Consider the following 56,999-nt stretch of genomic DNA (forward strand, 5'->3'; position numbering starts at 1 on the left):
AGAAAAAGGAATCTGGTTGATATCCCTTTAAATGGAGGATAGGCATGCAAAGGAACAGAAGGGTTTCAAAATGAGGCACTTCCTGATTGGATTTTCCTCAGGGTTTCGCCTGCAATATCAGTTATGTTATACTCACAGACAATACTTTGACAGTTTTGGAAACTTTAGAGTGTTTCCTATCCTAATATGTCAATTATATGCATATTCTAGCATTTGTCCTGAGAAATAGGCTGTTTACTTTGGGAACGTTATTTTTCCAAACATAAAAATAGTGCCCCCTAGTTAACCCCACCGTTTCTAGGCCGTCATTGAAAATAAGAATGTGTTCTTAACTGACTTGCCTAGTTAAATAAATATTAAATAAAGGTGTAAAAAAATAAATAATAACAAATTATAATAATTTAAAAAATAAATAAAAATCGGCATATTGGTGCCCAAAAATACCGATTTCCGATTGTTATGAAAACTTGAAATCGGCCCTAATTAATCGGCCATTCCGATTAATCGGTCGACCTCTAGTACAAATGTAGTCCGTTTCAATCGCTGTGCTTAGCCCCTGTCTTTGGCAATGTCTCTAGAACACCGAATAGACCGACAGAAACACACTCTTCTCTGAGTCCCCAAATGTCCTCTAAACAAGACTAATGAGACACACGGTTATGCTTTCAACCGTGATGTTTATGCTTCCCAGAACACAAACAGAACCACCTTGAGACAGCAGCCCTGCTAGCTGAGTATGTGTATGTATAACACAATGTAGCCAGAGATTTGTGGGAGACGAGGCTGGATGCTAACCAAGTAATTTCATAGGAAACGGGCCTAGATGACTGCCTCTTCATTACCACTCTGTAAACATCTGTCAGTGTTGGTCCATCCCAGGCAGACAACACTCCAGAGACCTGTGCCTCACTCTAATACTTTACTCATGATGTACTCCTCCCTCACACTGAGTGTTTGGCAATGTTAACTGGCTGGCTTGTTGAGCCTAGCTGATGTAAATCCTCAGACCATGTTTCAGTACCTCCCTTCCTATCTCCCTCCCTTCCTTAATTCCTTCCTCACTCCTTCAATGCTTCACTACCTCGAAGTTCACTGATTCACTCTGAACTGCAATACAGGTCTAAAGAGAGATGAATATGGGCTGACCAGAGCACCGTGTCAGTTATATACACACAAGCAATGATAAACAACAGAAGAGGTTGAAACATATTGTTTATTAGAATTTCAGCTCATCAAAATGAAATGTAAACGAACCAGAAGTCAGTGAGATGCTACTCAATGTGTTAGTGTTAGTGAAGCAGGAGGACATCTTGTTGTGTGGACATATTACTCATAACGTGACAAAAAAATATGGAGAGGGAGGGAGAAAAATAAGGAGAGAGACAGGCACAGACAGAGAAAGGGGTAGGGATACTGTATAAAGCAAGAGAGTGTGTGAGACAAAGTGAGAGAGCTAGAAAGACAGACAGAAACCATTGGTAGATACAGTATATGGAGCGAGAGAGAGAAATACAGAACGCTGTGGATGTTGCTTAACAACCCATGAGAAACTATCTAAACAAACCCAGATGAATGGGCAAGACTGAGAACAGTCTCATCATGTCACATTTTATTATTTTTGAATTTAAGCCTTATAGCTACGGTGGTATATTCTGTTCATCATGCTGTTGGCTAACCTACCATGCTTCTACAACAGGTTTCCCCAAACCCTGGCCCTGGAGAGCATCTGGATGTGCAGGGTTTTGCTTCAATCCATCACTAACATACCTACTAAACAAAATCAATTCATCATGGTCTTCAGTCTGACTCTGGACCATAATAAGTTGCATCAGCTGTGTTGGCGCTGGGCTGGAACGAAAGCCTGCACCACTCATAGATCTCCAGGAGTTGGAGATAGATCTCCAGAGTTGGAGACCCCTGTTCAACAGTGTTATTAGACTACTTGTGCAACACTAATGGACTGAGACCCACATCAGAGCCTCTTACAAATGGCTTTAAAACAACAACGGCAATAGAAGAGCAACTTGGTACAAAATCACAATATAAAGGCTTTTTTTCCCCTTTTAAATGTTTTTCTTCAAAGAACGTAGTGGCACTGATAGTGCAGTCCTTTTAAAACCTGACAACAGTTTATGATGGTCCCCCATTCTATTAGTAAGCTTCCATGTTGTGATAGTTTGTCATCTTTACAGAGAGGGCTATAGAGGACAGAGTAGTCTGAGGTGAAGACCAGGACCATTAAATGCCACTTTCCCCAGTTTGCTCCTGTATCTTGAGGTGAACAGCACAGGTCAGGTAGTAGTTGTACTGTACCATGACCTATATTACTTACTGAGGTATCCATGTCAACTCCAGTTCTCAGGTTAAGATGGGATAGAGCAGTGAACTAGTGGTAGAAGGGAGGATTTGACTTTCCTCACTCACTCTGGATTATAATTGCTGTCTTCCAATTGCACTGGAGCTGTGTTTGATTCCAAACGGTGGCATTATCCTGACATTTTGAAGCTACACTATTCCCAGTTGGCAAGATCTTCATGTCACGGTACCAGACATCACACCATATTTGAGAATGGCTGGAGCAAGATCTGTTTGAAACAGACAGGCCCCAAACTAGATAGCGTCTCTCAGGTCTGTGGAAGAAAGAGACACATCTGTGAGTCAGGAACAGAGATATACATTCTGGGTTCATTTACTGGTGTTGTTTTGATGTGTCACCACCCACAGGACACAAACTGGTTGAATCAATGTTGTTTCAATGTAATGTGTCAACATATTGGTATGTGAACTCTATGTGGAAAATACATTGGATTTGATAAAAGTATTTAACTGTTGTTTTGAGGGTGAAATGTCAACCACAGGATTATATAATAATAGCAAAAAAATGTCAACATAGACAAACCTTGTATAAAATATGTTGAATTTGTACCTTCAAACCAACATTAGATCTTCAACGTTATATCCACTATCAGAAAAATAACTACAGGCTGGGCAACACAATCAACTGGAGAATGGGTTTATCTACAGCTACCCTTTGGTCTCCCATCAAGGGAGGTGCACAATTGTCCCAACGTCGTCCGGGCTAGGGTTTGGCCGGGGTAGGCCGTCATTGTAAATAAGAATTTGTTCTTAACTGACTTGCCTAGTTAAAAAAGGGTAAAAATGATATATTACTGTTCAAAAGTTTGGGGTCACTTAGAAATGTCCTTGTTTTTGAAAGAAAAGCTACTTTTTTTGTCCATTAAAATAACATCAAATTGATCAGAAATACAGTGGAGACATTGTTAATGTTGTAAATGACTATTGTAGTTGGAAACGGCTGATTTGTAATGGAATATCTACATAGGCGTACAGAGGCCCATTATCAGCAACCATGACTCCTGTGTTCCAATGGCACGTTGTGCTAGCTAATCCAAATGTATCATTTTAAAATGCTAATTGATCATTAGAAAACCCTTTTTTAATTATGTTAGCACAGCTGAAAACTGTTGTTCTGATTAAAGAATCAATAAAACTGGCCTTCTTTAGACTAGTTGAGTATCTGGAGCATCAGCATTTATGGGTTTGATTACAGGCTCAAAATGGTCAGATACAAAGAACTTTCTTCTGAAACGTGTCAGTCTATTCTTGTTCAGAGAAACGAAGTCTCTTCCATATGAGAAACTGCCAAGAAACTGAAGATCTCATACAACTCTAATCAGAATAGAAAGAGTGGGAGGCCCCAGTGCACAACTGAGCAAGATGACAAGTACTGTACATTAGAGTGTCTAGTTTGAGAAACAGACGCCTCACAAGTCCTCAACTGGCAGCTTCATGAAATAGTACTCGTCAGTCTACCCGCAGTCTCAAGGTCAACAGTGAAGAGGCGACTCCGGGACGCTGGCCTTCTAGGCAGAGTTGCAAAGAAAAAGCCATATCTCAGACTGGCCAATAAAAAGAAAAGATTAAGATGGACAAAAGAACACAGACATTGGACAGAGGAACTCTGCCTAGAAAGCCAGCATCCCGGGGTCTCCTCTTCACTTCTGACGTTGAGACTGCGGGTAGACTGACGAGTTTCAGAAGAAAGTTATTTGTTTCTGGCTATTTTGAGCCTGTAATTGAACCCACAAATGCTGATGCTCCAGATACGCCTATGTAGATATTCCATAAAAAAATCTGTAGTTTCCAAATACAACAGTCATTTACAACATTAACAATGTCTACACTGTATTTCTGATCAATTTGACGTTATATTAATGGACAAAAAATGTGCTTTATATATATATATATATATACACACACAGTGGGGAGAACAACTGCCGATTTTGCAGGTTTTCCTACTTACAAAGCATGTAGAGGTCTGTAATTTTTATCATAGGTACACTTCAACTGTGAGAGACGGAATCTAAAAATCACAATCTGATTTTTAAGTAATTTAATTGGCATTTTATTGCATGACATAAGTCTTTGATACATCAGAAAAGCAGAACTTAATAGTTGGTACAGAAACCTTTGTTTGCAATTAGAGAGATCATACGTTTCCTGTAGTTTTTGACCAGGTTTGCAAATACTGCAGCAGGGATTTTGGCCCACTCCTCCATACAGACCTTCTCCAGATCCTTCAGGTTTCGGGGCTGTCGTTGGGCAATACGGACTTTCAGCTCCCTCCAAAGATTTTCTATTGGGTTCAGGTCTGGAGACTGGCTAGGCCACTCCAGGACCTTGAGATGCTTCTTACGGAGTCACTCCTTAGTTGCCCTGGCTGTCTGTTTCGGGTCGTTGTCATGCTGGAAGACCCAGCCACGACCCATCTTCAATGCTCTTACTGAGGGAAGGACGTTGTTGGCCAAGATCTCGTGATACATGGCCCCATCCATCCTCCCCTCAATACAGTGCAGTTGTTCTGTCCCCTTTGCAGAAAAGCATCCCCAAAGAATGATGTTTCCACCTCCATGCTTGGGATTGTACTCATCCTTCTTCTTCCTCCAAACACGGCGAGTGGAGTTTAGACCAAAAAGCTCTATTTTTTTCTCATCAGACAACATGACTTTCTCCCATTCCTCCTCTGGATCATCCAGATGGTCATTGGCAAACTTCAGACGGGCCTGGACATGCGCTGACTTGAGCAGGGGACCTTGCGTGCGCTGCAGGATTTTAATCCATGACGGCGTAGTGTGTTACTAATGGTTTTCTTTGAGACTGTGGTCCCAGCTCTCTTCAAGTCATTGACTAGGTCCTGCCTTGTAGTTCTGGGCAGATCCCTCACCTTCCTCATGATCATTGATGCCCCACAAGGCGAGATCTTGCATGGAGCCCCAGACCGAGGGTGATTGACCATCATCTTGAACTTCTTCCATTTTCTAATAATTGCACCAACAGTTGTTGCCTTCTCACCAAGCTGCTTGCCTATTGTCCTTGTAGCCCATCCCAGCCTTGTGCAGGTCTACAGTTTTACCCCTGATGTCCTTACACAGCTCTCTGGTCTTGGCCATTGTGGAGCGGTTGGAGTCTGTTTGATTGAGTGTGTGGACAGGTGTCTTTTATACAGGTAACAAGTTCAAACAAATGCAGTTAATACAGGTAATGAGTGGAGAACAGTAGGGCTTCTTAAAGAAAAACTAACGGGTCTGTGAGAGCCGGAATTCTTACTGGTTGGTAGGTGATCAAATACTTATGTCATGCAATAAAATGCAAATTAATTACTTAAAAATAATTTTTGTTTTAGATTCCGTCTCTCACAGTTGAAGTGTACATATGATAAAAATGACAGACCTCTACATGCTTTGTAAGTAGGAAAACCTGCAAAATCGTCAGTGTTTCAAATACACGTCCTCCCCACTGTATATATATACAACTACTCTCTGTAACCGGTATATCCCTATACCGGTTACAGAGAGTAGTTGTACTGGACATTGACCTATATTACTTACTGAGGTATCCATTTCCAAAGGTAATGACGTCAAATGACAAAAGTAATATTGAATTGTGTTTGGTTGACAACAAAATATCACCATTTAATGAAATGAATCTACTGCTTGGATAGTTCCATCTAAGCCATTGGTTTGATCCCATTCTTTTTGGTTGAGTTGGAGAATCGAACATAGTATTTGTTAACAGGCTATTTATTGTATTTCAAAAGTGATAGTGAATTGTGTTTGGTTGTCAACGCAACAAAATATCAACAGGTGATCTATCTTCTGCTTGGATAGTTCCATCTGTGCCAGTGACTTAGTCTGGCTTTACTTGCAGTTACAAATTATTAATTGATGTGTTGGGTTCACGTCTCCATCTCAACCACAAATCTATGTTAAAGAATAGGACAAAATCAAACCCTTTTTTAAGTTTCATTTGATTCCTTCAATTTAGATTTTTGTTTTTGTTGTATAGTATACATTTTAAAGTGAAAAATCTGCGTCTCATTGTAATTCCGTTACCATCGAATTGCCCTAAAATATCCATGGCCACATTTTGAGGTAACCATAACTAAACATCTCTTCCTATGTAATTTTATGAAGCGTGCATGTTCAGAACAGCATGCATAGGTCATCGCAAGTCTGTGGAGATCTTCACAATTGCTATAATAATCTGTGCAGAATCTCAAACAGCATTGATCACTTGCACTATGTACTTTGAATGTAATCTCAACTGCAATCCAGGTCATTTGGTTCTTCTACAAAATGAAGCACAGCGAAAACACTTTAATCTATTGTATAAATAAACAAAAGATCTGACATTATATTCCTATTTGAACTTTGCTGTGCTCTTAAACGGTTGAAAGTGCAGTGATAGACATTTGAAACCAAAAATCTAATTGTTTTTCTATTGGAATTTGGTTGTACTTTTAGATGGTTGAAAGCATAGTGATAACACATTGGAAATTCAATAAATTTTTGGCTGTCTTATTGAACGGGTGAATATACAATAGGTTGTAATCGCATTGATCAACGTAAACCAAATATTACCCAATTATCCACGTTGAAATGACGTGGTGTCCCCAGTGGGCAGTAGCCACTGGAAACAAAAATAACTTGCATAAAAAAGGGATGAAAAATGTTTTTTTTTTTAAATAGATGAAAGCTAGCACAGTGCTATAGATAGCATCACAGCTGTCCCTGTGTGTATGAAGCGGGCCGTAACTCTTCAAACGTATCCTCACGTCATTTGTAGATCCCAAATCTTGATTTAGAAGAACCCCTTTGGGAGTATAGTTTACCTACCTAACTAAATAACTGTCACCATGTCTCATCACTCCTGGGTATATTTAGAGAGACTAGCTGAATAGGGCTTAATGACGGCTTCTCTAATGGAGGCTTCTCTAATGGAGGCTTCTCTAATGGCTTGTGTTACTTTTTCTTTCTTTCCTCCCTTTCATCTCCTCCATCAATGCCACGGTCATGTGATGTTTGGTCTCCAACCAGCTATAGCCTTTTTGAATTTACTGCAGCATTCAATTCACTGCTTCTCCAGCCCACATCACAGACTCACATTAGAGACCTGTCCTGGCTTGTTAGATTCAATCATACGCGGTGTGTGTGTGTGTGTGTGTGTGCGCGCATGTGAGTGAGTGAGAGCGAGAGAGAGTGTGTGTGTCTGCATGTGTGTGCTACTTTCCGTTTTCAGGGTCTAGAGGTATAAGAAGATAATTGAGAACAGAGTGTGCATCTGAAATAAATCTATTCAGGAAATCTCTGGTGGAACTCTCTCCCCCTCTTTCTCTCTTCAATCTCTCTACAGAGAGGTCAGGTGCTCTTGCCAGGTTCACCTGCTCCAATTAACTCGTGCGTCTCACAGAGGAGAGACAGAACTCTGGAGATCAGTGGTGACATGGAGGAAATAGATGAGAAGAAGAGAAAGCAAAGGAGAAAGGACAAGATGAGGGAGGAGGGAAAAAAGATCAAGACAAATGTGTGAGAGAAAGTGAGAAAGGAGATGGTGAAAAAGGGAAAAGACGGCAAGTGGAGAAAGAGAGAGCGAGAAATGGAGAGAGAGCATCCGATTCAGAGAATGGTGAACAGTTTCATCTCATGTAGAGGACATTTTTTTCCCTTCACCTGGAGCTGCTAGATTTTTTTACTCTGCTTCACTAATATGGACCCTCTACTCTACCCTCTCTATTCCTAACAACCATCACTAAAAGAAAAGAGGAGAACTGACTAGAGCACCCCTGGATGTCACTATCTGGCCACCATTTCAGTTTTGCTGTAACACAGGCTGCAAATATCTATTAAAATCAATATAACTAATCCTAGTTTGTTCTTACCTTAGTTCCTCTCTTTTAGTAGGCCTATACGGCTCTTCCATTTAACATCAGTGCTTTTATGGGAGATTGCAATTTGTCTGAGTAACTGTATATATTTGTTTAAATGCCAGTGCTTCCCAACCCTGGTCCTCGTGTACCCCCAACAGTACACATTCTCATTGTAGCCCTGGACAAACACACCTCATTCAGCTCATTGGGGGCTTGATGATTAGTTGAATCTGATTTGCTTGTCCAGAGTTACAATCAAAATGATTACTGTTGGGGAACTGGAGGACCAGGGTTGGGAAACACTGGTTTAAGCAGCTAGCTGGCAGAGTGCCTGTCTTGCTCTGTTTGTCTGTCTATCTATGTCTGTCTATCTATGTCTGTCTATGTCTGTCTGTCTATGGCTGTCTGTCTATGGCTGTCTGTCTATGGCTGTCTGTCTATGGCTGTCTGTCTGTCTGTCTCTCTGTGTCTGTCTCTCTGTCGGTCTGTGTCTGTCTCTCTGTCTGTGTCTGTATCTCTGTGTCTGTCTCTCTGTCTGTCTGTCTCTCTGTCTGTCTGTGTCTGTCGGTCTGTGTCTGTCTCTCTGTCTGTCTGTGTCTGTCTCTCTGTCTGTGTGTGTCTGTCTGTGTGTGTCTGTCTGTACAACCAACAAAATATCAGAAAGCAAAACTCAGTCTGCTTACCTCAGGTGTGTAGCCTATAAGTTGTTATGGCCATGAACCGGAAGTGATGTCTGATCCTCTGTGGCTGAGCTGTGATGAGTTCAGAACTGGGAATTTTGCCAACCCCAGTTCAGACACATTCGTTGGAGTTGGTTAGGAGAAAGAGAGTCAGTAGTGTAGGGGTGCTGCTAATCCATTAGCTCCAACTCAGTTGATGGTGTTATCTCTTGACAGGGTGTGATGATGTTGAATCTCCCATAGTCCTGATGTGCTTGTAGTGTCCATTGATTTGAGTACATAATAACCAAGGAATGTCTGAAGCAAATGGCATTGAAAGTGCATAAAAACTGTTAATACTGTCATATTTCCTATCACAAATATAATGTTCAAAGGGTATTTTCATTGGATACTCTCTCTGTCTTGGGTTAGACGTTGCTATATGTTAATAATAATACTTGAATGTGGTTTTTACAGTTTGTGTTACCATTGTAATCAATAAAGATAATTTACAATGAGAACCTCTAAGAATAAAAACAAATACACTTTTCCCCTCAATGTTCTAATATGAAACCTGCTAAAAAGGAGTAGAGCACACCATCGTTAAAACACATCTGGTTCCTTCTTTGGACATCTGCCTCCATTTTAAAACACAAGCCAATTCAAGGCCGTTGTCACAATTCACAACAACTTCATATGAGCCTATTCTTCTTCCTCCTTTTCCTCCTTGTTACCATGATCTGTGTTGAGACTTCACAGGGTCCCTGTCACTCGTGTCCTGCCCAGCGAGGAACCTTATTCTGGGGCTGAGATCTGAGGCCTGCTCCCTGAATCACTCCCTCCAGGGCTAGTCTTGTATTGATCCAGACTGAGCCGTATTGACTTGAGCTGGGTTAGCGCTAGCCTGCTAAGTTTTGCAGAGCTGAGGTAGGTTCTCTCTGTCTCTCCTAGAGAGGTGTATCTTACGTGAGTCCTCACTGTAACCCATGCCTTTGGATGTCAAACAGGAGATAGAGATACAAGAATAGCTCCTAGGAAGGTTGAATATTGTACAGAAATCTCCTCTTTTGAAACATAGTTGTTATTCCAACACACATGCAAGTGACTCATTAGATGTGTGCCCATTTTCAGTGGTGCAAAAACTTTAAAAAAATACCCATTGCAGCCGTTTTTTTATCTATATCCAATCATTTCTAGGTAACAATTAAGTAGTACCTTACCTTAAAATGGACAAAAACGCAATACTTTTGTTAGGACTGTCTGGGAGTGGTCTGTGTGGGGAGGGGAAAATTTAAAACTAGCTGTTATTGGCAGAGAGGTTAGAAACTCTCTTTGTTATTGGTCCATTAACTAATTTACCGCCTGGTGATGTCACCAGGCAAGCTGAAACTCCCGCCAATGCAAACAGGTTGATTAGACGACTGTATTTCCAACTAGCAAATATTAGGGAATAACACTGATTTAAAAAAATCACACTTTTACAGTGTTCGTTTCATCAACTGTTGTACAATATTATACAAAACACAGGAAAAAAGCATTTCGACTGCACTGGGCCTTTAAGTAGGACAAATGGCAGGCTATCTCCCTCTCATAATTCAGATCAGGCTAGCTGCTGTTATATAGACTTGCCTAGAGTCCATTTACTCTGTGAGCAGCATGGGTCATCCACAAATGATCTCTGCACCCCTCGGTTTGGGGCCAGTTTCTCAAGTTCCTCCCGATGAGTATTACTATTCTTGACTTGGAGAAGGAGATAAAGTCAGAGCCTTACAACAGGCCCTTCAGCATGTAATGACCGAGTCATAGGTTCAATTGTCGCTGGGGCCACCAATACAAAATGTATGTACTCACTGATGTAAGTCGCTTTGGATCTGCTAAATGGCCTATATTAATGTCCCAGTTCAGTCCTCCCACCACAGGGGGAGCTACCTCCCTGACACAGATTCCCTCTACTACACAGAGCTCTCGTCCGGTTTGGGCAACAGCTGTGTGTGCTTCCTCTTCTCTAGGATCCTGTTGAGTTCCTCAGTGAAGGAGTAGCAGAGAGGAGAACTGCTGTCTGCGTCACTCTGTCTTAACAACACATAGCTGTTACCGTGCATCCTCCGCAAGACGCTGGGTAACGTCGCCGATAGGCCGTTGGGGCTGGGGAAGTCTTGCAAGTCACACTCTGATTGGTTGAGGGCAGTGTGAGGTGTCTGAGGAGGCGGGGGGAGAGGAGGGGCAGGGGGTGGGGGGTCCTTATTGGGGGATGACTGGCCCTCCCCAGGGACGATCTGGAGGAAGCCCCCTTCATGCGTGTCACCGTCCCCCGGTTGTTTGGAGACACCGTTACCATTACAGATCCCATTCCCATTACAGTGGCTGGAGATGGTCTTGAGCTCTAGGTGGGTGGAGCTACTGTTGCGTTTCTGATGCTGCTTCCTGTGTTTTTTCTTCCTGTTCGTGTGATTAACAGAGGCAGCGGCGGCAGCGCGGAGAGAGTACTTCCCCCTGTGGCCGCCCCGAAGACAGAAGCCCACGTAGAGGAGAACCACTGTGAGAACCAGACACAGACCCCCTAGGATGGTGATCATGGACAGGTACATAGCCTCCATGCTCCTGGGGGAGAGTAGCTCCGAGGTGGGGGGGAGATGGGCCGGGGGAGGGGGTAGCAGGGGCCTCTCTGAAAAGGGGGGTGCGCTGGGTGGAGGAGGGGGGTCAAGGCTGGATGAGTCAGAGTCCCGGGGGGTGTAGTAGGAGTAGTCTTCCTTGGTGGGGTCCATGGGCGGGGGAGGGGGTTGGGGCATGTCTAAACGAACTGTCACAGAGTACGTAACCACGGCGACCCGGATGCCATTCTCAAGGGCGTGGCAGGTGTACTCGCCGCTCTGCTCAGGTCGGGACTCAATGACCAGGAGGCCATCATTTCCCACTCTGAAGCCGGAGTCCAGGCCGTAGCCCTGCAGCTCTGACCCACCCAGAGTCCACACTGGGGTTGCCAGGTTGGAGCTGAATTCACACTGGAGCAGCACGTCATCTCCCACCATCACAGACCGGCTCCGATGCTGGACTAGCTCTGAATGAATGGCAACACACATACAACATGAGTATCCTCTCAAAATAAGACTGATCTACTGTTATGGCTTTCAGAATAGACACTAAAAGGCCCAATACATTGTACTATGTGTTTGGGAGTTATATGCAACTTCTATACAACTTATCAGACTGCATATATGACTCTAAAATCACTGGTGCATAAAGAATTCAATATGTTACATTCTCCCATTTAAAACAATTGCATCATAATCAGAAAAGCTTGAGGATCTCAAATCCTGAATTGCATAGTATTTTCTAACTTCTTAGTATGTAAAGTGCATCAATGTATAAGTCAGATTCTCTTCTGAAAGTTCTCTTCAGACCTATCAGAAATATGATTAGAGGTGCTATGGAAACGAAGGTGCTGCAGAGACAGCATGCAGCATGCATAACCAACTTTCAAATATTAACACTTAAAACCCTCAACTTTCCAGATAAAATACATCTGCACGACAATACAACTAAGTATGGTCAGATAAGGCATGTCTGTGTACCGTCTGCTGTGTCGATGTCACATCCTCTGTTCCCATACAGGACGTCCTGACTCAGGTTAGACCTGACAGGAGAGGAGAGGAGGAGAGACTGTTAGCCTGTCATCAAGTGCACACACACACACACACACACACACACACACACACACACACACACACACACACACACACACACACAGAACTATTCATGTCACGTTCACCAGCACAGTCAACAAACATTACGCCCAGTTCAGCATTACGCAACAGTTGTGAATGCATTGCAGAGATTGCAACACAGACAGAGATATATAGAAGATAAGATAAGTCAAATCAAACACACAGACAGACACAAGGGCACCAGCTAAAATGATATTACTCAACCCCATCACCTGACAGTAACGTGATGACACACACACACCTGTCAGTCTGTGCTGTGATGTCCACACAGTCCTGTCCATCCCAGCCACAGTAAGGGTCCCGGGAGAAGACACAGTCGTAACAGGAGGTGTACCTGCTACAGGTGGAGAGTGGCAGCTGGACCACACCAGAGGGAGAACCTACATACACACTCATCTAGAGGGGAGAGAGAGAGAGAGAGCCTCTCTGTGTTATTGAAAATGGGCTAGAGCAAAAGCCAACAGCAGTGGATCTGAGTTAGCGGTCCTTCACTTAGAATGACAATAAACAAAACATACAAAACATAATACTAGCCGTGTGAGTGAAAATGTGCACCTGTGTGTACGTGTGTGTACGTGTCTGCACGTCCGTTTGTGAGTGTGTACCTGTGTGTGTGAGATGACCAGGCTATCCACAGGCTGTGGTTGGTCAAACAGCTGTAGCTCCTCTATGATGTGTAGATGGCCCTTGACCTCCACAGCCCTGTGCAGCCAGCCATCGTCTGAAACAGGAGACAGAGACAGGGTCACAACACACACACACACATACAATGGGATGTACTGTACATGTGGTCTGAAGTCTGTTCCATTCCATTACTGGGATGATTGGTGATCGCAATAATTGACTACCTAGTGACACACAAATGAATCACATGTACGCAAACACACAGCATAACACATGCACACCATAACCCTCCCCCTCTCTATACCCCCACCAACCTGTTCCCATGAACAGTACATGGTAGTTCTGCCCGTCCAGCCCCTCCACCCTGTGAGCCGCCAGCTGGGTGTAGTCTGTGGTCCTCCTGAACAACAGAGGGCGCTGCTCTGTAGACATGACTTGCTGGGACATCAGAGGGTGTCTCCTCACAAAGTTCAACACGTCGTCTGGCAAGGAGGTGGAGGAGTTGATACCTCTGGATCTCAACTGGTCTGTTATACACTATAGACGAGGGAAGAGGGTATGAGAAGGATGGAGAGAGAGGGGGATGAGAGGAAGGAGTTGACACTTCTAGATCTCAACGGGTCGGCTATACACTGGAGCGAGGGGTTAAGAAAAATACATTCAGAAGAGAGAGGGATAGAGGAGAGAAAGAGGTAGAGTTGAGGCCTCTGGCTCTCAAATGGTCTGGATGGATGGATGAATAAATTAATGGGGATAGATACTGTAGATGGATAGAGAGAGATGAGTGGAAGATATAGCCCTGGAATGGTAATCGAACTCATCAAACACGTGTGTTTGATACCATTCCATTTACTCCATTCCAGCCATTATAATGAGCTGTCCTCCCCTCAGCAGCCTCCTGTGACCTATTAGCCACTATGAGTTGAAAAGTCAGTGTGTGCAAGCTGCTTATCTTTCTCCACCTGACTAAGCGAACAACTTCTCTGACTTTGTCCTCTGTAAGATGTCATTGCCAACTCTGCTAAGAGGCTTTGACACTGCCACTACAGTTAAGACCCAGAACCGTTACTTCTTCTACCCCATTTCACAGCTAGACCCGGAGAGCGGAAATTAAGCTTTTCGGCATTGAAACGACACTACTGTGGATCATGACCCGTCTCATTAATGATGTCATTCCTTTGGAACCTATAATAAGTCATCATCATAACTGCACAGAGTCTCGGCCCAGCAATAATCACCATAGAAAATGGCTTTCAACGACATAAGCTCCTTCCATTTGATCCTCATCCAAGAAGCTGCCACTCAGCTCTATGATCACTTTTTCCATCTTTCCTCTCTCTCCTTCCCAGTCCCTCCTCCTCAGTCTGTTTATCACTCTGTTTTTATAAACCCCTCTCTCCCCCTCACTCCTCAACCTTTCTCCCTCCCCACCCTTTACCGTCTCAATCTCTCCCTCTCCCCAGTTCTTCATGTGAGTATTTAGACTCAGTAGATTGGATGTTGGGATGCTGGGGAAAGAGGAGATAGATTAGGGGAAACTCTAAGAAGACCTGACTGGGCCTGTTATATAGAAGTCTGCTTGGACAGCAAAAGACAAGGCGTGTGCATGTGTGACACTCACTGATCCAGGTCGTGGGTCAGGGACCTTGCCAGTGTACTCGCTCCATTTGGCTCCAGAGTCCTGGTTCTCTATGTAGGGCCCATCAAAGACCCGCTGGAGCTCAGACAGAGAAAACTGGCACACTGCCGACGCCTTCACATTCTTCCTATAGCACACACACACACACACACACACACACACACACACACACACACACACACACACGATTTAAGGTTGCCGTAACATATGAAGACGTTGATATGATCAACAGTTACACTGCCCTAAACAGTTTGTGATATCCCACATAAAGAAATAGGGTTTGGGACTATTCCATCTATTCCACTGGTTTCATTAGGTTGGACAAGATAAATGAAGTCACTCAATTAAGAATTCCCAAAATATTGGAGAGAAAACTAATACTATTTGGACCAGGTCTGGTGAAGAGGTACAAGTGACTGTTCCAATCCAGGAGAGCTCATAGCTAGGTTCCTAATACAAATAGTGCTGTCTCCAGGGACATGGTCTGTAAACACTACATCACTCAGAGAGGACACGTCACAAACTGATTCGGTATAAACATCTCTCTCTCCCAATGGATATGTTCATTGACCTGGGTCACACACACACACACACACACACACACACACACACACACACACACACACACACACACACACACACACACACACACACACACACACACACACACACACACACACACACACACACACACACACACACACACGACCACCAGCAGTAAACCTTAGGTGTTACTACAGCGCCAGCTAAAATAGATCAGAGATTGACATAGCGGAGATGAAAAGAGAGAGAGAGAGAGAGAGAGAGAGAGAGCAGGGGGCATGGTGACAAAGAGAAATGTTCAAAGCTAATCAAGAGAAGCTCTACGTCTCCTTTGACAAGTAAACAAGGGAGTGAGGTGAACAGAGAGAGGGAGAATGAGAAGAGTGTAGGCATGAAGGATAAGAGAAGGTATGAGTGGGAGAGAAGAGAAGGAGAGGTAAACAAAAGAAGGAATGCGGCCCTTTATGGGAATGGAAAAAAAAGACTGGGAGAGAGCGTTAGTGACCAGAGCTGAGCTACTATATCACCTGATACTCAGACAGTCAGAGGACATTGCGGTCTCTCATACACACAGCCAACACATCATTGACATTGCCAAGTGTAACCTGACCATAGAGGTCATAACTACAGTCTCTCTCTCATATACATCTCATATACATCTCACATACATCTCATATACATCTCATATACATCTCATATACATCTCACATACATCTCACATACATCTCATATACATCTCATATACATCTAGTTCTACTACTACTCACCACTCGAGACCAAAGACGCCGTAGAACAGCGTGTCGTGAGGTGTGTCCCCCGACAGCGTGTACACACTCCTCAACACGTTGAAGTGGAAGTCATATTCCGGCAGGGAACACACCAGTCTGGCCTTCAGGAACGATGTCCACCTCTTCTGGAGGGTCAAAAGACCTCCTCGGTCTCCCTACGAGAGAGGGAGGAGGAGGGAGGGGGGAGGAGGAGGAGAGTAGGAGGGTAGAAGAGGAGGGTGGAAGGAGAGGGGGACGGGAGAGGAGAAGATGGGGGGAGTGAGAAGAGGACAGGGGAGAAGAGGAGGATGAAAGAGAAGAAGAGGGAACAGGAGGAGAAATAAGGTTAGCACTCAGCATATGGACAACCTAAACTAAGTCCAGAGAACATGCCTTTCTTGGGCACAAAGGAGGGTCAAGGGAGGTTATCGTATCTGCAACGTTGTTTACTTTTTCAATCTACAGCTCCCCCGGAGCTAAGACACGAGACAGAGAGCATAGCCATGGGAGTGTGTGTGTGTGTGTGTGTGTGTGTGTGTGTGTTTGCATCTGTGTCTGCTTAGCAACAGCACAGCCCTGTGAAAGCCCATTAGCAACCCTGTTGAGAGGGGTGATACACACTAGACATCAAGTGCACTCTGCATTCGAGAGTGTTATCTGCTGCTGAGAAGCGCACACACACACACACACACACACACACACACACACACACACACACACACACACACACACACACACACACACACACACACACACACACACACACACACACACACACACACAGCTCAGAGGGCAAGCCAGAGGCAACGTAGACATCAAAACACACTCTCTCGTTCTACTAAAGTCGAGGGCAAGCGGCTTTTAAGGAGCAAAATGCTCAGAAGTGTTGACCAGGTGGTATCTAAGCTGATCAAATCAGATCATTTGACACCTGTCCTCAACAAATAATATCTCACTTTGACATTTTCTTCAGTGTCTAAAAGTCCTTGCCCTGGTACAGTAAGTCAGTGCCTAAAGCCCACAGGGCCACCCTACCCTGCTCTTCCTTCATCTCTTTCTCCCTCCTCACCACTCTCTCCTGGCTTCACATGGTGTCTGCTCCTGGCTCTTCTCAACCTCCCTTTCAACCCACACCCTCCTCACTCCCTTACACCTCTCCTCACCTTACAGACTCGTCCAACCCGTGCCACTCTAATGTGGCTGTAGTATGGTGTCTGCTCCTGGCTCTTCTCAGTAAAGAAGTAATAGATTTTATCGTCATCTCCGGTGGTACTGCCCTCACTCTCCCTCACCAGGGCACTGCCCACAAAGTCAGCCTCTGGGGAACAAAGAAACACAGACAGCGTAATGAAACATGCCAACTCTTCATTTAGAAATGAATTAAAACTGTTCAAGCAAATAAAACCTATCCTTTTAAATAACAGGCAGAACAGAAGGTGCTGCTTGTCTTCTTTGAAGACCTGGTGACTTGAGCATGAAAATAAGCATTCAAATAGATCTTTGAGAAGGACCATAAAGGCCAAAGAACCTGGAGGGCGGGAGGGAGGGGCTCATAGGTATAGGTCCTTTGAGAGGATTTGATCCAAACCCAGGGTACTCACCATCTAACCAGCGTGTGTTCTTTGTAAGGATCTCTTCTAGCCCCAGGGTACTCACCATGTAACCAGCGCGTGGGTGCCTCCTCTGTCCTCACCGTGGGGGAAGGGAAGTTCCGTCGGACATCCGGGAAGCCCCGGAACTCATACTGAGACGCTGTGTACATCTGCTGGTCTGGACCAATACAGGAACAGCAATGGTTATTGGTAGGTTTACATTTCAGAACAAGTATGACATCAGCATTGAGCATAAATAAAAATTGTGAAAAATACCCCCCCCCCCCCCAAAAAAAAAAATAGAATAATTGTTTTACAATTTGTGTTCAAATTAAAAATGTATATATATATTTTTTTACATCTACACCTGGCCAAAACTGATGTACAGTAGTCATGTATACAGGGTCTAAGAATGGTTGTCTTACCTACGATGAGGCCAGTGTAGCCTGTAGCAGGTCCATATGGACACTTCTCTCGGCCCTCCTCAAACTCAGATGATACTTTAAACCTCCCCTCATCCTACAAATGAGAACAGGAGGTTAGGGCAGCTAGTGACACAGTGCTATAAGGGGAAAGCGGGATACCTAGTCAGCTGTACAACTGAATGCCTTCCACTGAAATGTGTGTTCCGCATTTAACCCAACCCCTCTGAATCAGAGAGGTGCGGGTGGCTGCCTTAGATCGACATCCACGTATAGCATAATGTTTCATATTGTGTCAATTACTGTGGAAGGGGGAGAGAATCGACTGACACAATACCTTGAAGGAGTTTTTCTAAATAGCTAGAATACCAAATAACCCATTGAGAAATTATTATGACATTTTTTATGCATGTTCATTCTATGACTTAGTATGCTTCGATTCCTTACTATGTATGCACAGAGAGGTCTGAAGGCGTAAGTCCCACACATGTAGAGATGAGTTGAGTTAAATCTCTGGAGAAACCTGATGTGGTTATAACACTCTGTCTGTTGAGAGAGATAATACATTAAGAGAGAGAGAGAGAGAGAGAGAGAGAGAGAGAGAGAGAGAGAGAGAGAGAGAGAGAGAGAGAGAGAGAGAGAGAGCCTATGAGACATGAGAGAGGGAGGGAAAGAAATGTTGAGATGAGTAGATTTAAACCTCCTTGGGAGAGAGAGGGATAAAGAGAGGGTGAGGAAGAGAGCTGGAGAGAGAAAGAGAGAGGTTGTGATGAAGGCACTCTGCAAAATAATAAACATATCACAGAGAATAAGAAAGAGAGAGAGGGATAGGTTGTGCTCTAAGGAGAAGATGCACACTAGCTGGGATATGAAAAAATAAAGATACCTACCTTATTGTCTTTCCCTTTGCTCAGACACTGCTGTTTTTGCTCTGTCGAGGCTTCCCATTCAATCTGATAGGAGAAAGAGAGAGAGCGAGAGAAAGGGAAAAAGGGAGAGAGACAGCGATAGAGGGAGAGAGAGACAGCGATAGAGGGAGAGAGAGACAGCGATAGAGGGAGAGAGAGACAGCGATAGAGGGAGAGAGAGACAGCGATAGAGGGAGAGAGAGACAGCGATAGAGGGAGAGAGAGACAGCGATAGAGGGAGAGAGAGAGCGATAGAGGGAGAGAGAGACAGCGATAGAGGGAGAGAGAGACAGCGATAGAGGGAGAGAGAGACAGCGATAGAGGGAGAGAGAGACAGCGATAGAGGGAGAGAGAGACAGCGATAGAGGGAGAGAGAGACAGCGATAGAGGGAGAGAGAGACAGCGATAGAGGGAGAGAGAGACAGCGATAGAGGGAGAGAGAGACAGCGATAGAGGGAGAGAGAGACAGCAATAGAGGGAGAGAGAGACAGCGATAGAGGGAGAGAGACAGCGATAGAGGGAGAGAGACAGCGATAGAGGGAGAGAGAGACAGCGATAGAGGGAGAGAGAGACAGCGATAGAGGGAGAGAGAGACAGCGATAGATGGAGAGAGAGACAGTGATAGAGGGAGAGAGAGACAGCGATAGAGGGAGAGAGAGACAGCGATAGAGGGAGAGAGAGACAGTGGTAGAGGGAGAGAGACAGCGATAGAGGGAGAGAGAGACAAAGAGAGTTAGACAATAAAGGATCAGTTCAGGTGAGAGAGAGACAGCGATAGAGGGAGAGAGACAGAGAGAGTTAGACAATAAAGGATCAGTTCAGGTGAGAGAGAAAGAAGGGAGTGTTGTTCATGACAGTTTGAAATGTTTAATCTGTACAAATCTATCACACACTTCTACTACTTGATCTTTGTGGAGCATTTATACTATGTTAGTGGAACGTTAACAAGGGTTCTTGGCTAACTACGTTTACAACAGTTTTATGGCAGGGTGTCATGTGAAACAGGGCGTTGAGTTTCTGTCCTAGTGTGGCTAGATTAAGTGACAGAAGATCATAATTTTGTGCCCTTAAGGATAACTAGACAGTGGGCTAATGTTCTTGGAGAGACAGTCACTGCGTCCTAATAATATCTCCCTTTTCCTGAAGTGTACACTCGTTCACTACTTCCCAGTTCCCACAAATCTGAAAAGCATTGGATTGGTGTAGGCATGACCCACATTTTTTATATCAGTCATGTCTTTCAAATCATTGGAGGAAAGTGAACAAGTGCACACTTTGGGAGGAAGGAGTGATAATTAGGACCTAGCCAATGACTCAAGGTGGGGTTGTTTACCTTGCAATAAAGATGTTTTGTATAAAATAGTGGGAGTGGTAAGATCCTAAATCCTCTACTGTAAGTTCCCTGAAATCACACGTATGCACAATCTTGCTCTCTCTCTTACAGTGCGAGCTGTGCTGTCTGAGATGTCTGTGGCGTTGAGAGAGAACGCGGCCCCCCGGGCCCCCACATAGAGAAGACCCTTGTCCTCCTCTAGTAGCAGAGTACTGTAGTTCACTACTGAGGACTGGAAACGTCTGCAGCCCAACAGACCTGGGGGGAGATTGAGGACGGGAGGGATGAGAGGAGGGATGAGAGAGAGCGAGAGAGAGAAAGTTAAGAATGAATAATAATTTATTAAAGTACGTGTGTGCCTGTGGGTGCGTGTGCCTGTGGGTGCGTGTGCCTGTGGGTGCGTGTGCCTGTGGGTGCCTGTGGGTGCGTGTGCCTGTGGGTGCGTGTGTGTGTGAACCTGACTCAGCAGTATAGCATCTGCTCTAATTAGTTCTCCAGTTGAGAGGCTATGATATACTAATGACCAGACATAGTGATTAGGGTCGGCATCAGGAACATAGAGATATAATAATTAGCAAATAATTCTAAAACATTTGGAAATATTTAACTTTTATCAATTACAAACCCTCCCCTAGACTGAAATAAAAACACTAAACCCTCCCCTGGACTGAAATAAAAACACTAAACCCTCCCCTGGACTGAAATAAAAACACTAAACCCTCCCCTGGACTGAAATAAAAACACTAAACCCTCCCCTGGACTGAAATAAAAACACTAAACCCTCCCATGGACTGAAATAAAAACACTAAACCCTCCCCTGGACTGAAATAAAAACACTAAACCCTCCCCTGGACTGAAATAAAAACACTAAACCCTCCCCTGGACTGAAATAAAAACACTAAACCCTCCCCTGGACTGAAATAAAAACACTAAACCCTCCCCTGGACTGAAATAAAAACACTAAACCCTCCCCTGGACTGAAATAAAAACACTAAACCCTCCCCTAGACTGAAATAATGTTTAAACCATGTCCCTCCCCAATATTCCTCCATGTAGGCCTACCCCGTTCTATAAATTAAAAATGGTCCTTAAGGCAGGTTTTGTGCACAGGTTTTGTGCACAGGTGCACTCCATATTAGCAGAGCAAAACAAGAACATTTAAAATGTTAGGATTTGTCATCGTTACCCCTACCTCCTTGGTACATGCATACATCTGACTATGAGTGATTCCTGTCAGATCCACACTAAAGTGAAGAACATTACAAAATATAAAATTTTCCCTATAATTTATTGAAAGTGCTTCAGCAGTAACCCATGTACCTAGGGCCTGCTTCATACAGCATCTGCATACCAAACGGCACCCTATTCCCTTGATAGTGCTCTACTTTTGACCAGGTATTCCCTATATAGTGCTCTACTTTTGACCAGTACCCATGTAGATCACCAAATAGGGAAAAGGGTGGCCCCTGCTAAAGCCCTAATTTATCCAGCTGTATTTCTCGCAGTACAGGAAGTTAGCGGGCTAACCCATACTGTGTGGCTAATTAGCGTTGGAGGCTTACTCACACTGAGAATCAAACACAGAATTTAGCAGCTGTCGCTAACACTGCGAGGGGTCACAGAGGACTACGAGAACTATGTATACAATGTTCAGTTGAGGGGTAGCTAGCAGTGGTTCTGGTTCGATACTTCTGCAGGTGCTAACTACTAATCCCTCACTAGGCTCTGTGTGAGTACAATGCAGACCAATAGATTTTAAAGTCCGTGCCGTGCTCCAGGATGCAACCCCACTCAGTCCTACACGCCAAACCCACAGGCGTCCAATAGAAGTGCAAGATAAATTGTCCGGTCAACAGTCCATTGAACACATCCCAAACACTTTACCTTGGTGTGAGACTGGGATCAGGGCTCTCTGACATCTGCAAGAGGATAAATACACATTGCACAAAGGAAAGGATGCGAGAAATCGTTTACATTCAAGCTGGCCAGTGTGGCAACCAGATCGGCGCAAAGGTGATGTATAATATAAAGAGATAAAAATTCAGTACTCAGTCCCCCCCTCTCTCTCTCTCTATCACTGTCTTGTTCTCCTTCTTTCTATCATCAATATCATTTACTTTTTCAGAGGTGTTTGGTTAGATTTGACTGTGCTCTCTGTCTAGTTCTGGGAGGTGATTAGTGAGGAGCATGGAATCAACTGCACTGGGGACTATGTGGGCGACTCAGACCTTCAGCTGGACAAGATCAGTGTCTACTTCACCGAATCCTCGTGTGAGTCTCTCTGTGTCTTTAATACAGGAGTCAACATTCTATGTCAATCTCTGTAAACATCCCTTGTGTATTTACATTAGTGTATTAATAAAATGTTTTAGTGCAGTAACAGTGATCAAAGTAATTCTCATTGCGCTCTCAAATGTCTTAGGGAATTACATGCAGCAATGTGCGCATTTATCCAGTCCATTCCCTTAATCATGTGTCTCTGTGTGATTGTCTCGCCCCAGTCTCCAAGTATGTCCCCAGGGCCATCCTAGTGGACCTGGAGCCAGGAACAATGGACAGTGTGCGCTGCGGACACATAGGACACCTCTTTAAACCGGACAATTTCATCTTCGGTCAGTGGGGGTCTCTGCTTTGTGATGATGTCACCAAACCAATTTTGCTCACTGTGTACATTAATAGCTGCCTAAATCATCCATAAACCAGCTTAAGTTATCCTTATAACAAACTACCTTATCTCCCCCCATGCTCTAGGTCAGAGTGGAGCTGGTAACAACTGGGCTAAGGGCCACTACACAGAGGGAGCAGAGCTAGTGGAAGCAGTGATGGACGTGGTGAGGAAGGAGGCAGATAACTGTGACTGTCTCCAGGGCTTCCAGCTTACCCACTCCCTGGGCGGGGGCACAGGCTCTGGTATGGGGACCCTACTCATCAACAAGATCCAGGAGGAGTACCCCGACCGTATGATGGCCACCTTCAGCGTGGTCCCCTCCCCTAAGGTATCGGACACGGTGGTGGAGCCCTACAACGCCACCCTCTCTGTTCACCAGCTTCTAGAGAACACAGACGAAACTTTCTGCATCGACAATGAGGCGATCTACGACATCTGCTTCCGCAAACTCAAGCTCCCCACACCCACCTACGGAGACCTCAACCACTTGGTGTCGGTCACCATGAGCGGGGTGACCACATGCCTTCGCTTCCCAGGCCAGCTCAACGCCGACCTCCGCAAGCTGGCCGTCAACATGGTACCCTTCCCCCGCCTGCACTTCTTCATACTGGGCTTCGCCCCACTCACTAACAGGGGGGGCCTGCAGTACCGTGCCCTCACCGTGCCTGAACTCACCCAGCAGGCGTTCGACGCCAAGAACATGATGGCAGTCTGCGACCCGCGTAACGGGCGCTACCTCACTGCAGCGATGGTGTTCCGGGGTCACATGTCTATGAGGGAGGTGGACGAGCAGATGCTGGCCATTCAGAACAAGAACAGCAGCTACTTTGTGGACTGGATCCCCAACAACATTAAGACAGCGGTCTGTAATAACCCACCCCCTGGACTCAAGCTGTCCGCCACCTTCATAGGTAACAATACAGCCATCCAGGAGCTGTTCAAGCGTCTCTCTGAGCAGTTCACCGCTATGTTCCGTCGCAAGGCCTTCCTGCACTGGTACACGGGAGAGGGAATGGACGAGATGGAGTTCACCGAGGCCGAGAGCAACATGAATGACCTGGTGTCTGAGTACCAGCAGTACCAGGACGCCACCACTGAGGAGGAGGTGTTTGAGGATGAAGAGGAAGAAAAAGGAATAGCCTGAGATCCAGAACCAAAATGTATCTTTCTTAAACCATCAAATAATGGGCCGTACCAACACCAACAAAATCGTAATGATGGTGCAAATGCATCCAATGACATTTTCACATGACATTTGTCATGATTTTTTGTTGTTGCTTTGTCTGAGTGTCTATAGCAGTTAGCCCAAGCAGGGTCCCAAAATGCCTTGCCGTCTCAGAAATGGATAGTGACTTCAAGTAGCACTTATTATGTATATAACCCATATTGATGCCACTTTGTAATTAACTTCTTGTCCTGAATGCATTATGTGTTACGCAATATTTATTTTATTAAAGTTAAGATTTTTTTACTGCACAATGTTTGGAATTCTATTTCTATGGTTATGGTTGGTGGGAGTCAAAGTTCACCTTTATAATAAACTTGCATGCATCTATCATCGCATTTGCAGAGGAACAATAAAATAACATTCCTAATGTCATAAGGAGGTCTAGGCTACAGGTATGCACTATGCTATTTTATGCATATGTGAAGCAGCTCGCTTGCCAGCCATGGTCCCAGCAATTTGAAAAAAATCTTTTTGAATTTCGCGCGCTGACTTTTCAGTGGAATGTTGTCGAGGGTTTCCGTCTGCCCTAGAAAGGTTAATACAATTGGTTGGCCTAGGCTACAGCATACAACGCAGAAAGAAGACAATTTCCAAATAATCAGCTGGACAAAAATTGTTGTCTGTCTGAGCGACCTGCTCCACCCGCAGCATGAAACATGCGGCCACGCCGCAATGATCTCTGTTCGGGACCCGCAGGCTCTCTAGCCTACATTCGGTAATAGTAGTCCTAGTCACTGCAGCCTAATATGTTAATTTAACTCACGACTTAAAAGTTCATCGAACTCACAAGTTAAAAAGACCATTCTGAATAGAGGCACATTCGGGGCTCAGCCCCAGGGGTAAATTATTTTAGGAGGTCTAGAATTATTTTCCCCTTTTCTAAACACATTACATGGAGACATGTAGAATATTTTTTAATACCACAAAAATTAACAAAATGACACAGACAAACTTAGATAATTATAAACAATCTTGTCTTGAGTGTAACCAATAGCCTAGGCCTACAGAAAGAGGGTAGACAAACAGATTGTACCATATGACATCCATCTAGCCTGGTGGAGAAAATGATAGTCCTAAAAAAAAAAAAATACTTTCCAGAGGCACAGACTCAATGATAAAGAGTGTGAAGGCTGGGCTTAGTCTCGGAAACCCGATCCCACCCAGACTGTCTTGGTCAATTCTAAAAGAGAAAAACAAAATGTTCCCGGGGAGGGTCCTTTTCAGACAGACAACTATCCCAATAAATGGCCTGTGCCAGAACATTCAAATTCAAAATGAAAGTGGCTTTCAGATGTATATTTTTAGGCCACCCGTGGAGTAAATGTCATTCCGGTTCATCTGCTCTGTTGTATTGTCATCACATGTTAAGGTTGAACACTGAGTTCCTCAAAAGCCTGTGCAAAACAAACTAAGTTGGAATAGTTACCACTTTATTACTATATGTAATCAGTAATGTTAGTATTATTAATATTATATTGGAATATGTAATATGCGTACATATTTAAGGAAACAAACTTAAACATGATGAACAGAAATTAGATTTACTCTAACAATCTCCAATCTTCTGATAGGCTGCCACCTGTACAAGATATTATTAAAAAGGTAAAAATAATACCTTTACAAGAGGGATTCATCAAAGACCGTTTTCAGAGGGGTTCCTCAAGGAACCTTTTTGAACTGGAAAGGTTCCCCCAGTGTGGTAATTCTTTCAGGATCAGTTTAGCCTTTTGTTCACAACTAATAACATCACATGGACAGGGGGAATCTGTTGCTAGATCAACATTCCTATCCTGATTCATGGAAAGAGAAGACTTGTGGACAAGAAATGTCTGATTTCTTCACCCCGTGAAGCTACTCACACACTTAATTATCAACAATAACTGTACACTCATAGAAAAAAGGTTCTGGGCTGTCCCATAAAATAACCCTTATTTGTACCTGGTATAATCCTTTTGGTTTTCATGTACAGTTGCTTGGAAAAGTATTCACCCCCCTTTGCATTTTTCCTATTTTGTTGCCTTACAACCTGGAATTAAAATACATTTTTGGGGGTTGGTATCATTTGAGGTACACAACATGCCTACCACTTTGAAGATGCAAAATACTTTTTATTGTGAAACAAACAAGAAATTATACAAAACAACTGAAAACTTGAGCGTGTTCACCCCCCCCCCCCAAAAAAAAAAAAAGTCAATACTTTGTAGAGACACCCTTTGCAGCAATTATAGCTGAAAGTCTCTTGGGTATGTCTCTATAAGTTTGGCACATCTAGCCACTGGGATTTGTGTCCATTTTTCAAGGCAAAACTGCTCCATCTCCTTCAAGTTGGATGGGTTCCGCCGGTGTACAGCAATCTTTGAAACATACCACAGATTCTCAATTGGATTGAGGTCTGGGCTTTGACTAGGCCATTCCCAGACATTTAAATTTTTCTCCTTAAACCACTCAAGTGTTGCTTTAGAAGTATGCTTAGGGTCAATGTCCTGATGGAAGGTGAACCTCTGTCCCAGTCTCAAATCTCTGGAAGACTGAAACAGGTTTCCCTCAAGAATTTCCCTGTATTTAGCGCCATCCATCATTCCTTCAATTCTGACCAGTTTCACCATCCCTGCCGATGAAATACATCCCCACAGCATGATGCAGCTATCACCATGCTTCACTGTAGGGATGGTGTTCTCGGGGGGATGAGAGGTGTTGGGATTGTGCCAGACATAGCTTTTCCTTGATGGCCAAAAAGCTCAATTTTAGTCTCATCTGACCAGAGTACAATCTTCCATATGTTTGGAGAGTCTCCCACATGCCTTTTGGCAAACACCGTACGTGTTTGCTTATTTTTTTCTGGTCACTCTTCCATAAAGCCCAGCTCTGTGGAGTGCATGACTTAATGCGGTCCTATGGACAGATAACACTGAAGGAGCTCCACAGCGGCGATTGAATTATCTTTGGTCTCTTTGTTGCCTCTCTGATTAATGCCCTCCTTACCTGGTCCGTGAGGTTTGGTAGGCAGCCCTCTCTTGGCAGGTTTGTTCTTTCAATTTTTTAATAATGGATTTAATGGTGCTCCGTGGGATGTTCAAAGTTTCTGATATGTTTTTTTATAACCCAACCCTGATCTGTACTTCTCCACAACTTTGTCCCTGGCCTGTTTGGAGAGCTCCTTGGTCTTCATAATGCTGCTTGCTTGGTGGTGCCCCTTGCTTAGCGGTGTTGGAGACTGGTCACTGTCAGAACAGGTGTATATATAGAGGTCATGTGACAGATCATGTGACACTTAAATAAAGCCCCACCTGTGTGCAATCTAACTAATTATGTGACTTCTAAAGGTAATTGTTTGCACCAGATCTTATTTAGGTAAATACCTATGCACGCACCCCTTTTCCGTATTTAATTGTTTAGAATCTTTTGAAACAATACTTTTTTTCATTTCACTTCACCAATTTGGACTATTTTGTGTATGTCCATTACATAAATCCAAATAAAAATCTATTTAAATTACAGGTTGTAATGCAACAAAATTGGAAAAACACCAAGGGGGGTGAAAACTTTTGCAAGGCACTGTAGAACCATATGTGGAAAAGGAACCAAAAAGGATTTTCCTTTTAGGTTCTTAATAATCACTTTTTTTTTTACAAAGAGTGTACTGTGTAGCTACTTATCTAGCGACTTATCAATAACAAGTGACTCTCTATGGGCCGATTTCCCTGGACTAAGAAGCACTTCCAAAGGTACAATCTCTACTGTTTGTTAGTTTAGAAATAGGCTAAGTCTGTGTACGGAAAACCACCCTTATATGCAGTAGAGGCTGCTGAGGGGAGGACGTCTCATACTAATGGTTGGAACAGAGCGAATGGAATGGCATGAGACACATGGAAATTACATTTACTCTACATTTACTCCACTCCAGCCATTATCACCTGCCTTTGCTCCCCAATTAAGGTGCCACCAACCTCCTGTGCTTATACGTTTTATATGTATTACACTACATTGCTGGAAAACCTTGGTAGAGCATGTGCGAAGTTAGGTCTTGTGATGCCCATGTGAATTTACTTTCTTTTTCGGCTTCAGCCCAGCCTAACTGGCAAGTTTCTGTGTTTCATTTCTTATACTAGGTTTGAAATCCTATCTTTCTTCAGGTTTTTTTACTTCCCAGTGACTAACATTGAAATTCATCAGACACAAAGGAAAGGTTGCATATTACATTACTTCTGGATGACAGTATTACGAGCCTATTGTATTCTCTCCCCTGGAATCGTGTGAGATCTTCTGTAAGCAGAATTGTGAAAGACAATGCCATTCTCACACACACACACACACACACACACACACGCACGCACGCACGCACGCACGCACGCACGCACGCACGCACGCACGCACACACACACAGGGGTGGAGGGGTGGACTTAGTGATTTGGAGGCCCCAGGCAGAGACCAGTCAGGGTAATCCTAGCATTTTGCTTCACTAAGGCAGAAGAGAGTATGATGGAAAAGAATAATACAGATAAACTCTTGGTAAATAGTATGGTCTATAGCGTATCATGAGGTATTCTTTTATAAATATATACAGTTGAAGTCGGAAGTTTACATACACTTAGGCTGGAGTCATTAAAACTCATTTTTCAACCACTCCACAAATTTCTTGTTAACAAACTATAGTTTTGGCAAGTTGGTCTACTTTGTGAATGACACAAGTAATTTTTCCAACAATTGTTTACAGAGACTATTTCACTTATAATACACTGTATCACAATTCCAGTGGGTCAGAAGTTTACATACACTAAGTTGACTGTGCCTTTAAACAGCTTGAAAAATTCCAGAAAATGATGTCATGGCTTTAGAAGCTTCTGATAGACATATTGACATAATTTGAGTCAATTTGAGGTGTACCTGTGGATGTATTTCAAATCCTACCTTCAAACTCAGTGCCTCTTTGCTTGACATCATAGGAAAATCAAAAGAAATCAGCCAAGACCTAAAAAAAAATTTGTAGACCTCCACAAGTCTGGTTCATCCTTGGGAGCAAATTCCAAACGCCTGAAGGTACCACGTTCATCTGTACAAACAATAGTATGCAAGTATAAACAACATGGGACCACGCAGCCGTCATACCGCTCAGGTAGGAGACGCGTTCTGTCTCCTAGAGATGAATGTACTTTGGTGCGAAAAGTGCAAATCAATCCCAGAAAAACAGCAAAGGACCTTGTGAAGATGCTGGAGGAAACAGGTACAAAAGTATCTTTATCCACAGTAAAACAAATCCTATATCGACATAACCTGAAAGGCAGGTCAGCAAGGAAGAAGCCACTGCTCCAAAACAGCCGTAAAAAAGCCAGACTACGGTTTGCAACTGCACATGGGGACAATAATTCCACTTTTTGGAGAAATGTCCTCTGGTCTGCTGAATTTTTGTTTGTTGAATGTTTGGCCATAAAGACCATTGTTATGTTCGTAGGAAAAGGGGGAGGCTTGCAAGTCGAAGAACAGCATCCCAAACCGGGAAGCATGGGGGTGGCAGCATCATGTTGTGGGGGTGCTTTGCTGCAGGAGGGACTGGTGCACTTCACAAAATAGATGGAATCATGAGGTAGGAAAATTATGTGGATATATTGAAGCAACATCTCAAGACATCAGTCAGGAAGTTAAAGTTTGGTCACAAATCGTGTCTTCCAAATGGACAACAACCCCAAGCATACTTCCAAAGTTGTGACAAAATGGCCTAAGGACAACAAAGTCAAGGTATTGGAGTGGTCATCACAAAGCCCTGACTTCAATCCCATAGAAAATGTGTGGGCAGAACTGAAAAAGCGTGTGCAAGCAAGGAGGCCTACAAACCTGACTCAGTTACACCAGCTCTGTCAGGAGGAGTGGGCCAAAATTCCCCCAACTTATTGTGGGAAGCTTGTGGAAGGCTACTCGAAACATTTGACCCAAGTTAAACAATTTAAAGGCAATGCTACCAAATACTAATTGAGTGTACAGTATGTAAACTTCTGACTCACTGGGAATGCGATGAAAGAAATAAAAGCTGAAATAAATAATTCTCTCTACTATTATTTGGACATTTCACATTCTTAAAATAAAGTGGTGATCCTAACTGACCTAAGACAGGGAATTTTTACTAGGATTAAATGTCAGAAATTGTGAAAAACTGAGTTTAAATGTATTTGGCTAAGGTGTATGTAAATGTCCGACTTCAACTGTATATATAATTTTGTTGTTGTTGTAATTATTATTATTATTTAATGTTACTTGTTTCAGGTCAACGTCAAACAAATATTTACATATGTAGATATATATATACAGTGCCTTGCGAAAGTATTCGGCCCCCTTGTACTTTGCGACCTTTTGCCACATTTCAGGCTTCAAACATAAAGATATAAAACTGTATTTTTTTGTGAAGAATCAACAACAAGTGGGACACAATCATGAAGTGGAACGACATTTATTGGATATTTAAAACTTTTTTAACAAATCAAAAACTGAAAAATTGGGCGTGCAAAATTATTCAGCCCCCTTAAGTTAATACTTTGTAGCACCACCTTTTGCTGCGATTACAGCTTTAAGTCGCTTGGGGTATGTCTCTATCAGTTTTGCACATCGAGAGACTGAAATGTTTTCCCATTCCTCCTTGCAAAACAGCTCGAGCTCAGTGAGGTTGGATGGAGAGCATTTGTGAACAGCAGTTTTCAGTTCTTTCCACAGATTCTCGATTGGATTCAGGTCTGGACTTTGACTTGGCCATTCTAACACCTGGATATGTTTATTTTTGAACCATTCCATTGTAGATTTTGCTTTATGTTTTGGATCATTGTCTTGTTGGAAGACAAATCTCCGTCCCAGTCTCAGGTCTTTTGCAGACTCCATCAGGTTTTCTTCCAGAATGGTCCTGTATTTGGCTCCATCCATCTTCCCATCAATTTTAACCATCTTCCCTGTCCCTGCTGAAGAAAAGCAGGCCCAAACCATGATGCTGCCACCACCATGTTTGACAGTGGGCATGGTGTGTTCAGGGTGATGAGCTGTGTTGCTTTTACGCCAAACATAACGTTTTGCATTGTTGCCAAAAAGTTCAATTTTGGTTTCATCTGACCAGAGCACCTTCTTCCACAAGTTTGTTGTGTCTCCCAGGTGGCTTGTGGCAAACTTTAAACGACACTTTTTATGGATATCTTTAAGAAATGGCTTTCTTCTTGCCACTCTTCCATAAAGGCCAGATTTGTGCAATATACGACTGATTGTTGTCCTATGGACAGAGTCTCCCACCTCAGCTGTAGATCTCTGCAGTTCATCCAGAGTGATCATGGGCCTCTTGGCTGCATCTCTGATCAGTCTTCTCCTTGTATGAGCTGAAAGTTTAGAGGGACGGCCAGGTCTTGGTAGATTTGCAGTGGTCTGATACTCCTTCCATTTCAATATTATCGCTTGCACAGTGCTCCTTGGGATGTTTAAAGCTTGGGAAATCTTTTTGTATCCAAATCCGGCTTTAAACTTCTTCACAACAGTATCTCGGACCTGCCTGGTGTGTTCCTTGTTCTTCATGATGCTCTCTGCGCTTTTAACGGACCTCTGAGACTATCACAGTGCAGGTGCATTTATACGGAGACTTGATTACACACAGGTGGATTGTATTTATCATCATTAGTCATTTAGGTCAACATTGGATCATTCAGAGATCCTCACTGAACTTCTGGAGAGAGTTTGCTGCACTGAAAGTAAAGGGGCTGAATAATTTTGCATGCCCAATTTTTTAGTTTTTGATCTTGTTAAAAAAGTTTGAAATATCCAATAAATGTCGTTCCACTTCATGATTGTGTCCCACTTGTTGTTGATTCTTCACAAAAAAATACAGTTTTATATCTTTATGTTTGAAGCCTGAAATGTGGCAAAAGGTCGCAAAGTTCAAGGGGGCCGAATACTTTCGCAAGGCACTGTATATATAATATATCTACATTTAAATTACAAAATGAAACAGATCATAACCAACAAACACCAAAACAAATAAAAAAAAACATACAAAAACAATAAGAATTACAAATTCCCTTTCAGTTCTCTGCTCTTCATTTTTCATTGCTTTAATATTTTTTTCTCACTCATTTCATTAACATTTTCGTTACATACAATTCATAATTTGAATGTCACAAAATGTGTGGCTGTAGTAAGAATATCCATTGGTCCATTCTTATATAAACATTCCCTCCAGCTTTGTTTTGACATTTTCTCAGAACTTCTTAATTAATGGGAAAATCCAAAACAGATGGCCATGAGCGCATTTTCCTTCTTACACTTACAACTGGTATCAGAGAATTCTGCTTTCAATTTATTACATATAATGGGAGTCCTATGAACCCTTTGCATAATCTTACACTGCATCTCTACCTTTCTGGTACCAGAGGTGGAAAATGCTATCAGAGATACCAGGAGGAATTACCTTGTTATTTATAAGGGGAGTCAGAACAGAAAAGTAATCCTTTCTCCCAAGGTGTTTGCAAATCTCTCTCCAGATCTTAAAGGTGCTGTTAAGAATCGGGTTATGTTTCACTTCTGTGCTGACTGAGTTTCTATCACCAGTCATAACACTGATTAATGAGTATGGATATGTGAAACAGGAGTCATTACTGACCCAATTAGAGCAATGTTCATCCTGAGCCATTCTGCAGTTATGCGAGCACGACATGCCCAGTTATAAAATAGCAAATTAGGTAGTGCCAGGCCTCCTAAATTATACGGCAGCTGCATTACTAATTTGTGGTATTTTTCTGTGCTGTGCCATATAAAATCTGAGAGGTATTTATTGAGTTCATTAAAAAAAAAAAATTGTTATATATAATGGCATCGTCTGGAGAAACAAAAGTCTGGTGAAAACCTTCATTTGAAATCAGATGAATTCTACCCATCCATTATGATGGCAGGTCCATCCACCTATCTAGGTCTTCATTAACCCTAAGTACAGGTGCAAAGCTGCTGTTAGACAGGTTAGCTGCTATTAGACAGATTGTGAAGTTTATTCAACAAGAAAAACTGTCAATTTGAACGGAAACCCATTCAAAGTGTTGTCACTCAAGCTCCCTAGGGGCATAGCTTCTGATTTATAAAAATACATTTTGTAGCCAGAAAAAGGAGTTAAACCTCTTAATTAAGTCAATAATAATGGGAATAAAGGTTTCTGGGTTAGAAATTAATAGCAACATTTCATTGCATATAGAGATATTCTTATTTTTTTTATTTTATTTAACTAGGCAAGTAATTTAAGAATAAATTCCTATTTACAATGACGGCCTACCCCAGCCAAACCCGGACGACACTGGGCCAATTGTGCGCCGCCCTATGGGACTCCCAATCAAGTCCGATTGTGATACTGCCTGGATATAATGTTCTTTCATAATAAGAATGACAGCCCCTCTGCTTTTCTCTTATAGGATGAGTAAAAGACTTTGCCTATACAGTCTCGCTTTAATTTCTCATGTTCCAAGTCAGTCAGTACTTTTTTTAGGCGAATGAATTCCTTTCAAAAGAATAGTCGGTATCTTTAAAATCATGGGGGTTTGCTGTTGTTACAGAATCCGCAACAAGCAATGAAAGAGCAATAAAACCTGTCTGATCATTTTTTTTACATATTTGGCCAACATTAAGATAAAGAAAAACCAACCTTATACATCCAACATTACATAACAAAATATAAACACTTCTGCCTCTGAAAATAAATATAACGTGGTCTAGGTCATCGTCTCCTATGAGCATCTTCATCATTGGTCCAAATAAATGTTAAGATTTTACCATTAGCTACCCTGGTACCGTCTACCTTCCAATGAGGCCTTTACCCAAATGGAAGTAGATATCAATGCAATTAAAACTGCATTCAATGTTGCATTCAGTCAGAAAATCCATTAGCTGATAGATAATTCATATTGAATGAATTATTATAACCTAAAAATACTAATGATAAAGTCATAATAATAGTAATAGTGCGCTGGGAAGGAGAAAATAAAATTCATGATTACAAACTTCCATTAATTAAACAAGCTCCTAGTTTAATAAGAACACAGTAGACTTAAGAAAGAAGAGGGATTCGTTCATGACAGCTGGCTTCTTAATCGAATGTCAGAACAAATCCCATTCTGCTTCCTATTATAGAGAGCAAAGTCAAACAGAACAACCTCTCAATATTTGAATCCCAGTCAAAGTCAGGGCGAGTCTATAGTGGCTCATTAATCTATCAACCTTAATTATTTGGGCCATATTATGATTGTCGTCCAACCGCTCAAGTAATTTTATCCCTCTGAGCTCTCAGCTCCAACATAAAAAAACATAGTCCTAATAATTTGAACCATTCATGGGAAGTAAAAAAAACAAAATAGCGGGGTCTTTGGAACCTTTATCCTGAGAGAGGACAGACACCCAATCAATATAAAAATCCAAACAGAATAGACTCGTACAATCGACTACTGTTGACCATAGGTGCGCTCGACCCCACCCGCCTCGAGCCGTTGGTCGGCTGAGGCCCCTGCCCCCTGGGTCCAAAGGGATTTTCCAAGGATTAGAAAGACCCCGCCCAGCCGGCCGCCCCGACAGGCATAGAGACGAGCGCACCCACAAACCCCACTTCCACATAAAAGTAGCATCATACGTTGAACCAAAATAAATCAGATCTATGAATAGTTAAATATAATGTTCATCCACACAAAACATTAACAGTACCAGTCAAAGGTTTGGACACACCTACTCATTCACTAATTTTCTTAATATTAAAAATGTTCTACAATGTAGAATAATAATGAAGAAATCAAAACTATGAAATAACACATATGGAATCATGTAGCAACCAAAAAAATGTTAAACAAATAAAAATATATTTAATATTTTAGATTCTTCAAAGAAGCCACCATTTACCTTGACAACTTTGCACACTCTTGGCATTCTCTCAAACAGCTTCACCTGGAATGCTTTTCCAACAGTCTTGAAGTTCCCACATATGCTGAGCACTTGTTGGCTGCTTTTCTTTCACTCTGCGGTCCAACTCATTAACAAGGCACACCTGTTAATTGAAATGCATTCCAAGTGACTACGTCATGAAGCTGGTTGAGAAAATGGCAAGAGTGTGCAAAGCTAGCACAGACTGGAATATGATCTGGGATTCATCGAATGGCATTGAGGAGTATACCACCGGTCATCGGCTTCATCAATAAGTGCATTGATGATGTTGTCCCCACAGTGACCGTACGTACATATCCCAACCAGAAGCAATGTATTACAGGCAACATCTGCATCAAACTAAAGGCTAGAGCTGCCGCTTTCAAGGAGTGGGACACTAATCCGGACTCTTATAAGAAATCCTGCAACACCATCAAACAAGCAAAGAGCCAATACAGGATTAAGATTGAATCCTACTACACCAGCTCTGACACTCGTCAGATGGGTCAGGGCTTGAAATCTATTACAGACAAAAAAGGGAAACCCAGATGAGAGCTGTCCTGTGACGCGAGCTACCAGACGAGCTAATTGCCTTTCACGCTCACTTCGAGGCAAGCAACACTGAAGCATGCTAGCGTCCCACCTCGACAACAGACAGTGAAATTGCAGAGTGCCATATTCAAATACAGAAATACTAATTTAAAAATTCAGAAAACATACAAGTATTTTACATAGGTTTAAAGATTAACTTCTTGTGAATCCAACCACCATGTCAGATTTAAAAAAGGCTTCATGGCGAAAGCATACCTTATGATTATTTGAGAACATCGCCCAGCAGACAAATCATTACAAACAGTAACCAACCAAGTAGAAGAGTTACACAAGTCAGATATAGAGATAAAATTAATCACTTACCTTTGATAATCTTCATATGGTTGCACTCAGAAGATATTAATTTACTCAACAAATGTTTGTTTTGTTCGATAAAGTCTCTTTATATCCAAAAATCTGTTTTTTCCACACACTTTCTTCAGTAATCCACAAGCTCAAACGCAGTCACAACAGGCAGACAAAAAATCAAAACTGTATCCGTAAAAGTTCAAAGAAACATGTCAAACGATGTTTATATTCAAACCTCCAGATGTTTTTAGCCTAAATAATTGATAATATTTCAACCGGACAATAACGTCGTCAATATAAAAGGTAAACAAGAAAGGCACTCTCTCGGTCGTGCGCATGAAAAAGCTCTGTGACACTGCAGGGTCCACTCATTCAGACTGCTCTTACTTCCTAATTTTTCAGAATACAAGCCTGAAACAATTTCTAAAGACTGTTGACATCTAGTGGGAGGCATAGGAACTGCAATTTGTGTCCTAAGTCAATGGATACTGTAATGGCATTGAATACAAAACCCAAAAAATCCTACTTCCTGGATGGATTTTTCTCAGGTGTTAGCCTGCCAAATCAGTTCTGTTATACCCACAGACACTATTTTAACAGTTTTGGAAACTTTAGAGTGTTTTCTATCCAAATCTACCAATTATATGCTAATCCTATCTTCTGGGCCTGAGTAGCAGGGAGTTTAATTTGGGCACGCTTTTCATCCAAAATTCCGAATGCTGCCCCCTACCCCAGAGAAGTTAAACAGGTCAACATTCACAAATCCGTGGGGCCAGACGGATTACCAGAACATGTACTCAAAGCATGCGCGGACCAACTAGCAAGTGTCTTCACTGAAATGTTCAACCTGTACCTGACCGAGTCTATAATACCTACATGTTTCAAGCAGACCACCATAGTCTGTGTGCACAAGGAAGCGAAGGTAACCTACCTAAATGATTACTGCCCCGTAGCATTCATGTCGGTAGCCATGAAGTGCTTTGAAAGGCTGGTCATGGCTCACATCAACAGCATCCTCCCGGATACACTAGACCCACTTCAATTCGCATTCCGCCCCAACAGATCCACAGATGACGCAATCTCAATCGCACTACACAATGCCCTTTCCCATCTGGACAAAAGGAACACCTATGTAAGAATGCTTTTCATTGACTACAGCTCAGCGTTCAACACCATAGTGCCTACGAAGCTCACCATTAAGCTAAGGACCCTGGGACTAAACACCTCCCTCTGCAACTGGTTCCTGGACTTCCTGACGGGCCACCCCCAGGTGGTAAGGGTAGGCAACAACCCGTCTGCCCCACTGATCCTCAACACTGGGGCCCCTCAAGGGTGTGTACTTAGTCCCCTCCTGTACCCCCTGTTCAACCACGACTGCTTGGCCTAACACAACTCCAACACCAGCATTAAGTTTACTGACGACACAACAGTGGTAGGCCTGATCACCAACAACGATGAGACAGCCTATAGGAAGGAAGTCAGAAAACTGGCAGTGTGGTGCCAGGACAACAACCTCTCCCTCAATGTGAGCAAGACAAAGGAGCTGATCTTGGACTACAGGAAAAGGCGGGCCAAACAGGCCCCCCATTGACAGGGCTGTAGTGGAGCGGGTTGAGAGTTTCAAGTGTTCACATCACCGACGAACTACCATGGTCCAAACACACCAAGACAGTCGTGAAGAGGGCACGACAAAACCTTTTCCCCCTCAGGAGACTGAAAAGATTTGGCAGATTTTCAAAAAGTTCTACAGCTGCACAATTGAGAGCATCCTGACCGGTTGCATTACCGCCTGGTTTGGCAACTGCTCAGCATCTGACCGTAAGGCGGTACAGAGGGTAGTGCGTACGGCCCAGTACATCACTGGGGCCAAGATTCCTGCCATCCAGAACCTATATAATAGGCGGTGTCAGAGGAAAGCCCATAAAATTGTCAGCGACTCCAGTCACCCAAGTCATAGGTTGTTTTCCCTGCAACCGCAAAGCAAGCGGACCAAAAGGCTCCTTAACAGCTTCTACCCCCAAGCCATAAGACTGCTGAACAATTAATAAAATGGCCACCGGACTATTTACATTGACCCCCCCCCCCCCCCATTTGTTTTGTACATTGCTGCTACTACCTGTTTATTATCTATGCATAGTCATTACCTCGACTAACCTGTACCCCCGCACACTGACTTGGTACCGGTACCCCCTGTATATAGCCTCGTTATTCTTATTGTGTTACTTTACATTTTTTACTTTAGTTAATTTGGTAAATATTTTCTTAACTCTTCTTGAACTGCACTGTTGGTTAAGGGCTTGTAAGTAAGCATTTCACGGTAAGGTCTACACTTGTTGTATTCGGCGCATGTGACAAATAAAGTTTGATTTGATTAAAGAGGTGGTTTAAACAGCCTTTCTGAATCTCATACTTCCCATTTCTACTTTAAAGAATCTCAAATATAAAATCTATTTTGATTTGTTTAACCCTTTTTTGTTTACTACAATATATGTATGTGTTACTTCGTAGTTTTGAAGTCACTATTATTCTACAATGTAGAAAATTGCACAAATAAAGAAACACCCTTGAATGATTAGGTGTGTCCAAACTTTTGACTGGTACTGTCAAACACAGTTAGCCTGTATCGTCCCGTTTGAATGACATGAAGCATGTGACCAGAATGCAATAGTCACCGTTAGGCTATTTCACCAATAAATCATATCCAGTTGAAGTGCGTAGTCGTACAGCATACTTCACAACATTACATCATGAGTCATGACTGTCATTTCCTTCAGTCTTTAGTGAGTGCTTTATATCCATTTGACTGTAGTGTGTCCGCTCCCTAACATGCATGCCTGCCCCTGCGTCACTGACCGATTCAGAAATAAAAAGGTGTGGGCTATATGTGCCCAAGCATCCCCCGACATGTAGGTCTACTTTAGAGGCAGGTTGATTTAAAACAAATGAGAATAGTAAATATTCTATAGCATGGTGATGGTTCATAGACCAAATGCTATTTGAGTCAATAGAAGGTGGAAGGCTACTCACATATTATGCCAGAGTATATCTTCTGGTGATTCAAATGTCATAAGGTGACACTTTTGTGTCAGGCTTAAGGTTGCCGGGAATATCATGGAGAACCGAATACTCTTGCTTATCAGCTCCTCACAGATTCCGTTGAAGCCCAGTGTTTTGCCCGTACACTGGCAGAGAGGTCTTGTTGGAAAGAAATCCCAACGCCTTGTATTAGAGTGGATTCTTTGTCTTTGCCACTGACAGGATTGTCTCTTCATCGGTGTAGTTGTGAAGTTTAATGCAGACACACTTTGGTTGGTCTCTTCTCACCTGCCCGGGACCATGGTGCCCTCAGTCAATTTTCATGATGCCCTTCTTCGTCTCCAAGCCAAGCAGAGTTGGTAGCCATGTTCCAAAGAATTGTATCGGACTGACCACTTCGGTTCCTTCTCTCAGATTTGAAATGTTAATATTGCCTCTGCGACTTCTGTTCTTAAAATTAGACAACGTTTCCGTCCGGTTTTCCACCGTTTTCTCCAGTGTTGTAAGGCTTACAGTTAGCATGGAGTCCTCAGCGGTGGAAATGCACTTCTCTCCTTCCTCGATTCTCTTCACATTAACATCCAACTTAGTTTCAATTGTAACAAGGGTGGCGGAAAAAGTCTTTAATTTCTCGTCAATTATATTGATCAACTTTTCTGTAATCGCTTTGACAGGTTCTGTGTTTGGTGAAGTTACAGCCAGCTCTGCTATACTGTTTGCGGTGGCTTTGTCCTCCCGACACCCTAAAAGATGTCTGTTTTTCTCCTCTCTGGTTAGTGCTTTTGGCCGATTCATGAACACTAATCTAGATGTCACATTTAGATGCTGGAATCTCTCGCTAAAACTTGGGTTACACACAAAATAAAGACAAAGTATTTTCATGTTGACCAGCCTTCAGCACGTCGGTCGTGAATCCCATGTACTCTAACTCAGGCGAGCAGAACCTTGAAACGTCCTTAATATTAAAGATTGCGCACCAATTGTTGTTAACAAAGAGACCCCCCCCCCAGACCATACCGGACTCTCATTCTGTCCTGCCAACATGTATATTATCCATGTCCTTGTTCAGTCATGACTCTGAGAAGCATAGTATATTACAATTCTTAATGTCCCATTGATAGGATAGTCTCGAATGGAGTTTGTCTAGTTTATTCTCAAGTGATTGCACATTCGCAGAGAATATAACAGAGAATAGAGGCGATTTATTCCCTCGCCACCATATCTCATCAGGGTGCCCGCGCACCGGACTCTATAGCGCCATCTCTTTCTTCGAGTGTCGGGGATTTGGGCCTTGTCCGGAAAAATCTAGATGTATTTTGCCTCCGACTCACTGAAGTAGAAGTGTCCCTGTCTTAATCAAGGTTAGTGATATCTGTTTTCATGTCCAGAAGCTCTTTTTGGTCATAGGAAAGGATGGCAGAAACAATATGTACAAAAAAAGTTAAGATCAGCTAAAAACAAATACACAAAATAGCACAATTGTTCATGAGCCCATAAAAACATCCTCTTTCTAATACAGAAAGATCAAATCCATTGTCATTATCCCAGAGTACATTAGTCTGAAAAATCGAATACATCCTGAGAGTGAGAGGATGAGACGAGATAAGTTTAAGTTATAGTCACAGTTGTTCTTCTATAAATCCACAATGGTGTTATAGAGTACACCTCTCCTAGTTTGGACAGATGAGTCAAGCTGTAGCTCTCGCTCTCTCTCCCCAGATTAATGAGAGAGAGGGCGAGAGAGAGAGAGAGAGAAGGGATTGGGGGGAGGGGGATTCCAAAACAATATTGTTTCCTTCTATGCGTCCGAGGTGTGTGTGTGTGCTTACCGCTGGTAGTTATGGTGATTCTGGGGGTGACATCCAGGTCTATGGGGGGTCTGAATGGGTATCCCACTGTCACACACACACCGCAGCCCAGGAGCAGGAGCAGTGCGGGCAGGGTAGTACACACACACACTGCCATCTCCACACACACACACACCCAGCCAGGGGGAGAGAGCTGCCCTCCTACTACTCCTCAGAGAGGTGGAAACAACACACTCACTCGGGAAAACACACACTCATGCACATGCATTCACATAAACACACACTAGCGAGCTGCCATTCTTCTACTATTCAGAGTAAAGAACTCACACACTCACACCAGCTCAAGCAAAGAAACACGATTGCTCCCACACACACCGCTGGAAGGCAGTCTTCTCTCCTCTCGGCAGACACACACACACATACATATATACTCTCTACCACATACACGCCAACAGACACTGGAAGTCTCTCTCGCTCTGTGCTGAAGCCTGAACCAGCTGGCTCATCTCCTTGCTGCAGGTTCCATCTATAGAGAAAACACACAAAAACAAGATAACTGTTAGACTTAACCAATATCGTCTACACATACAATACCAGTCAAACGTTTGGACACACCTACTCAATAGTTTTTCTTTATTTGTACTATTTTCTACATTGTTGAATAATAGTGAAGACATCACAACTATGAAATAACACATATGGAATCATGTAGCAACAAAACAAAGTGTTAAATAAATCAAAACATATTTTATATGTGAGATTCTTCAAAGTAGCCACCCTTTGCCGTGTTGACAGTTTTGCACACTCTTTGCATTCTCGTAACCTGCTTCACCTGGAATGCTTTTCCAACAGTCTTGAAGGAGTTCCCACATATGCTGAGCACATATTGGCTGCTTTTCCTTCACTCTGCGGTCCAACTCATCCCAAACCATCTCAATTGGGTTGAGGTCGGGTGAATGTGGAGGCCAGGTCATCTGATGCAGCACTCCATCACTCTCCTTCTTGGTCAAATAGCCCTTAAACAGCCTAGAGGTGTGTTGGGTCATTGTCCTGTTGAAAACCAAATAATAGTCCCAAGCGCAAACCAGACGGGATGGCGTATCGCCGCAGAATGCTGTGGTAGCCATGCTGGTTAAGTGTGCCTTGAATTCTAAATAAATCACAGGCAGTGTCACCAGCAAATCAGCCCCTCACCATCACACCTCCTCCTCCATGCTTCACCGTGGGAACCACACATGTGAAGATCATCCGTTCACCTACTCTGTGTCTCACAAAGACATGGCAGTTGGAACCAAAAAGCTCATCAGACCAAAGGACAGATTTCCACTAGTCTAATGTCCACTGCTCCTGTATCTAGGCCAAAGCAAGTCTCTTCTTCTATTGGTGTCTTTTAGTAGTGGTTTCTTTGCAGCAATTCCACCACGAAGGCCTGATTCACACAGTATCCTCTGAACAGTTGATGTTGAGATGTGTCTGTTACTTAAACTCTGAAGCATTTATTTGGGCTGCAAACTGAGGTGCAACTAACTCTAAATCACTTATCCTCTGCAGCAGAGTCAACTCTGGGTTTTCCTTTCCTGTGGCGGTCCTCATGAGAGCCAGTTTCATCATAGCGCTTAATGGTTTTTGAGACTGCACTTGAAGTTTTCAAAGTTCTTGAAATGTTCCAGATTGACTGACCTTCATATCTTAAAGTAATAATAGACTGTCATTTCTCTTTGCTTATTTGAGCTGTTCTTGCCTTTACATGGACTTGGTATTTTACCAAATAGGGCTATTATCTGTATACCACCACTACCTTGTCACAACACAACTGATTGGCTCAAACACATTAAAAGGACATAAATTACACAAACTAACATTTAACAAGGCACACCTGTTAATTGAAATTCATTCCAGGTGACTACCTCATGAAGCTGGTTGAGAAAATGGCAAGTGTGCAAAGCTGCATCAAGGCAAAGGATGGCTACTTTGAAGAATCTTAAATATAAAATATAGTTTCATTTGTTTAACACTTTTTTGGTGACTACATGATTCCACGTGTTATTCAATAGTTTTGATATCTTCACTATTATTCTACAATGTAGAATAAAACAAATAATAATTAAACCCTTGCATGAGTAGGTGTGTCCAAACTTTTGACTGGTACTGTAAGTCTGATCTATGTTAGATTTATTTTATAACTCCAAAGGACAGAATATCACTAAGACATTTAAATATTCAGCAATCATTATCATAACCACAGCAATCATTACTATTCCATATAACTGTATCAATTGCATGTGTATTCCTCAACCCATCACTGTGTAATATGTATAATAAACCAAGTAAACACTTACAGATAAGATAGCGATGGAATGCAATCGAAATCCAGAAGCATGAAATTAGTGTGAGCGTTAAAGCACTAAAATCCACAGAGAAAAGGAGAGAATATAACATTCACTTTGGTTGATGAGGCGGAGGAACGACAGCTATCTACAAGTGTTTCTACAGGCTGCAGAGGAATGAGAGGTGGACAGAAGGGCAGAGGGACAGAAGGGCAGAGAGACAAAGGGAGAGACGTTTCTGTTGTGTGGAGAGAAAGAACGTAGAGAGTCAGAGAGAGAGGACAGAAAGAGAGAGTAATAGAATGATCCTGCTGCCCACTATAGTAGAAGGGGAGATAGCTTACAGACTGATAGAATAAGAGGAGAGGAAAGATAGAAAAGTAGTTTGATGGGTGCAGTATAACATAGAGCAAGTGTCTAGCTTCCCCTTTAGCTCTCTTCAGTTCTATGGCTTTAGGTCATAAGGAATCACATGCTGTAAAAACACTCGTAGCCCTCCCGTGGAGCAAGGCTCACCCTGTTTCATCTGATTTAGCAGGGTGCTTATCTTTCCCTATTTCTGTGTCTCTTGCTGTCTCTGGGCGATTCTATGCCAGTGTAGGCTGAAAATATTTTTGGTATCTCAGATAGTTCTGGCAATTCTCAAAGAAACGTCATTGGGAGGAAGGATTTCTGACATGCTATTTACATGTATTATTTTTTTTATCAGAAAAAAAATCATGATGAAAGTGGCCCTTTTTAGACCTATACATACCTCCTGTAAGAGCCTATGAGCCAAGAACCGTATATGATACAGACCAGGGCCCAGCTTCCCAAAAGCATCTTAAGGCTAAGTTAATCGTGATAACCATTGAGCTCAATAGTTCTAATGATGAACTTCGCCTTAAGACACTTTTGTGAAACTGGGCCCAGGGCTCTAAAGTGCGACAAAACATTTTGTTGTGCGACATGGAATTTTATTTTGGGAGCACTGTGCGACCTATGAAAAGAACCTCCCGGATAATAATTGTTCTAATGATAAGGCTTCACTGTACTGTACTGTTGTTTCCAAGTTCCCTAGAGAAACAATCTAGTGAAGACTCATTAGAGTCACGGTTGCACCATTACTACAGCGAAAACGGCCTGCTTCTAGACCAACCAGATCAAAAGATAGGACACATATTACGGCACAATTATTTTTCTTCCTATAACGGATTGCCGGGATGGCATTTTACATTCATAAACCATGTTGTGGGCCTTCTAAAACTACTTGCGTGTCGACGTTGTTAACCATTTGTTTAGTCTTTGTTTAGTCATGTTTCCTCATTGCATGGCTAACAACCTGGTAACTTCCACAGCGTATTTGGGGGGAGAGAAAGAAAGGAAACGGGATAGCTTCTTCATGAGATCAATGGTCCTAGCAATGAATGAATGACAGGTCTCTTGCATGTTGTCATCACAAACTTGACTTTTTTAAAGAAACAGTGTAGAATCTTTTATGTAATGCATTTCAATAAGAAAAATAGTAATTTTACACAATGTAGGAACCTAATATTCTACAAAGGACTTTGTAATTTCAATGACAGGTATTTGTAGCAACATTTGAACTTTTATAATAAAGTAACGTATTTACAGTTTTACATTCTAGCACAACACGTGCTTCAAAAGTAGATTGAATTCATGTAGGACCAATGTAGGCAGGTGCTCCTAAATTTCATGTGGTGTTCCTAACTTTTTAAAGTTGTGAGTACCAGTGCTACCAATCTTGTATTTTTATTTATTTATAGCCCTGACACAGAAAGCATCTTAGAGTCATTATACTCCATATAGTGTGCTGTACATAAAACATATGAATATCTCAAAAGTATCCTTTTGATTTAGCGTGTTTTTAGATAAATTGTTAGGAACAATATACTCTTCAAACACATACAATTTCCAGAGTGGGCTCTCTGGTAATTTTAATGATATGACAATATAGGTCATTAACCAATCCCAGTCCTCCTTTAGGATTGCACATGCCGTAAATCACCAGCAGAGTTGCTGTTGAATCCATTTTCCCATTCACTGTGTTGGTGGTGCTCATAAAATGTATGGTACCTTCCAAATTAGCAGAGAGCTCACTGGGAATGTGATGTACTTCTATATTGTTGCAAGCGATATGTCGTAAAATGAGAAAAAAAGGGTACTATCGAGATATTAATAATATGTTAAAAGTTGAATACATTTGTGAAAATGTGTATTTCAGAATCTAGACATACTCCTTATGTTAGAGCACAATGTAAGGAGTGTAATGACACCATTTCAAGACTACCTTCTTTATCTAAGATTCTTGAATCCTTGGCTAATGTACAACTTTGTTCCTTTTTATCTGATTTTTGTATTTTTAAAATAAACCAATCAGGGTTTAGGCCTGGGCATAGTAGTACCACAGCAACCACGCTAGTTGTTAATGATCTTGACAATGCCTTGGATGCTAAAAGAGCTGTGCTGCCTTGTTTATGAACCTGTCAAAGACATTCAACACTGTTGATCATTCTGTTTTGCTGAAGATGTTATTAAAAACAGGCCTGGGATATACAGTCTTTTTATGGTTTCAGAATTATCTTAGCGACAGAACTCCATGTTGACAAAAGGTGTTCCTCAGGGTTAAATTTTGGGTCCATTATTGTTCACCTTGTATATTAATGACATAGGAAACACTGTTAATAATTGTAACATTCATCTCTATGCAGATGACACAGTTTTGTATTCCTGTGCCACCTCGGTGTAGCAGACCATTCGTGAACTTCAGCATGACATTGATTCAATTCAGAAATCACTTACAGTTCTTAAATATGTGTTAAATACAAGTAAAACCAAGCTCATGCTGTGCTCTAGGTCACGAAATGTTGACCCTGAGGATCTGCATATTTGCGCTACAAATGGAGCCCAAATTGAGCTTGTTTCTCAATATAAGTAACTGGGTGTCAACAAAACAAAGGAGATGATCGTGGACTTCAGGAAACAGCAGAGGGAGCACCGCCCTATCCACATCAAAATAATCGTAGTGGAGAAGGTGGAAAGTTAAGTTCCTCAGCACACACATCACAGACAAACTGAATAGTCCACTCACACAGACAGTGTGGTGAAGAGGGCGCAAAAGCGCCTCTTTAACCTCAGGAGGCTGAAGAAATTTGGCTCGTCACCTAAAACCCTGACAAACTTTTACAGATACACAATCGAGAACATCCTGTCGGGCTGTATCACTGCCTGGTACGGCAAGTGCACCACCATCAACCGCAAGACTCTCCAGAGGGTGGTGCAGTCTGCAAACTACCTGCCCCCCCGACACCTACAGCACCCAATGTCACAGGAATGCCAAAAGGATAATCAAGGACAACAACCACCCGAGCCACTGCCTGTTCCCCCCCACTACCATCCAGAAGGCAAGGTTCATACAGGTGCATCAAAGCTGGGACCGAGAGACTGAAAAACAGTAAGGCCATCAGACCGCTAAACAGCAATCCCTAACTCAGAGAGGCTGCTGCGTACATAGGGATTCATATCACTGGCCATGTGTATGTGACCAATAAAATGTGATTTGATAAATTGATGACAAGTTGTCCTTAATAACGCATATATAAAATCTGACTTAGATCCAAGATTGTTTTTTATGTCGAAATAAATCATACCCCAGTATTGAAAATAGGAGAAAGATTGTTAAGACAACGCTTCTCCCTGTATTGGATTTTGATGATATTGTTTACATGCATGCAGCAACCTCTGTTTTGAAACCCTTGGGCACAGTCTACCATTCCGCAATACATTTTATCACAGGGGACAATTTTAGGACCCATTGTAGTCTGTATACAAATGTGGGATGGACCTCTCTGTCTGTAAGAGATCTGCATTCTCTCTTTTATTTCATTACAAAGCAGTCTTACAGAAACTGCCTCCGTATGTAACTTCATTAATGAAGTTAAGAATCATAAGTTACCAGACCCGTCTCAGGAATAGATAACACTAGAGATCCCTTCAGTCTCCACATATGTGGGAAAATGTGCAGTTTATTTTTGGCCCTAATACGTGGAACAATCTGCAGAGTTCACTGCAGTTACATGTGCTGGTGCCACGCAGGAAGTTTACGTTATTGATTATATTGTTTTATACACATATGTGTATGTTTTATTATTCTGTTTTTATTGTAAATATGACTCCCTGTTTAAATAAAGGTAAACAAATGAAGATGTCTGTATCAGGTATAGGTCTAAAAAGGGCCTAAAATGTCCACTTTAATCATTATTTACCCAAAAAATGGTGTGTAATACAAATGTAAAAAGCATGTCATAACATCCTACCTTCCAATGTGAGAATTGCCAGAACAATCTGATATACCAAAACTATTTTTTACACTGGAGTGGAATCTTCCCTTCTCCATCACACACACACACACATACAACTATATACTCTCTAATAATAATAATCATTTGGTGGGTGCTTATATTTGTCCTATTTCACACATACAAGTGTGTATTAATACGCATGTGTGAATATGAAATATGTTTTTGGCATATCCCAACTCTCCCTGAGACACCCTCGGAGAGTGGGGTCATGGTCAGGGTCTGCCGTTGATAATAACGGCAACCCTGGAGCAATTAAGATGAAGTGCTTTGCTCAAGGGCACAGACTTTTCACAAACAGGTGTACGAATGCACAAGCAAACACACTACTATAAACACCCTCAGTCTTCGCCTTCCTAATGTTGTCTCTCTTTCGTGTAAACATTCACTCTCTCATTCCATAAAACAAACCCACCGGAACTGTCGCTCTTACCCCCATTTACTCTCTCTCTCACACACACACACACACACACACACACACACACACACACACACACACACACACACACACACACACACACACACATACACACACACACATACACACACACACACACACACACACACATCCAAGAGGATCCTGCAGAATCTCACTCTAGACATCTGTAGATTCTGTATCTGAAAACATCACAACACTCCACAATGCTGTCATGACAACAGATTGCATTGCAATCTCTCTGGATCAGGTAAGCAGTAGACCGCAGGTGTAGAACATAGAAGTAGAGCAACATACCTGTAGATCAGGAGCACACAGAATAGAAATAGAACATACTAGAAGAGATACATAGTTCCACTGATAGAAGGCTATAATATTATGCTATAGTTTTCAAATAGTCCCAAAAAATGTGCATAAAATGTCACAGGGAGAGTCTGATTGTTATCATTTCCCTAGTCAGCTTGTCAGAGATGAGGAGCTCTTATCTTAACAGAGGGAAGGCTGAGTCAATCACAGAGTGCTGCTGGGCAATTACACGTTAACAGAATGACGCTGAGACTCCGATTTTTCACTTCAAATGAAAGCCAAACAAAAACCATTGATTGCAAAGTTAAACAAACCAGTGATGGGGTCAATTCAAATTGAAGGCACTCAATTCAGGAAGGGATTTTAATTTAAAAACAGTGTAAGAGCTGTTTGAAAAGACAGCTTGAAATTTGGCGGGATGGAGTTTTGGCCTGCCTAGTGACATCACCAGGCTGTAAATTAGTTAATAGACCAACTAGAAAGAGAGCTCCAAACCTATTTCAATAACAGCTAGTTTTAAGTTTCCCCCTCCCCACTCAGACCACTCCCAGACAGTTCTTGCTTGAGAAATTGCTTTTTGCTAAGGTGCTTTTTTTATTTATTTTTATTAAATTTTTATTAAAAATAAATCACAGTAAGGTACTTCATTGTTACCCAGAAATAATTTGATATTTAAACAAAAACGGCTGTATTGGACCTTTAAATATCTAATTTGAACTAAGATCCAAAGATATCTGCAGAAAGAACGGGGTGTCAACTATGACATGACACCTTGAGTTTGAAAAAATACATTTTGGTTATTGAACTACAGTAAGTAAGGTGGATTAACACCCTGTAACATAATTATGGTAACAGAATGACATCATGGGTCCCTGATCTGTACTATACAGAAATGCATAATTATGAATGTCATTCTCTTCATGGTGATGTATCCTGAATAGGTACACAAAGGTAGAAAAATGTAATAATCTCCATAGCATGTTTGGGTATTATTCTACACAGTGGCTATTATTCTAATGAGCTCCGCACTCAAACAAGACCACATTTGGTTGGTTTGGACTAGAGGTCGACCGACTATGATTTTCCCAACACCGATACCGATCATTGGAAGACCCAAAAAAAGACAATACCAATTAAAATCGGCCAAATTTGATATATATATATATATATATATATATATATGTAATAATGACAATTACAACAATACTGAATGAACACATTTTCTTTTACTTAATATAATAAATAAAATCAATTTAGTCTCAAATACATAATGAAACATGTTCAATTTGGTTTAAATAATGCAAAAACACAGTGTTGGAGAAGAAAGTGAAAATGCAATATGTGCCATGTAATAAAGTTAAAGTTTAAGTTCCTTGCTCAGAACATGAGAACATATGAAAGCTGGCAATTCCTTTACACATGAGTCTTCAATATTCCCAGTTAAGAAGTTTTAGGTTGTAGTTATTATAGGAATTTTAGGACTCTCTCTCTGTATACCATTTGTATTTCATATACCTTTGACTATTGGATGTTCTTATAGGCACTGTAGTATTGCCAGCCTAATCTCGGGAGTTGATAGGCTTGAAGTCATAAACAGCGTTGTGCCTCAAGCATTGTGAAGAGCTGCTGGCAAACGCAGGAAAGTGCTGTTTGAATTAATGCTTACGAGCCCGCTGCTGCCTACCATCGCTCAGTCAGACTGCTCTATCAAATATCAAATCATAGACTTAATTATAATATAATAAACACACAGAAATACGAGCCTTAGGTCATTAATATGGTCAAATCCGGAAACTATAATTTTGAAAACAAAACGTTTAACCATTCCGTATTTTATCGAACGGGTGGCAACCCTAAGTCTAAATATTATGTTAAGATTGATTGTTGTTTATAAGATAAGTTTAATGCTAGCTAGCAACTTACCTTGGCTCCTCCCGTAACAGGTGGTCAGCCTGCCACGCAGTCTCCACGTGGATTGCAATGTAATCGGCAAACAAAAATGCAGATTACCGATTGTTATGAAAACTTGAAAATCGTCCTTAATTAATCGGTCGACCACTAGTCCGGACTGCATCACATTTGTGCCAATCATGGAGGTCTATGTTTCACAAGGTTGGACATCACTGTACAGCACAGTTCAGTACAGTATAGTGTCATACAGTTCAGTAAAGTACTAAACTTTAAAGTACTGTATTGTACTGACCTATACTCTACTCTAGTTTTTTACTGTACTGTGGTTCCAGCTTGCCTCTGAGAATAACATTGACATATACACAGACATGGTGACTGAGTTCATCAGGAAGCATATAGGTGATGTTGTTCCCACTGTGACTATTAAAACCTACCCAAATCAAAAACCGTGGATAGACGGAAGCATTCGTGCAGAACTCAAAGCGCAAATCCCCGCATTTAATCATGGCAAGGTGACTGGGAATATGGTCTAATACCAACAGTGTAGTTATTCCCTCCATAAGGCAATCAAACAGGCAAAACGTCAGCACAGAGACAAAGTGGAGTCGCAATTCAACGGCTCAGACACAAGACGCTTGTGGCAGGATCTACAGACAATCACGGATTACAAAGGGAAAACCAGCCACGTTGCTGACACCAACATCTTGCTCCTGGACAAGCTAAACATCTTCTTTGCCCACTTTGAGGATAACACAGTGCCACTGACACGGCATGCTCACAAGGACTGTGGCCTCTCGTTCTCCGTGGCAGATGTGAGTAAGACATTTAAATGTGTTAACCCTCTCAAGGCTGCCAGCCCAGACAGAAGAATGATGTTCATTAACTATAGATCAATCAGCCTTCAACACCATAGTACCCTCCAAGCTCATCATTAAGCTTGGGCCCCTGGGTATGAACCCCGCCCTGTGCAACTGGACTTCCTGACGGGCCACCCCTAGGTGGTGAAGGTAGGAAAAAACACCTCCACTATACTGATCTTCAACACAGGGTCCCCACAATGGTTTATGCTCAGCCCCCTTCTGTACTCCATGTTGAGCCATGACTGTGTGGCCACGCACGCCTCCAACTCAATCATCAAGTTTGCAGATGGCACAACAGCAGTAGGACAGATTACCAACAATGACAAGACAGCCTACAGTGAGGAGGTGAGGGACTGGGCGGGGTGATGTCAGGTTAATAACCTCTCCCTCAACGTCAATAAATTGAAGGAGCTGATCGTGGACTTCCGGATACAGCAGAGGGAGCACGCAGTAGAGAAGGTGAAAGCTTCAAGTTCCTCGGCGTACACATCATTGACAATCTGAAATGGTCCACCCACACAGACAGTGGAGGTGAAGAAGGACCAACAGTGCCTCTTCAAACTCAGGAGGCTGAAGAAATTTGTATTGGCCCCTTAGACCCTCACAAACTTTTACAGATGCAGAATTGAGAGCATCCTGTTGGGCTGTATCACCGCCTGGTACGGCAACTGCACCGCCCACAACCGCAAGGCTCTCCAGAGTGTTGTGCAGTCTGCCCAACACATCACTGGGGGCAAACTGCCTGCCCTCCAGGACACCTACAGCAGCCAATGTCACAAGGCCAAAAAGATCAAGGACAACAGCCATATGAGCCACTGCCTCTTCACCCCGCTACCATCCAGAAGGTGAGGTCAGTAAAGGTGCATCAAAGCTGGGACCGAGAGACTGAAAAACAGCTTCCATCTCAAGGCCATCAGACTGTTAGATAGCCATCACTAGTCGGCAACCACCCGGTTATTCAACCCTGCACCTTAGAGGCTGCTGCCCTATGTACATAGACATGGAATCAATGGTCACTTTAATGATGAACACTAGTCACTTTAATAACGTTTACTCATTTCATTTGTGTTATACTGTATTCTACTGTATTTTAGTCAATGCCACTTCGACATTGCCCAACCTAATATTAAAATATTTCTTAATTCCATTATTTTCATTTTAGATGTGTGTATTGTTAGATACTACTGCACTGTTGGAGATAGCGAAATGCTTGTGTCCCTACACCAGCAATAACATCTGCTAAATATGTATATGTGACCAATACAATTTGATTTGTACTGTCCAAACTTCTAAGACCCCTTCTCCATCTGTTTGACCATAAATCAAAGCCTTTACTTATTCCTCATTTTTAGGATGGAAATGTGTTAAAAATGTATGTCTTCATTTCTCAAAAATATAGACTCAGCTTTCATTTAACACCAAATTTGATGTGCTCCTATGAACTTCACTTTAGTGCTCATAGGGCTTTTTACATGGAAATGCCATCCAGCATTCAGATGGCCTGTCAAAATAAAAACCTCTTAAAGATGTGACAGAGGAGGAGAAAACGTCTTCATCAGTTCCTCACTGTCTGGAGGGATCCAGGATCATCAGACAGACGGACAAACAGGGTAGTGTAAAGAAGTGTCCATAAAGCACACAATGTCTTAGTTCTGACTCCTCATGGACTATAGGTTTACTGACAGTCAAGTGCATGAAGAATCTTTATTGAGTACACATGTGTGCGCAGACACAAACTTGCATGCTGCACACATACAGCAAGATGTGTGGATAATATTGGGCTACTGACCTGTAAACTGCTTCATGAGAAAAATACATCAATTGATAAATCTCAATGATGCAACCACAGGCAAAATCAGGGAGGGGTGAGACATCTACACTTCTCTACAGAAGATAATCCCATCAACCCTTTGCCCTGTTTGCCAGTCTGCCAGCCCAAAACATACCCCATGCTGCTTCTTACCCTCGCGCTAATCCAGTGGTTGTCAGAGTGGGTCCCCAGTCCTTATCCATAGGGTATTAGCGATTAGCTTACGGGACTCATCATTTACAGTAGGTTCTGACTATGACCCACTGTGAGATTCCTTAGAACTCATCCACTAAACCGAGTTTAGAGTATTAGGCAATTACTGTGTGTCAATGAGCTCTGTCTAATGAGGATATGGCAGATTGGATGACTAAGGCAGCTCCATCCGAGATGCCCTCGTTCACATCTCAATATAAAGCCTTTTATTATGAATGTAAGAACTCTTTATGAAGGACCAATGATGGCTAGATAACTTATAATGACAAATATATCCAGCCCCCTTTCACATCTTGGTATAAAGCCATATTACACAGACAGTCTTTGTGTGTGTGTGTGTGTCAGCCTTCCAGATTAGTTCTACATCTCTTATCTATAATCCTTTTTCATTTATGATCCTTCCTTCTCTAAAAGTTAAAATAAAATCCTTGTGTGTGCGCTCGTGTCACATGTGTAGTGAAAATGTGTAGTGACAATTAGTGAAAAAGATGACAGTCGTTGCCATTGAATTTACATAGAGGCAGAGAGACAGTGTTTTTGGTCAAATAAAAATATATGGGAACAATTTAATGAATGTAAACTGTTTTTCTCTCACAACAATACACTCCCCCAGCTGGAACATGGAAATCTATAACACCATTCACTAATAATAGTTTCCCTTTATTCAATGGAATAAAGAGTAGGAACAAATCTGTGTTTGACACTGATGGTCTCTACAGTATAAAATAAAGAAGAGGATAACACAAAAGAGGAAGTATGAATTAAAGCTATTGAATGCAGCTAACAGAGAAGAGACAGAAAAAAAGACAACAAGACACTGACTCGGTACTGGTACTCCTTGTATATGGCCTTGTTTTTGTTTTTATTGTGTTAATATCTCCTTTTTATTTAGAAAATATTTCTAAATATTTCTTACTTTTTAACTCTGCATTGATGGGAACGGGCTTGTTCGTGTAAGTAAGCATTTCACTGTAAAGTCTACACCTCTTGTATTTGGAGTATTAGATTTGATATGATTTATTCCTCCTCTAGAATAAAGAATAACTTTAAGACCAGTTACGCACTGCTTATAATTAATAAATGATTTGTTAAACATTTATGGAGTCAGTACCCAACATTATTATCTTCACATTCTCCAATCAAATTGGGAATTGTAGCATTGATTGCACTTGATGTCATTGATACCTTCAGTATGGAAGAGAGTAATAATAATCTGATCATTACCAATCTCATCACTGTGTTTTTAGATGATACAATGGCCCTTGTTCCATTTCTAAAATGTACAATTTCCTCCTCCCTTCCTTGAGGTAGGCCTAATCCTTGATCTTCTATGACTGTAATGGTGAGAATGCATTTGAAGTGGTACCTTGCTGTCACCTATCCAGTAATGTTAGATCTGGGGCCTATGTATCAAGTGTCTCAGAATAGGAGTCCTGAGCTGGGATCAGGTCCTCCCTGTCCATTTAATCTGAATCAATGTGATCTACCTGTGGTCCCTGGTGCTCTGATGTGATTCTCATGCGAGGTTACCTGGTATCCCATGCTAACAATGCTGGCTGATTATGACTCACAAATCATTGTAATCCATAAACAACAATGAACAAAACACTAATCTGTTATCTGGTCTCGTGGGTGGGTATATGAAACAAACGTCTAGCAACCCAACATTTGCAAGTTCGAATCTCATCACGGCCAACTTCAGCATTTTAGCAACTTTTCAACTACTTACTACTTTTACCTACTTTGCAACTACTTAGCATGTTAGCTAACCCTTCCCCTAACCCTTTAACCTAACTCCTAAATTTAACCCTAACTCAAATCAAATCAAATTTTATTTGTCACATACACATGGTTAGCAGATGTTAATGCGAGTGTAGCGAAATGCTTGTGCTTCTAGTTCCGACAATGCAGTAATAACCAACGAGTAATCTAACTAACAATTCCAAAACTACTACCTTATACACACAAGTGTAAAGGGATAAAGAATATGTACATAAAGATATGTGAATGAGTGATGGTACAGAACGGCATAGGCAAGATGCAGTAGATGGTATTGAGTACAGTATATACATATGAGATGAGTATGTAAACAAAGTGGCATAGTTTAAAGTGGCTAGTGATACATGTATTACATAAAGATGCAGTAACTCATAGCCTAGCTAACGTTAACCAGCTAGATTACGTTAGCCACCTAGCTAGAATTCGTAACATATCATACGTTTTTCAAATTCGTAATATATTGTACATTTTGAAAATTCATAACATGAATTGTAATTCGTAACATATCTTACAAAATGGTTGATGGATATCCACAAATTAATACATATGATATGAAACGTAACATATACTAAATGGAGTATCTCGGATTTAAGTACAGAATAATACGAAATACTCTTGACACCAGGTTGACATAGGCGGCTTGTCTACTTGCCTCTCAGAATGGTCATTTAAACTCCACTATACATGTCTTGGTAATAGAATAACAGGTAGACACTAAATTGATTATGATCAAATGTCTTGAGTGGATAGCCTTTCACCGGTTATTTAGACAGAAGTCCCAAACGCGCTTTTCTGTGACAGGGTAGGAAATTCATCTAACAGCTCCTATAAAAAGCGATTAGCCTATACTAAATCAACTAGCATGTAATCGATTTGAGTTCGTTTGCTGCAAGTAGGCTATATTTCTACATAGGCATAGCCTATCAATGATAAACAACTGATTTTCTGTCAGCGTCTATGCAGTTAGGTATAGCCTATATAGCCTACTACTTTTTATTGAACACCAGTATCGTCATTTGTCCATTGTCTCGATCTTTTTCCGCATCTGCCGTACACTCATGCTGTAGGCTACTGTAAAGCAGCAGGTAGCCTATCCAAAACGCAGATAAATTAATCATACAGTCACAAAGAGCCGCAGTACACGGAGATAAAGTCATTCTGTTTTACCTGAAATTATGGGGGGATTCCTTGAAGATACGGTGTTCGGTGTAAAAAAATCCCAATGCGGTGTGTTTGTAATCTACAGTGGACTTTCACCCACAGCAAACTGTGGCAGCCTGACAAACAAGAGGTGTGGAACCTTCGTCACAGGTGACCACGCCTCTTCGTGAATGTTCAGGAATAAACTAAAACTCTATCAGTATGACAAAACTTAAGTTTGACAGAATGCTAGAAAATATCTGCAAATTAATTCTATACCTTTCTCTAAATTTAGCATGTAGTTCTTGATTTTTTTCTGGCTTTTTCCATTCTCCCATTACATTTTCTCTCCATGAGTTTCATGGAAGTTGACAATTGCAATAAGAAGATATCAATGGGTACATTTGATCAATAATCATTCAGAACGGTGTCTGTGTAAATTAATTTAAAAAACAGCAGTGTGTCCTTCCTTAGCTTAGCTGTACACCTACTATGTACTTACAGTGCCTTCACAAAGTATTCATACCCTTTGATTTATTCCACATTTTGTTGTGTTACAGCCTGAAATCAAAATGTACTAAACATTTTTTTTATCATCCATCTATAAATTTTGCCACATTTACTGAAATTAAATAAATGTAAATATCTGATTTACACAGGTATTCACACCCTGAGTCAATACATGTTGTAATAACCTTTGGCAGCGATTACAGCTGTGAGTCTTTCTGGGTAATAACACGACTCAGGATAAGACCTAGAGGCAAACAGTTAGAATCTCAGATGTTTATTACAAAAGAGGGAGCAGGCAAATGGCAGGTCCAGGGCAGGCAGAGGTCGGTAATACAAGACAGCTTCAATAAGGGACAGAACGGCAG

The 56,999-nt window shown here is 42.0% G+C and overlaps 2 protein-coding genes across 3 annotated transcripts; one reads left to right on the top strand and one right to left on the bottom strand.

Moving 5' to 3' along the window:
- Positions 1-1,194: 1,194 nt before the first annotated feature.
- LOC139381804 (semaphorin-4G-like) lies at positions 1,195-56,297 on the bottom strand. Of its 2 annotated transcripts, none has more exons than XM_071125577.1 (16): positions 56,152-56,297; positions 41,006-41,510; positions 20,549-20,697; positions 19,089-19,151; positions 18,646-18,744; positions 18,202-18,295; positions 17,841-17,954; positions 17,348-17,502; positions 16,185-16,360; positions 14,857-15,001; positions 13,550-13,772; positions 13,217-13,332; positions 12,853-13,007; positions 12,459-12,520; positions 8,911-11,944; positions 1,195-2,630 (listed from the first exon to the last, which is right to left on the bottom strand). In XM_071125577.1, the coding sequence occupies exons 2-15, from the start codon at positions 41,139-41,141 to the stop codon at positions 10,839-10,841; spliced, it is 2,793 nt and encodes a 930-aa protein (XP_070981678.1). In that variant the 5' UTR covers positions 41,142-41,510; positions 56,152-56,297; the 3' UTR covers positions 1,195-2,630; positions 8,911-10,838. The 2 variants fall into 2 exon arrangements, with proteins under 2 accessions (XP_070981678.1, XP_070981679.1); XM_071125578.1 differs by lacking the exon at positions 56,152-56,297 and adding an exon at positions 43,324-43,427.
- LOC139381678 (tubulin beta-4 chain-like) lies at positions 21,479-25,483 on the top strand. The gene is made up of 4 exons (XM_071125368.1): positions 21,479-22,452; positions 22,602-22,710; positions 22,941-23,051; positions 23,191-25,483. Exons 1-4 carry the CDS (start codon positions 22,396-22,398, stop codon positions 24,249-24,251), a joined length of 1,338 nt encoding a protein of 445 aa, XP_070981469.1. The 5' UTR covers positions 21,479-22,395; the 3' UTR covers positions 24,252-25,483.
- Positions 56,298-56,999: the final 702 nt, after the last annotated feature.

Source organism: Oncorhynchus clarkii, chromosome 23, assembly GCF_045791955.1.
Source record: "Oncorhynchus clarkii lewisi isolate Uvic-CL-2024 chromosome 23, UVic_Ocla_1.0, whole genome shotgun sequence".
NCBI classification, from domain to species: Eukaryota; Metazoa; Chordata; class Actinopteri; order Salmoniformes; family Salmonidae; genus Oncorhynchus; species Oncorhynchus clarkii.

Coding starts and splice junctions, on each gene's coding strand:
- LOC139381678 (XM_071125368.1), top strand. CDS start 22,396: ATGCGAGAAATCGTTTACATTCAAGCTGGCCAGTGTGGCAACCAGATC. Junction 22,453..22,601: donor GCAACCAGATCGGCGCAAAG/GTGATGTATAAT, acceptor CTCTCTGTCTAG/TTCTGGGAGGTGATTAGTGA. Junction 23,052..23,190: donor ACCGGACAATTTCATCTTCG/GTCAGTGGGGGT, acceptor CCCATGCTCTAG/GTCAGAGTGGAGCTGGTAAC.
- LOC139381804 (XM_071125577.1), bottom strand. CDS start 41,141: ATGGCAGTGTGTGTGTGTACTACCCTGCCCGCACTGCTCCTGCTCCTG. Junction 20,698..41,005: donor AATCACCATAACTACCAGCG/GTAAGCACACAC, acceptor ATCTCCCCCCAG/GTCTGTTGGGCTGCAGACGT. Junction 12,521..12,852: donor ATCACAGCACAGACTGACAG/GTGTGTGTGTGT, acceptor CTCTCCTGTCAG/GTCTAACCTGAGTCAGGACG.